Genomic DNA, 71,870 nt, shown 5'->3' with positions numbered 1-71,870 from the left:
TAGGTTTGTAAGAAAAAGCCCCACCTCTGGACTTCATCGGCTGCTCGCTGACAGACATAATAGATAGACTGATCACAACAGACTGGGACATCTGACCAGTCGGAGCAGAGTATGCTCTCTGAAAGGAGGAGCTTAGAATGAATCCTTTAGAACGGATGATTTAACGAGTCGTTTGTGACACTGGGGGGGGAGAAAAGGTAACGCTGAAGTTTAAATTATGAGCACGTTAAAGTGTTTTTTGATCTCGGATGCACGTAAATCTATTGTATGAGACCTTTAAAACAAAATTCGTACATGTTGCAAAACCATCATAGGTGCGCTTTAAGTTTTCATCCATTTTTAAGACGGTCTGATAACGTTTGTGCTCGACATTTTTCATATTTTCGGCTTTATCCGGGTCGCCTACTGCCTTTAAAACAAGCTCGCTGTGTCTCTTGCTGAGAGGGAGACGAACTTTCAGTGCGCTACGTTAAAATTATCTGATGACTATGAAATCTTTGCGTTTTGCAAATGTTGAATAGTACGGTATTTGACCAGTTGTGCCTGTCATCACTAGTCCCTACTGTACACCCTGCAGAGAAACTCCTCCTACTTTCATGAGTAGCATTACAGTACGTGATGGGGTTAAGTGGGGTGTTTGGGGGGGGGGGGGGGGCATGGCCTGGACCAAGTGTGTGCATAGTTCTCAGAGTTCTAGGTTTAGATTAGTAACTGTACTGTGTCATACTGTCCATCCATAAGTCACTGTTTTCTAGACGCAATAATAATTAACCCACTAGACCGAATGCCTGTCACGTTCAAGTTAAGATTATTTCCATTACATCCGTGAGTTCCATTAGAAGAGACAGATTGGCCACTTGAATCCTGTGAGCTGTATTTTCACTGTAAACTTCCTCCATAATTCCTGAACAAAGCAGTTTGGTTATGTGCTTGTGTGTGTGTGTTTTCTTTTTTTAAATATTAATGTATTAGGTTGCTTTGGTACAGTAAACATTCCACAAGGGACGTGTCAAATGAGCTACCTGTTAGAAATAAAACTTATCCCTAAACACCCCCCCGTAATGATTATGCCTGACCTCGAGTGGGTTCGCCCACCCTGCATACTGCCTTGATATATTAACCAGCCTTTATTTCTCGCCGAACATCCTCGTATAAAAGAGTTCCATCGACAAGGATAATTTACAGCTGAGTGCAAGGGTTCGTTTTCCCGTCGGACAAAATAAATGGTAACGGAAGCGGTGGAATCTCATTGGTTCAAGGGTTCGTTTTCCCGTCGGACAAAATAAATGGTAACGGAAGCGGTGGAATCTCATTGGTTAAGACGTTGGACTAGCGATCGCAATGTCGCGAGTTCAAATCCCAGCACCGCCAAGCTGCCGCTGTCTTTAACCCTCAACTGCTCAGTTGTATAAATGAGATAAACGGAAGTCGCTCTGGATAAAAGGCGTCTGCGAAATGCCGTAAATGTAAAGTTTCTCGTACAGGTCGTTATTATATCACCTCCACAACAGAGTTTTTCCACTGATTTTTATTCTTAGTCCATGACCTAGTGAACCAGTATCAGGATATATTTATTAACAGAGACGTAAAAGCACTTCTGTACATTCGGTCGCTCTGGATAAGAGTGTCTCCCAAATGCCGTAAACGTAAAAATAAATTACAACAGGTTTAATTTATTGTAACAGGACGTTTTACGTTTCACGTATATTCCGTTATTAGCGCAAATAAACTATTTAACCAGACAGGTTTAGACAAAAAAGACAAAATATCCGTTCCTATGCTTGCATTCATCTTTCCGAACGTGACTTAAACGCTCCATTCCGATTGGTCAGATGGTGTCTGTTCATTTTCTGTTGATTTGCAGCTGGCACTACGGTCTGTTAAAGAAACCGCAAGCTTATATTAATGAGCTCGGTCTAATGTGCTATTGTTTCTATAGTAACAACTTACACGGGGATTCAAAACGTGTACGTTTTCTCTGAGGAGACGTTCATTTAGCGATTTTATAAAGAGTCTCTCGTGTCAGTGCTTTGCAACAGAGGTAAAACTTTTTCTTTTTAATGTTATCATCATTACAGGAAAGTCGTTTTTGGTTTCTCTGTAATTTGAAAAGCTGCGGGGGGTGGGTTTTCGTTGTTGTTTTTTTATATTATTAACTTCAAGAGAGTAAAAATGAGAGTCCGGTGAAAGAACGTCTGTTTATGGCGGCTCTAATGTCGAAATTAATGATAGGAACTTAAACGTCACTATGAATGGATCCGTCATTCTTTAATAAAAATTTGTTCTTGTTGGCAAATCGCTGTGGTATAAGAGGTATTTTTGGCAGACGCGCTTATCCAGAGCGACTTACATTTATCTCATTTATACATCTGAGCAGTTGAGGGTTAAGGGCCTCGCTCGAGGGCCCAACAGTGGTAGCTTGGCAGTGCTGGGGCTTGAACTTCTGACCTTCTGATCAGTAACACAGAGCCATTAACCACTGAGCCACCAGTCTAATCAACCGTCATTGATTAATTTCCTATAAATGCACAACAGAGTATTTTATTCCTTACATAACTCCAACCTCTTTCAGATTCTCTGGATCTTCTCTGGAGTAATGTTGTTAAGTCAAGTTACATTTCTTTTTTACATCCCAAACACTACAAACTTCCAGCTGTCTATTTGAAGAGCAGTCAGATGTTCCATAGATCTGCCTCCCAAGTCATCCCAAGGCTTTTGTTTTCTTTTTCCCCCTCACAGGATATTATTGTGATATTAGATATCGCATGGAGATGTTTTTCTGGACTTCGCTCTGTCTGACAGTTCATGAACAAATCTTTCCTTTGTTCGAGCACCACTCTCACTAAGCCTAATTAGAGGTAAGAAGACACTTGCTGGAACGGAACTTTTCCTATGACTGTCCTGATCCAAGCCTTCTTGTTTTGCAGTGATAAATGAGCAGACATCGTGGCACGAGTGTCATTTAGCTGGGTGCACATGATGCGCCTACATGCGAGATGCTCACGCTCAATGCCACCTGAGAAAACGAAAAGCTATTTAACAATGTGTTCATGTTTATGCTGTACATTTATCTGTACTTTCCTACGTTTTCTACGTTCACGTTCATGTGTCAAGCTAGATCTGGATTTATGAACATCAAAACATGTGAGGTACACACTCAGGTTAAAATTTCAACACTTTTTTAACAGTAGATATCACCACAAAACGGCTTTACAGGAAGTGATGTAGATTCCTAATGAACAAGCCGGAGAGGAAAAAACTCCGAGAGGAACCCGTCCACTTCAGGCAGACTCTGGATCATGTGACTATACATCATTACAATATACAGTAATATAGAGACAAAACAAACAGTACACAATGCATTGAAAGGATTCAAAGTGAGCAGATTGTGAATGAAGGCATTTCTACACTTGGCCTACATACTTCGGTCGGACGGATTTAAAGCGAAACCCAGACCAACATTTTAAAGAGGACCGAGAATCTGTCCTCTCGACCTCTCCTGAGATCTTGAAAACAGCTTTCAGACCAAATGTATCGAACTCTTGGGGGGACAAACGGCCCAGGTTCCAGGAAAAATAACCCAGATGAGCGTTAGGACAGGCTTTATGATTACAGTACCAGTTCCTATGAACAAATCTTATCCAAAGCTATGGGAAATAAGTCCCAACTGCAGAAAGCTTCAGACGACCAAGGAGGAGGCCAGTGGTGGCTCAGTGGTTGAAGGCTCTGGGTTACTGATCAGAAAGTCAGTAGTTCAAGCCCTAGCACTGCCAAGTTACCACTGTTGGGCCCTTGAGCAAGGCCCTTAACTCTCAATTGCTCAGTTGTATAAATGAGATGCATGTAAGTCGCTCTGGATAAGGGTGTCTGCCAAATATTACCAAAGTGGTTTAGGCATGACGAGAACAATGTTTGTTCCCACTGGTCTATTTCGTAGCATTCATCTCTGACTGAAGCTCTGCGCTGATTATTATTACACCACGAGGAGTGTGTGGAAGGTGACCTCTTTCGGGAAGGACCCCTCTCACCCATCCTACAACTGCTTTAAGCCCCTTCCATCTGGGAATAGGCTAGGAATTATTCAAGCCAGAAAGTCCAGACTCTGGAACAGTTTCTTCCAGCAAGCAGTCAGAATTCTTAACAGCCATGTCTAACTGTGAACACCCCAATCCATCTTTTATCCATTGCTATGCGATGTGCTAAAAATGACAATAAAGCTGACTTTGATTATTAGCCACCAAGAAGCCAATCAGAGTGCTATACCGCAGGTCTCCTTGGGAATGGACCATAAAGCCAAGCCTACTTATTTACAATGACGGCTGATAGGAGGACAAATGGTGCTAGTGGTCCTGCAGCCATTTTGAGCTTGGCTCACGACACTAAGGACATTCCTGCGAACTCTTCTTCGTGTCAGCTGGCTCATACTTTCAGCAGGTGTGGCCCCAGTTCAACATCTGGGCTGGAGCTTAATCGTATCTCTCACTGCTCTCCAAATATAGCTGTGGCTGGAAGAGGGAGATTAGGCAACAGCGGCAAGAAGAGAGGGATGCAGCGGAAGAGCGAGTCCCACTGCAACCATCGGAATGAGACAAATGTGTTGTTCTGGAAGAGGCCTATCAATCTGTTGGACATGCACTCAATGGCTGAAGTCATAATGGCCTGAGAGACACTTTCGAGTTTATCTAACAGACAGCCTGAAACTAATCGGTACATGAGCTCACCAGACAAAAAAAGATGATGAATCATGGCAATCCATTCAGTAATCTAGAAAGATCGCGATACAAAAATCATACTTGATTATCTTATCTATGAAGAGGCTTCCATAAATGAAAAAAAAACCCAACAAAATATAACTGATCGTTATCTGTTCTCATAATTCGGACTTTTTGGCCAGTCAGAGGAATGTTTGGGTGCACGTAGGGGGGAACTGAGATGCTTCACATGGTTTCACGATGAAGCAAGACAGAGCAGATGTTAATGTGTGAAGCAGTGGAAGATTCTGACTGTTCTCATTCATACAGTACAACAAATTAACACAATGTGCACAGTGTGGCTTATACAAGCGTGACGAATGGTGACTAACACGCAACGCACATTCAGCCCGTGATATTCACGCTCAAAAACTTGCAGATTAATAATGGCATCATATAAATTTGCATAAGAGCTTTTAGTAACGCATTAATAAGGCTGGTATTTGAGTGGCTACATGGCAATTACATAACCCCTGACATAAACCTATTTATAAATACAAGTGGCATTGCTTTTGCCAGTTTTATGTCAAGTTGCAGTGGCATTGTAATTTCTTCCCAAGCCTCTAAAGTGTTTTTACTAATTGTGCAATTTTATGAATATTTATCATTTCTAATGCCATGACTCTATATTGGGTATGTAATATATAAATGTTATGCCCATTTTGTGCCTGCTGCATTAGTGCATCCTTAGAAAAGAGAAAATAGACGTTCAGTTTTATTTGATTTGATTTTTTTTTTTTTTTTTTTTTTTTACAAAAATTCAATGTCACATTTTTACTTTTAATTAAAAGGCCAACATTTATGGCATTTGTCAGATGCTTTTTATCCAGAGTGATTTACATTTATCTCATTTATGCAACTGAGTAGTTAACGGTTAAGGGCCATGATAAAGTGCCAGCTAGGTTGCCCTTCCATTGGAGAATACATGATGCAGTGCCCTATAGGCTGTCTAACATGGCAGTAAACATGATGAAGTGTCTTTTAGAGTGCTGCTATCTGCAAGAAAAAATGATGAAGGGCCTCTAAGGTGCTTTACATGCCAAAAAACATGATGAGCCTTCTAGGGTGTCTTACATGCCAGGAAACATGATGAAGTGCCCTCTAGAATGCTACTATGTGCAAGAAAACATGATGTGGCATCTAAGGTGCATCACATGCCAGAAAACATGATGACGTGCCCTCTAGAGTGCTGCTATGTGCAAGAAAACATGATGAAGTGCCCTCTAGGGTGCCTTACATGCCAGAAAACATGATGTGCTCTCTAGAATGCTACAATGTGTGAGAAACCATAATGAAGTGTTCTCTAAAAAGCCTTACATGTCAAAAAACACAATGAAGTGCCATATAGGGTGCTTTAAATGCTGAAAAAATGGCATGCCCTCTAGGGTGCCTTACATGCCAAAGAACATCATGAAGTGCCCTTTAGAGTACCCTTCCATTGGAGAATAAATGATGCAGTCCTCTAGAGTGCTATAAATGATGCAGTCCTCTAGAGTGCTACTATGTGTGAGACAACATGATGAAGTGCCCTCTAGGGTGCCTTGGGTGGCAAAAAAAATATGATGAAGTATGCTCTAGGGTGCCCTTCCATTGGATAATACATGATGCAGTGCCCTATAGTGTGCTACTATGTGTGAGAAAACGTGATGAAGTGCCCTCTAGGATGCCTTACATGCCAAAAAACATCATGAAGTGCCCTTCCATTGGAGAATAAAGGATGCAGTGCCCTATAGTGTGCCTCACATTCCAGAAAAACATGATGAAGTGCCCTCTAGGGTGCCTTACATGCCGAAAAACATCATGATGTGTCCTCTAAGGTGCCTTTCTATCGGGGAATATGTGATAGAGTGCCCTATAAGGTTCCTCCACGTGTGAGGAAACATGATGAAGTGCCCTAATGGGTGTCCTTTCTATAGAGCCCAAGTGCATGTAAGAGGTGCCCCTTTTATTTATTTCAACCCCTGCCCTTTAGCCTGTGTGCAGTCTGTAAATTATGATGTTTTTAAATTGGCTGTTTTAATGTTTCCTGCTGAGGATAGTAATTATTTTACTATGTCATGTAGTTTTATGAACAAGTTCCCAAGCTTTCGGTTTATGTCCATCTAAACATGTGGATTTATGAACACGAGATCCCAGATCCCTTCCAAGATAAGCATGTAGTGTAACAGAGTCACCCTTATTTCTTTCCAGTGGTTTACTCAAGAACAGAACAATGTTGGTTCTCACTGGTCTGTTTAGTGGCATTCATCTGTGACCAAAACCTTGCGTTATCTGTCAAATATCAGGAGGCCAGTCAGCGCATAATACTGTAAAGTCTCTTTGGAAAGGGATCAGAAAACATTCATCTGCCAAAGATTTATTCCTCAGCAAACACTGAAACAGGAATGTTCCCATTCCGAGAGAATCTCCTGGACAGGATTCAAGTCAACTTACAGTTTCACAGGTCGCAGGGGGCCACAGATGATATTTTCGCCTACGATTGGGATTCCATGGCTTGGACAATTCAGTCACAGGGATCAGACTTCCCTGGTGCACATGAAATGCCGGAACCGTGGGCGCAGAGACATTTTTCAACCAGTCCACTTCTTTATCGACTGTTCTGTGTTCATTTCTAAACTGGAAGTGAGAAGTTTAGAAAGAGAGCTTTCTAAACTACAGAAATTAATTAACCTTTTTTGAAATAATTTAAAATGAAATAATAATAGTCATGTGAAAAATAAGTGCAGGTTGTTTTATTTATTTATTTATTTATTTATTATTTGTTTGTTTTACATATTTGGACAAGCAAACATTTGATCCTTTTTGGAACAGTGCCTAATAATGAAGTTGATACACTCTATGAAATGACACAATTTTCAAAAGTTAAATGAACCAAAAAAAAAAAAAAAACAGATCAGTCACATTGAAAAAGTAAGTACACCTCTACATTTATCACACCTTCAAAAATTAGAATTGGGTGTTCAAGATGGGGTGCCAGTGATTTAGAACCTGCTTAGGGAGTGCAGGAGGAACCCGTCTTATTTATACCCCTCTCATATCTAGTGTCTGGTCTTCCCTTTGCTATTGAGGTGTGTGGTGTCATCATGCCGAGATCTAAAGAGTTCTATAAGGCCCTCAGAAAACAGGTTGTGGATTCCTATGAGTCTGGCAAGGGATTTAAAAAGATCTCCATATTATCTGAAATACATGATTCGACTGTAAGGAAAATCATCTACAAATGGTGCAGATTTCAAACAGCAGCCAATTTGTCCAGGGTCGGCATTTCCAGCAAATTCAGCCCAAGAGCAGATCATCAGATGCAAAAAGTCTCTAAGAACCCCAAAATTTAATCACAAGATCTGCATGTAGGTCTTGCAACTGTTGGTGTCAAAGTGCGTGCTTCTACAATTAGAAAGAGATTGCACAAATGTGACCTGTATGGGAGGCGTGCCAGGAAAAAGCCTTTGCAAGACTACAGTTAGCCAATGAGCATAGGCAAACACCAGGACGTTTGGAATAATGTGCTCTGGACAGACGAATCAAAGATAGAGTTTTTGGCCACAGTAACAGCAGACCAAAGACAGCTTTTCAGGAGAAGCACCTCATACCAACTGTGAAGCACGGTGGTGGAAATGTTATGGTTTGGGGTTGCTTCGCTGCCTCAGGGACTGGACAGCTTGCATTCATTGATTCAACTATGAATCCTGCATCTTATCACAGAGTGCTTGAAGATAATGTGAGGCCATCTGTCCGAAAGTTCAAGCTGAACCAAAAACACCCCAGCAAGTCCAGCAAGGAACGGCTCAAAAAGAAGAAATGGATGGTTTGGAATGGCCTAAGCAAAGCCTGGATTTGAATCTCATTGAAATGTTTTGGGGGAGGATTTGAAACAGGCAGCACATGCAAGAAAACCCTCAAACATCTTACAACTGGAAGAATATTACATGGAAGAGAGGTCAAAAATTCCAGCAACCCTGGTGGACAATTATGCAAAACTCCTACAAGACGTTATTTCTGCTAAAGCGGACAACACTAGCTTCTGAGGCCAAGGGTGTACTTACTTTTTCCACAGAAGATCATCACATCTAATGATATTTCTGTTGAATAAATGAATGAAAAAGCTTGTTCAAGTATATCAAGTGTATTAACAGGCACTGTTTCAAAGATGATCAAATGTTTGCTTGTCCAAAAAAAAAAAGCCAAGAATTTCCATGGGGTGTACTTATTTTTTCACACGACTGTATATTTTCTTTTATTTATTTTAAGCATTTATTCTTTATGGGCAGGAAGCAGGTAAGAAACAAAGGCGTTTAATAACAGTTTCATCACAGTTCCAGTAATAGAAGTATGTGTATGTTCACAGTTTTTGCGTTGTCTAGTTACCAGGACGCGTCCAGGCATGTTCTCCATGTCATCTTCAGCTTTGCACCTCAAGATGAACTGTGTTTGCTCCGCTGTTGTGTGTTTGTTTAAACAATACCCACAGATTATCATTTCAGTGCAACAATCCTTCTCTGTCCAGGCGGGAAGGAGACGTAGCGGTGCAGCGGTGCTTCATGTGGGTGCCAGGAGCAGAAGTGATGCCATCACATGCGCCTGTTTTGATCCTCTCACATGCCAATCATGTCTCCTCTATGCTGCATGTGTTAACAGATTGCCGTGACATGTGGAGTCGTGTTTCTCATTAGCGGTGAAGTGTTTTTTTTGCCTCGTATTGCGTTTTCAGTTTCGATCTCATTTCTGGAACTGCGGGTTCAGTCTGAGTTCGGACATCGTGATGTAGCGTGACAGATGAACGACGGGAAATATGTCAAAACTGAAAGCTTTTGTCATTCTGAGAAAAAAATGGGTGAAATTGATCTGCAACTTGCCTTTAATGATCAACAAATGCTTGAAGTATGAGGTCCTGTTGGTTTTGTCATCGCTCTGTCTCAGGGCTGTTTGGTATTAGGACAGGTCATTAGTATGATAGGCTGGTATCTCGGCGGACTCATTGATTATCCTGATTCCAAGGTTTTACAAGCAACATTCCAATCATATGTTCAAATGTTCTCTTCTCCAACGTTCTAGAGTCACGTCCCAGTTGCTGCTTTACAGCCTGTAACCACAACAAATCCATGCCAGCAGCCCATATAAATATAGCACCCAAATCCACGGCCAAGCTTAAGGGTGGAGAATGGATTTGGGACCCTGTTCCCTTAACAAGGGTCAGAAGCATGCATGCAGAAAGAGCTGTGGATGATCCAGCAGCTGGACGAGAGCACAGCTGGAACCACCTCAGCACTGGCCAGCTATGAAGCGGGGAGACAGGTTTTATCAGGGGAGACATGCCTTGAATGATCTTGGCATTTGAATCTGATGGCAGTGGTTTTACATTGTTTTACATAATTTTTATCGCTGAGGTAGCAGAAGGAAGGCATCTTAAGAGGACCCAAGCTTCAAAAGAGGAAAATTCATCCTCTTTTGGCTGAACCCAAGGGTGTGTCCCAAAACTCTAATTGATACCTTCTTGATTCCTCGATCCTATGTCCCTCAGCCTGTGTCCTGTAAATCAGTCAAAGTTGGCAATCTTTAAAGATCACACTTAAAATCACAGAACCAGGATATAGGAGATTTCCAGATCAAGCATGTACACCGATTTATCAGCCATAATATTGAAACCACCTTCTAATATTGTGTAGGTCACCATTGTGCGGCCAAAACAGCTCTAACCCATCGAGGCATGGACTCCACAAGACCTCTGAAGGTGTGCTGTGGTACGTTAACAGCAGATCCTTTAAGTCCTGTAAGTTGCGAGGTGGGGCCTCCATGGATCGGACTTTTTTGACCAGGACATCCTGCAGATTCTCGATCGGATTGAGGTGCGGGGAATTTGGAGGCCGAGTCAACACCTTGAACTCTTTATGTTCCTCAAAGCGTTCCTGAACTATTTTTGCAGTGTATTATCCTGCTGAATGAGGCGACCGCCATTAGGGAATACCGTTGCCATGAAGATCTCGAAGATTAGGGATAACAGTTTGGCTGGTTAGCCATCTAGGAGATGAGTGTGATGGTGTTTGACTGTGGTATTAGCATGAAAGGTTAATCTTTGGAAGATAAGTAGACTGCAGAGATGAGAATGTGAGAGAGCTGGACAGACTGAACGACTCAATCGAAAGATATGAAATGTGTAAGATATCCATCCATCCATCTTCTATACCACTTATCCTTCCTCAGGGTCACGGGGAAACCTGGAGCCTATCCCAGGAAGCATCGGGCACAAGGCGGGGTACACCTTGCACAGGGTGCCAATGCATCGCAGGGCACAATCACATACACATTCACACACACTACGGACACTTTGGACAATCAGCCTACCATGCATGTCTTTGGACTGGGGGAGGAAACCCCCGCAGCACGGGGAGAACATGCAAACTCCGCACACACAGGGCCACGGTGGGAATCGAACCCCCGACCCTGGAGGTACGAGGCGAACGTGCTAACCACTGAGCCACCGTGCACCCCCGTGTAAGATATTTAAACTTAAAAAATAGTCCACTCAGTATTTAATCGAATATCATGTTACTTATAAAGGTTAATATGCAAGTCGTTAAGAGTGGATTTTTCCTAAGGATTGCCAGGATATGTGACAAACAAAAAAGCCAGACCTCAAAACCTATAAATCATAGAAGTCTGAGCCCAAAAACCGTAAATCATTTTTAAAGTCCAGACTGTTTTTGCCAAAAGTAATATTTATAAAGTAACATCATGCCTTTATAATGAAGCAGGATGACTATTAAAACGTGCAACTTTCCTTAAATAGTTTTACCTAGATCTTAAAATGGTCTCGTTTATTACGTTGCCTTCATTAAATTATAGCTATGAGAGAGAGAGAGCAAATTCACTGACACATTATATTTTTCATACAAGGATAAAGGCTCGTGTATGAGAGCACGCCTCTCCACATGGCTGCTCGTGCATGCTGGGATGTACTCAGTGTTTTCCTTAGATTGGATATAATGGAGGGTTACTTTCCTAATTCATGTAAATCAGTTTCATTAAAAAAAAAAAAAAAACAGCTCTGGTGAAAGATTCAGTTTAGCCTGACCGGCTACCAGCTGTCAAAACACATGCTGAGCTGGTCAAACTGGTAGACCATCTTTGCCAACTGGTAAGTTATTTTCCAGCTTCATTATTACTTGACTAAATTGATCAAACATTTAAAAAATAATAATAATAATAATAATAATTCATTGCTTTTATGTTAATACTTCCTTTAAAATAATTTGTCTATGATATGTACGTTTGTAGTGGTATTTCAGAAAATGTTTCCTTTCTGCCAGCACTCACCAGCTGGAAAAGATGGTCTACGAGTTTGGCCAGTGTTTGGACAGCCAGTAGCTGGTCGGTTTAAACCAGGGGTGTCTAATCTTCTCCGGAAAGGGCCGGTGTGTGGGTGCAGGTTTTCATTCCAACCAAGCAGGAGGTACACCTGATTCCACCTGTTTAATCAGTTGAATTTGGCTTTCGATAGACTCAGGTATGGCTTCTACTTGGTTGGAATGAAAACCTGCACCCACACCGGCTCTTTACGGATAAGATTGGACACCCCTGGTCTAAACCATAGACTCAGTCGTGTGTTACGAGATGATTTCACATGAACGATTAAGTCTTGTCATTACTTTGATTATATTCATTACTATGGAAATAAGGTGTTGTAATGGCTCTGAGTTCTAACGTATTTCTCAATATGGCGGAACCAACGCGAGTCGAGTTGGTGGTCAGTGCGAAGTGAAATTATAGCGTTAATCGTATGGCTTGTTTGTCCAGCACATTCCACAGAATTTCGATCGGATTGAGATCTGGGGAATTTGGAAGCCAAGTCAACACCTTGAACTCTTTATGTTCCTCAAAGCATTCCTGAACAATTTTTGCAGTGTTGCAGAAAGAGGCCACTGACATTAGGGAATACCGTTGCCATGAAGGTGTGTACTTGGTCTGCAACAGTGTTTAGGTAGGTGGTACGTGTCAAAGTAACATCCACATGAATGCCAGGACCCAAGGTTTCCCAGCAGAACATTACGCAGAGCATCACACTTCCTCCACCAGCTTGCATTCTTCCCATAGTGCATCCTGGTGCCATCTCTTCCCCAGGTAAGCGGCGCACACACGCACCCAGCTGTCCACATGATGTAAAAGAAAACGTGATTCATCAGACCAGCCCACCTTCTTCCACTGCTCCATGGTCCAATTCTGACGCTCACGTGTACGGTGTAGGAGCTTTTGGAGGTGGACAGGCATCAGCATGGTACACTGATCAACAAGCCTTGTTCGTCCATGACCCTGTTGCTGGTTCACAGGTTGTACTTCCTTAAATTGAACTTTTCAAGTAATGAACACTACTACAGTGCACTGTTCAAATGAAATTTTGTAAACACACAACTGCACTTAAACTATGTTGAGGGTATTTTATTTTTTAGAATCATTTTATTGTGAGAACTTCATGAGAAGTGCTGTGAGAGTTCCGGAAATCTGCGACGCAAGCAAAAGAGCAGTACTCAGAAGAACGAGTGAATCGAATCAGACATCATTCTTATGTGTTTGTTTATTATAAGCCCTGAGAGAGGTCACATGACACACACAAGAGAGAACCCTTCATCATGGAGCTTTTATCAGTGTGAGAACATCATTGCAATCATTTGAACAGTGACAGCTTGCAGCATCAAAGAGCCCGATACAGTCCATCTGTATATTATCATCATATATCTTATCATGCACAGTGTCAGAGATGTTTAGAGAACGATCCAGAAAGATCCTGGACGATTTTTTAGTACAAGAGTGACATCTAGTGGACAAAACTGCCCAGTTGCACACGTGAGCTGTTGTTCCTCACAGTAACATGTTACAATGTCTGGATTTTCCATGTGACAATATATTTAAACATCTGTTATTACCTGAATATGGAAAATATTTCGATTATTTAAAAAAAAAAACAATTTAATGTGAGATTTAAAGAAACTGAGATTTAAAAAAAATTATGACACAAACCCACCGTAAGTTTTATTTCTTTGTGTGATTGATATGATTACACTTCAGTTGAAAGCTGTAAGCTCATTATGTTTATACATTCAGAGATAACTGGATTAATCGTTCATTCATTCATCGGATTCAATGGACTATTAGAAATTAAAAAATAACAACTATCCAAGTAATTCATAAAGCAGGATCAAGAAATATATACGTTTGCATCCAAATAGGCAACCATTTTTAACAGATTATAGGGCACTGTCTGGTTTGTTCTTGTTCCCTTGCCAAATCTTCTCTCTCAATTCCAGCTCTTTGTCTGTGAACGCCGCCGGACCCCAGTTGGTCATTTTCTGAGGACTTTTGCTGCCTGAAACATGGGAAATCGGATTACTCTGCGGACGTTCAAATTGTTTAATTTAATCAAAACGTTTGATAAAACCTATTGTAATTGCAAATAGTACTAGTAAGTCGCATAGTACTAACTAGTATAAAGAAATCCGGTTTGGTATCTAACCAGATAGTGGAATAGAAGTAAAGTGCAGAGGAATCTGAATTTTTAGAGTGCTGATTTAGTTTAAGCTCTATAGAGTCTGACGCCAGGTCGCCGACACTCTTACCTGGCTGGATGAGTCGAATTAGCCCTTCATGCTGCGCCACTTTATCCTTCCAGCTCTTCGTCTTGTTGGCCGCCTGCTCCAGTTTCCTTTTCACAGCCTGTGATTATATTTAATCGATCACGTATCATGTTCGCGACACGTTTTACGACGTGTACAGACAGATAACAAATGAAAGGAAAACCCTAAATAAAATGTGTTGGACCAGTGCAAGCCACCCGGCTTCAGTGCCCCTTGGCATCAAGTCTACAAGTCTCTGGAAACTTTTTCCCTTTTAAGGAAAATGGGGGGGCGGGGCTATACAGTTGTTATACAGAACTAACGAGCTGCCTTTCATGGCAATATTGTGAGTCGTAATTAAATCTATCTTTTTATGCTGGGGTATGCGAAGAAAAGAATTTCATTTTACATATGTATATGTGATCAATAAAGACTCATTATCCTTTAAGTTATATGCTTAGTAGAGGTCTAGGGACGCTACTTCAAATGTCAGTTGCAAATGAATAAGCATTTAACCACAAGATGGCGACAGAGAACAAAAAAAAAAACACAGTCCTGTGAGATCGTGAGACTCAACAACTCCATTAAATAGACGATATTAAATAAATATATCGATAAATAGTACAGGATTTCAAAGAGTTTTTTTGTGATTGTTGGAGTGGAGTTTTCGTGTTTTTGTGAAAAACTACTTGAATTGGCGAAATCTCAATGAGACCTTTAAGCTGTGCTCGTGTTCGATGCACGTGAATCGAGAAGAGCTTTAGAAGAATGCGCGTTGTGATGACGTCACATGACGCGGCATCGGCCACGAATCTGCAGTAATTTTGAAAAATCGCAAGCTCCTCCACATGTTGCGGAGTTTGCTTGATTTTGCGTTCGTTCCCGCGAGTACAAAATCGCTAAATCCTGGAGGGACTGACTAAAGGAAGTAAAATAAAACTGTAACTATTGGCAGCAATAATAATAATAATAACAATAATAATTTCTAATGCAGGCACATACTCAGTCTCTACTAGGGGGATTTTGGGAGGAACCCACACGGATAGTCATGGACCTCGTGTGTTGTAATGCATAAGATGTTTAAGATGTCAAACATGTTCTGAAGATGAATACTGAAGTGAATAATGTCTATTTGCATATAATCCTGATACTCAGGACACGTAAAACAACTAGGTGTGAACATAGTGTGTGTGTGTGTGTGTGTGTGTGTGTGTGTGTGAGTTAACTGGCCTCGTATTCCTCTAGCGCCCCCTGTCTCTGCTTTTCCAGACTGTCCAGCTGATGCATTGCCATCTGCAGGGCGCGGTCCTGCTCCAACCTCTGCTGCTCCAGCTGCTCTTTCTCCTGCTGCGTCTGACTGATGGCTCGCTGCTGCTGCAGGTGAATCTGCTCCAGCTCGGTGCGCTTCCTCACCTCTTCATCCAGGAGCCTGACACACACGTACCACACATGCAGTACACAATGTTTACAGACTTAAAGTTGCATCCATATCATATAGATAAAGTGTGTGTTTATGTATAGTACCTGGCCTGCAGTTTGCGCAGATTCTCCTCGTCCTGTCTCGTCTGTCTCTCGTCCTCTAGCGCCTCCTCCAGGCGATGGTACATGTCCTCCAGCTCCCGGACACGCTGCAGGTACAACCTGAGCTCGCCCGACATCTGATCCACCTGCTCCTCCATCTGCTGCCGCACCTAACACACACACACACACACACACACACACACACACACAGCTGAGACTCAGAACTCTCGCAGGTCCAAATGAGATCCAAGATTGTTACATTCTTTCGAACAGATTTAAAGCAGGTGGATGATTGTGTATGCGTGCGAGTATTTAAGTGTTACAGGGGCATGGTTACCATTTTTTCTTTCTCCAGGTCACTTCTGTAGTGGTTCTGTAGCTCTGTTTGAGTTCGAATTCTTCTCTGCTCCTCCATCACAGCCCTCGCCGCCGCCTCGTCCAGATTCTGACGGACAAACGGACACATTCAGTCTTCCGTGTAGAAAAATATCGATTTTTGTTAAGTACATCAGGAAGAAAATGCAAATGCCTCATGGTATAGGAAAATAATCAAACATGGGGTGGGGCGGAGATACAGTTTCAACACCAGTGGCTTTCCTCTAATTGCACAAGTGCTTTATTCCACATTTTATACCACACCAATTTGCCAATGATTAAAAAGTATGACAATTTAAATCTCTTTTTTAATCATTTGTAGTTACTTTCAATGTTTTGGAATGTCAGCAAAACACGTTCATTCCTGTTATTAGTTTATAGCAGCTATAAATAATCCCTAGTTCCCTCACCAGTCTCTCTTTTTTTCTCTCTCTAGAAGTTAATACGACAAAAAAAAAAAAAAAAAAAATTGTCGCGTTAACAAAACAAAACAAAACAAAAACAAAGTAAACTGCTCTGTAATGAAGATGTTATAGCTTTGCCTCTTTATATATGTTATAGCTTTGACTGTTACAAAGCGCTGACACTGGAGACTCCTTACAGAAAACCTCTCCATAATCAACAATCATGTTTTTCTTTATTAACTAATCAACACGTTTTTTTTTTTTTTTTATCCGTTTACGTAGAGCGCCCTGCAAATGAGCTGTTACTATAGAAACCGTAACGTATTAGAACAAGCGCATTAATAATGAATAAACCTGTGATTTGCAGCTGCATAACTGTCAGAGCTGCGGTTGTAGAAAATGAATCAACACCTTCTGACCAACCAGATTCAAGAATTTACCAGTTCAACCACAATTCATCGTGGTAGGTTTCACAGATCACATGACCATCATCACCAGAAACAACAATGCATTTTATAAGTTTCAGTTGAAAGATGTGCATCCTTTTCTTTTACATAATATAAATATTATTTATACAGTGCTGTGAAAAAGTATTTGCCCTTCTTTGATTTCTTCTGTTTTTGTGTACATCTCTTACTTAACTGTTTCAGAAATTAAAACAAAATCGAAGATAAAACAAAGGCAACCTGAGTAAACACAAAATACAGAAGTATTTTTGCATACATTTTTAAATTATGTTATTTACTGAAGCAAAAAAGATATCCGATACCGACTGGACCTTTGTGAAAATGTATTTGCCCCCCCCCGCAGTTACTAATTCCCCAAATCTATGAAACTGCATTCATTATGGGGTTCAGCTGAACTAGACACAACCAGGCCTGATTGCTGCAAACCCTGTTCAATCAAATCAACACTTAAATAGAACTTTTTCCACAGCACTGTATGCATATCCAGCAATTTCCTTTATAACCGACGAAATTTTTTTCATATCCTTTGTACATCTTTTAGATCATATCCGTAATATCTGCCGCCCCTGTAGCCCCCAGTTCCCCCTGTCCTGTTGCTTAATAATGAGAATTATTATTAATGATAATCCGTGTGGTAGTTCAACATGAGAGCTGATCTTCAGAACTATGCAGGATAGCGTTACAAGCTGAAAAGCGTATCTGCCGTCAGCACGCACCAACAGAAAAAAGAGGAACTTGATTTTCGAGCTGTAATGGAGGACAGACAGGTCTGAAAGTGAAGTGACGGGTTTAACAGATGAGGTGACTAAAAACAGGAACTTGAGTGTTTACAGAAACAGCTTCTCTTACGAGTTCGCTGCTCACATCTGTGTCCACACTTTGCATATGTGGCTCGATTTTTTTTATTTTTAAATTTTTTTTTTTTTTATCACCACGTTTATTTTGCTGTAGCCTTCGCCGATTTAAGGTGAAACTGGGTGTTACAGCAGCAGCACGATCTCAGTCACTGAGCGATAACTGAAGCGACACAAAGCAGATTTACACATATAACGCTGGAACTTATGCTAATGAAAGGCTGTTAGAGATTCTGTTAACCGAAGTCAGACTGAGTGAGTCAAATAATCGATAACGTCAGTGTGAAGGACGGATCGACCAAAAACACTAAATAAATATAGATAAAGTAGATAAGGATGGAGAAGTTGGTTGGATGACACAAAAAGCGTGCTCGTTTGTACTGCGACTGAGTCAGACACCAATGGACATGGCAAAGAAAGAGAGGAAGAATTATTTAAAAAAAAACCAGAACAGTTGTTTTGTCTTTTACAATCTTATATGAGAAGTGGAAAAAGCCAAACAGGCCATTTTCCCGTACAACACCATTCGCAGTCGCGTCACAAACCCACAAAGGATAAACTGCAAGCAACGTAAACATCTTGTAGCCTTTCGGTTCACACTAGCAGGCAAGTCGGGACCCATGACGGCTTGCGAGAGTTCATACGGTAAATAGATGTGTTTAAATTCAAAGAATAGGCGTATGCAGTGTCAGTGTTTTGCATTTTGTAGACAACTGTGGTCATAATTTCTGCAAACTATGGTTCTAGAAAAATGTGTTTAAAAGTAAGCACCAACAAAAACGACCAGGACAAGAAAATGATGTTTAGTTAGAATTTGTTTTCCGATACGTTACTGTCGATGTTTAGGAGTGATTTGGGCCGCCGTGTGCTTATATTTTAGAATATATACGTTAAGGGAAAGTGATATTTTTAGAGGGTTGTAGGGAGATGGATTGTGATTGATGTTATGAATGGACTGCAGTACCCTTCTCATGGCTTCCAGCTCTCTCTGTTTCTTCTCGTTGGCCAGCTGCAGCTCCTTCATCTGTTCCTCCATCAGCGCTTGTTCTGCCTGCAGGCGGCTGCGCAGTTCCCGTCGCCGCTGTCGAGCCTCACGGTGGGGTGCAGACAGACCCTGCCTCAGCCGGTTAATGCAGTCCTGGATGGCTGGCGCACACACACACACACTTGTCAAAACGTGTCTGAGATCAGGAGCGAGGAAAAACAAAATCAAGAAAAATCATACTTAAATGAAAGTCTGAGGTATTAAGCAGAAGTAGAGCGTGAAGTCCAAGCTTAACTGTACTCAAGTATTTAAAAGTTAGGATGTTTTCTTTTTCGACATGTACGCACACATAAATCCTCAACAATTCTTACAATAGAATTTCTATATAAATTTACTAAGTTTAGGTTAAAGTTTGGCTAGGGTTAGGGTCAGGGGTGCGGTTAGGGCTGGTGTTAGGCTCAGGGGTTGGGTTAGGGTTGGTGTTAGGGTCAGGGGTGGGGTTAGCATTCAAACCATTCCTTACAAGGAATTCGCAATTCATGGTCAGCCTGCACCTACTTAACATGCTGTAATGCCATCAGATGTACTGTATGTGCATACACTATATGACCAAAAGTTTGTGTACCCCTGACTATCACACCCATATGTGCTTTTTGAACGTCCCATTCCAGATTTATTCCCTCTTTGCTGTTATAATGTGCTCCACTCTTCTGGGAAGACTTTCCACTAGATTTTGGAGCGTGGCTGTGTGGATTTGTGTTCGTTCAGCCACAAGAGCGTTAGTGAGCTTGAGGCCAGGCGTTGATGTTGGGTGAGGAGGCTGCAGTTCCAGTTCATTTCAAAGGTGTTCAGTGGGGTTGAGGTCCGGGTTCAGTGCAGGACACTCCAGTTCTTCCAGTCCAACCTTAACACACCATGTCCTCATGGAGCTCGCTTTGGCACAGGGGTGTCGACATGCTGGAAAAGGTTTCAGCCTCTTAGTTCCAGTGAAGGGAACTTGTAACGCTACAGCATATAAAAGACATTCTATACAATTGTGTGCTGCCAACTTTGTGGTAACAGTTAGGGGAAGAACCACATGTAGGAGTGATGGTCAGGTGTCCACATACTTTTGGCCATATAGTGTAGCTGTGGAGAAAGCTAGCAAAATGGAAAAATTCAATTGGTAGCTGGACAAAAGAAAGAAAATATCCTGTTCATTATCTTTTGCGATTTGTGGAATATGATGTAAGAAGCAGAAAGTTTATTCATGGAATTAAAAATGTGACAAAGTATGAAGTACTGAAGTACTTTCCCATGGAACACTATAAAGCTGCCATACCCAGGATCCACTCTTGCCGTTTCTTTTTGTCCGAGGCGCTGATCTCCAGGCTTTTGTCTTGACATTTGATGATGAAGAGGTTTCTCTTTCCTTCTTTGTCTTGTAAAGACTGAAAAAAGAGGAAACGCTTAAGTGTCACTTGGTCAGCATCGTATTTTAAACGCAGGCCTGGTTGAGCTCTCACCTCTACACAGCAGTGACGGTCCAGTGAAATGGAGCCCTTCTTCTCAGTGCAGTCCTCGCTCACGTAGTACAAAATTGAATCGAGACGCAGCTCGAACCAGCGCTCTGTCCAGTTTTTCCTTTTGTGGCCTTTTTTCGTCATGTAGCCCTTTAGGAATGGAGAGACATAATGATATTAGAGATGCACCGATACTAAATTTCTCAGCCGATACAGATAACCAATTATTCAGAATGATATCGGCCGATACCGATACTTCTGCCTTTTATTCTTTCTTTTAAATGAATAATAATAAATTCTACAATTCTGAAAGAAATGCAAATACAAACTTTATTCTCTCCATTTCAACATGTTGTTTGACAGTAACTGTTCTCATCAACAGAACACACATTACTCTAATGAACATGAACACATGAACTCAATTCTGAAGATTAAAGTAAGATTATTAACTTATTGAATGTTATTCATTCGTATTAACATTGACTGAATTGTAAAAACCCTCCTGTTAGTCTCACGTTCACTCTCCACAAACACAAGCATTTCTACTTCATCACTGACATCAAACTGGTGATATATAATATACACTTTTTATATATTAAAATTAACTGGACATGAAATATACTACTCTACAAATATATTTTTCTGTGCAATATATACTTTTTTTGTCAACTCGTCTTCATTTAAATCTTTCAACAGTGTACTGGCGCTTTAATTCAGCGAGCGCATCTCGTGACCACTAGGTGGTGCTGTTCCGAACGCCAAAACTCGCGCTTCACTGCTGCTCACTTCCGGTGTAAAATTTTAGCAGTGCAGACATTACAAACTGCAGCTTTGTTGTCATTCCACACACGAGACATCATCTTTACACACAGCACTAAATCTATGTGTTTTCCCGCCCTCTTTTGATTGACAGGATATAATCGGCCCTGATCATCAGGCGTTTTTAAACTATCGGCACACATCTAGATATTATATAATCTCTCTCTCTCACACACACACACACGCACAGACGTTCCAATGACAGGCAAGATTTGTAATTCCGATTATGACAGTAACGGTAAACAAGAAGCTAAATTTCGTCCAGGTCACATGACCTCAATCTCATAGGAGGAGGAGTATCCTTGAGCTTTTCGAAATGTTTTAGCGGTTCTATTTATATTGCTGAACCCAAAGGCCGGGCATGCTATTATATCAAAATAATGAACTACAGGGTGGTGTGATGAAGCAGAGTTACTGTTCCCACCCTGGAGCTGATTATTTAACTATAGCAGCACGTCCTAAAGTGTTTCATTCACCTTATTCGTTCCACAGCAATGTTGTAGAACGTCCACAAGGCATGTTCATGTTCTCACTTATCTCACAGCTATAAATTTACAGATGATAAATTGAACGATAAAAACAATTCTACATTTTCCTCGACATGTTTTTGTTAAATAACAGCACATTTTTAGTCCGTTTATTATTACGTTTAGATTATATGGCGCATCCTCCGCACATGTCCCTGTGCATCAGCTGTTACTACAGAAACGATCGATTATTAGAACGAGGGATTTAACATTAAGATAAACCTGTTTTCCCGAAAATGAACACCTTTTGAACAGTCCGAATGAATAATTCAACAGCACCATGGTATAAGAGTATATATGGATGGTTATGGTGTATATGGTGCATAGGCTAACCATAGACAAGACGTTTCACACACACACACCATTTCTCACCTGTTTGAGAATATCCAGAATGAGCTCCTGGTAGACCTCGGTGATGCCCAGGCTCGTGGTCTGGCGGTCCATGCCCTTGGTGAAGTAGCCCATACCCACCAGCTCAATCAGCTCCCACACATTCAGACAATTCTGCTTCAAACTCAGCTGGGCCTTATAGTCCACAAACCTGCCCTCATTCCAGTTCCCGCTCACGGCATCCAACAGCTTCCTCAGGAAATACTCGATCTTGGGTGATGCGAAAACAACGGTTTAATAGGACTCTCAAGAGTCCGATCAAACGAATGCGTGGATATCGTAAAAGATTCGATGTTGCCGTTCGCTCACCTCTTCCATTACGATCACAAGCGGATATCGGTCTTCAGACAGGAAGTTGAAAATACACCAGACTTTGAAAGCATCTTCGTCGGAGATGAGCATGCGGTTGTTGCTGATGTTCTTACGGACGCACAGCGTCCAGCACATTTTATTCAGCTCCTGGAAATCAAACTTGCCCTGGATCTGGGATTACAAAACAGTCGGGGGATGAACTCCTTCAACTCTTCGATCAGCGAGTTCAGATTTATATTCCTCGAACTTTATACACCTTTACGATTATTTCATTCCTTGTTATTACTGAATCATACGCTTCAGGATGAATCATTGTATAAAGATCTGGGTTTAGGAACATGATCTGAATTGATTCGACTTTCTTTTTCATAATGATAATCGTCGTTTAGAGTCATTTAAAGTCGTTGTTTAATCACGTATACATTACAGCACAGTGAAATTCTTTTCTTCGTACAACCCAGCATGTCAGGAAGTTGGGGTCAGAGCCCAGGGTCAGCCATGATACAGCGCCCCCTGGAGCAGAGAGGGTTAAGGGCCTTGCTCAAGGGCCCAACAGTGGCAGCTTGGAAGCGCTGGGACTTGAACCCCCGACCTTCTGATCAGTCACCCAAAGCTTTAACTGCAAAGCCACCACTGAAAAATATAATTTGGATGACGTACAGCAGATGTGAAAATGATTGAAAACTCCATGTTATAACGATTGTATCATAAGATATGTACGACAGAGTAACTTTAACATAACCTATTAAAAATACACAAAGTAGTGGGTGATTATATATGGAGTAAAACACTCGAAGACATGTTAGGTTAGGCTTAGGTTAAGGCTCTGGGTTACTGATTGGAAGGTCAGGGGTTCAAGCCCCAGCACTGCCAAGCTGCCACTGTTGGGCTCTTGAGCAAGGCCCTTAACCCTCTCTGCTCCAGGGGGCGCCGTATCATGGCTGACCCTGCGCTCTGACCCTAACTCCCTGACATGCTGGGGTATGCGAAGAAAAGAATTTCATTGTTCTCTACTGTATATGTGACCAATAAATCATCATTATCATTATCCCTGAGGTTGTGTCGTTATTTCCCTGTAACAGAACGTCCTGAAGTGATTTATTGCTCTTGCATCACAGCAATTTGCCAATGATTAAAACTGTTTACTTATTAAACAACACGTCATGCTTGTTCTCTATTTATAATCACATCTAACGTCGGCCAACGTAAATCAATTGCGCCCATGTGATCATTGCTTGTACTTTAAAGAACGGAGTTTAAAACACATCCGGAGCTAAATCCGAACTCAAACATGTTCAATCCTGTCAAGGAAGTAAACAAAAATGTTAAAAATACCATTACGGGAGACAAATGTGTCATATCACATGAGTAAGCCGAGGAGATGAAGAAAAAGAAGAAAAAGAAGAAGAAAAAAGTCACAACCATGAGAAGGTTCCTCCTAACTGGTGATTAGTCAGCGGCGTGTTCGACCGCACATTTCTGCATGTGTGTATTCTCTGAATAACATGTTAAAGCGCTAAAATGCTAAAATAAAGACAATGGCGCAACTGTTTAAAAATAACCTGTTAGCTACTGAGTACTGAACACTTAGAAAGGAAAGTTTACATTTAAATATGACACTTTGGGAATACCCAGAAGATTTCACATGTAAAGTTTACATTTAAACGTGACCCTTTCAGCTGGCTTCAGGATTCTACTAAAGGCTATGTTATAAAAAGTTGGTTCTGGATCTTAACGAATTCTGAGTGAACTCATCCGTGTCATTTCTCATGACTGCGTTATAACTCATGGTATCATACAGTCCAGTTGCCCAGTTTAATTATTGTCACGATATTGATTTACTGCCTATTAGAAATATTGCGATATGAACATAAACGGGACGTTATTCATTAGAAAACGTTCGCCAGAGCCGTTTATGGGGAGTGAAATAATGTAAGAAATCGAATACGATTCATACATTAATGACGTGACGAGCATGCTCGTTTTATTCTTGACAATGGGAATGATTTTTAATCGTACTTTATTCGGGAACTCCAATGAAAATTTATTACTGAATTGATATTTCCAATATATACACATATTGGATCTGGAGCATGAATGCTGAGAGTGAGACAGGACGACAGACCATCATAGGGTACAAACACACACACACACATACACTCTCTCATTCACACCTAAGGGGGAATTTAGCGTAAACTATCCACCTACTAGCATGTTTTTGTGAGAAAAACATTATCGCAATAACATTGCTTAGCGCTGATTAATTTCTTCAGAAATGAATGCATCTACTCCGTCACTAACGCATTCACGCGCTTGTCTTGTGCTTTGCGGATAGTAAAAGCCACATTATATTACCATAAGACTTATATTTTGTCTCAGAAATGTCGTCTCACTCTCAACTACTACAACCCCATGGAACTGGTGATGACATCAACTAATGTAAATTCTTTTCTTTTCGTTTTGTTTTTTTTTTTTTTAAATGCATAATTTTTCTAACTCGGTAGTTATTTATATGTTTTTTTAAATGTGCCATGCTTTCTAGTACTAACTTTACTTTAACTATATATTTTTGGGCAAATTATTTAAGTTTAAGAGGTACCTTTTTTTTTTTTCAAGGAGTGGAAAGAGGAAGAGAAACAGAAGGCCGAGGAGAAATAAAAGGAGGAAGAGGAAGGGAAGGAGGATGAGGAGGCGAATGAGAAGACAAAGGAAGGCGAGGATAAAGCGCAGGAGGTGCAAGATGAAGAGGATGACGGTGATGATGACGGTAAGATGAAGGTAAGAGCAAAAAGTAGGACGTGAAAGAAGACGGAGGAAGAAAATAAACCTCAGAAAGACGACGAGGAGAAAAGAAACAATCGGGTTAAAGGTTCGTTTTCCTTTTCATGTTCGCGGAAAGGTTCCTGGAGGCACTTTATTTATTTATTTTTTAAAGATACCTCTGTCAAAAATAATCCAAAGAACCCCTTAAAAGACTCAGCAGAAACCTTTTATTATTTCTAAAGTGCAGGAGGAGCACCATGAGCATGATAAGAGCAAGATGATAAGAGGAAGAGGAGGAGGTGGACTCTACAGTAGCTACCCTGTCTAGGATGAAGGTGTTCAGATAGGGCATGTAGCCTTGCGTGGACACGGGACCTTCATCGTCGTCCTTGAAATGTTCCTCCAGCTCACAGTTCTGATGTGGAATCTGCAGCACCGTGTACAGGTTGTGCGACAGAACCTTCACAAGGCAGAGCAGACATAAAACAGTGCTTTTAGCACACACAACAGACATGGTCAAACAGATGCTGTACAGAAACCCAGCTCCGTAATGAGCAAACCAGAGGCGACGGTTCGAGATGAAAAACTCTCATGAGGAGCAAACCTTGTGAGGAACCGGACTCGGAATGAAACCAGTCCTCTTCTGAGCGACGCCGGTGACGGGACGTTATGATATGACAGTATACGGGTGTAGAAGAGGTGATGTAGATTGCAAATAAGAGTCCTGGGATGAGAACAGGACGGTCTTTATGATTACAGGTCCAAATCTACAGTATCCAGCTGCGAATTGGAGCGCAGAAACCACACGGTGCCACTGCAGCAGAAACTCTTCAGGGTACTATGTAAGGCTAAATTAGAAAACTATTCAAATGTGTAATCCAAAACCACATGGCAGGTGTTCAGGGTTATCTTAAGACAGGATGTGAAATTACTGAGAAGTGAGAATTTTTTTTTTCCCTCACCATATGTATTTCTGTCTGCACAACAGATCATGCACAAATCATATTTCTGTAAATAAGAACATGAAGTGAGCCTTCTGGTTTCATGTGAGCCAATACTTAAGGATTTGAGAAGTGACGTGTGTATGTGTGTGCGTGTGTGTGTGTGTGTGTGTGTGTGTGTGTGTTGAAAAAGTTCAGAAGACTAATTCAATTCAAATACAAATATTAGGGAGTTCATTCAGCTATATTAGGACAGGAGACCTGGAACTGGAACCGCACAGCATTTATTTTCCAGGCTGATGAGCAACTTACTAAAGCTTTAATGTCTTAATTCTTGAGACATCATATAAAAGGGGTGTGGTCAGCTTCAAACAGGAAGTTGCCCCCCAACCAAAAAAAAATCTTTATGAGCAGCTGATAAAATGGTCAAGACTAATATATCACACATATTTATGATGCGTATATGACTTTAGACATACAGTTAGTTCAAATATGAATATGAATTTTCTAATTTCATCATTTTCAAGGTGGTCATTTGGTTCAGCATGATTCAGTTTAAATGGGACAAGAAAGCTTAGACAAGGTGGAAGTTCAACGAGGTCTAATTAACTCGTTATATTAAAGGAAATGTCTGTCAGGGACACAAACAGTGCTTGTTTTAAGGGGAAATAAGTTCTTTTAAAAAAGGAGCTGTTATTTCCCCTTATAACAAAGCAGAACAATTCGCACCGACGTCATTAAACGCGCTTTTCCATGTAAATGCGCACAGAATTTGCGCACATTGCGCCAGAACCTTAACAGCGTCACTTAACATTTCCAATCCAGCTTTACTCCAAGACAAGGAAACAATCTATTTAAAAAATAATAATAATAATAATAAAAAAGTTTCTGTACACGTCAATATCTCCTGATTCATTTTGTTTGTTTACTTCCTACCTTCAACTGAGACTTGGACACTTTTCCTTTCCGGTCCACATCCAACGCGCCGAACGCGTGCCAAATCGGTTTTAATATTTCGTCTCTATGGACCATTTTACACTTGTTTACTCCTTCCAATGTACACACAGCAGTCAGAGAAAGTGGCTATGCCGAATATCCGCACAACACATACTGTGTGGTGGAAGTGCGTGAGAGAAGGGCGCCACCTATCCAGTGCGCTTTGAGGCGTGACGTCACGTGACTGAGGGCTGGGGAACTGAGCTGAGATTAGCACTGATACCAGAGGTATCATCATGGGAAATATGTTTTTGAAATGATTCTGAACTGAGAACATTTGAGCAGGACACAAAAAGTTGGGGAAATGTCCATCAAATGTAGATCTTGTTTTTTTTTTGTTTTGTTTTTTTTTAGTAAAAATGGAAAAACGAGTCATTTGTGATCCAGACTGTGAACCAGAAAGATTGGCTCATATTGCAGATCCATCCATCCATCCATCTTCTATACTGCTTATACTTCAGGGTCGAAGGGAACCTGGAGCCTATCCCAGGGAGGATCGGGCACAAGGCGGGGTACACCCTGGACGGGGTGCCAGTCTATCACAGGGCACAATCACATACACATTTACACACCCATTCATACACTACGGATCCTCTGGACATGCCAATCAGCCTACCATGCATGTCTTTGGACCTGGGGAGGAAACCGGAGCACCTGGAGAAAACCTCAGCAGCACAGGGAGAACCTACAAGCTTCGCACCCACAGGACAGCGGCGGGAATCGAACCCCCAACCCAAAGATTAGCTTCACATATCTATTTATGTACAGGGTCAGTAGATTCGGTTTGCATTTTTTCTGTTTATATTTACTCTCATTCTTGTTTCTCACTCACTCACTTTCAGTAAGCACATTATGCATGTTTTGGGGCAGTGGGAGGAAACCAGAGAACCTAGAGGAAACCTTCATGGACATGGGCAAGCTGTCCCTGCTGTGAGCTGTGAGGTGAAAACATAACTTTACGTGACTTATTAATGTTTTATATCTTCTTATTGCACTTCATATTATATCCCTCAAATTTGCTTCAGGTATCTGATTATGTATGCAGATTCTGATTGACATTTTCTCCTTCAAACTCCATTTATAGCATTTTATTTCTGTTTTTATTTAATCTCATTTTTATTTTTAGAAACTCTGCTCTATATGATTTCTCATGTTTATAACGGCTCTTTTTCTTGTTTCTCATGTCATTATTTTTTTTTCTTCATGCTTTTGTGTATTTTTATTATCATATTATCCATACACGATTCTGATCACTTTTATTGTCTATTAAATTTCCTTATGTAATTTCATTCAAATTCTTCCTGAAGTGTTCAAAATGTTACTTGCGTGATTATAATTGTGGAAATGCCCGATCCCAAACTCTGTGTGATTGCGCTTCTATTCCTTCTTGCAAATCTCAGATGAAAGATTTTCCCTTCACACAATATTATTCTTCTATATCTCTTCCTACTTACACTCACCATCCACTTTATTAGGTACACCTAATCACCTATCCATGCAGTTATCTAATCAGCCAATCATGTGGCAGCAGTGCAAATAACAACAACAATAACAACAATAACAACATGCAGATACAGGAGACTGTTGTGTGTGAAATTCTAAGGAGATGTGCAATCACACATGATGTGCAATCAGATGAATCACCCAAACCAGCCCAACTGCCACCAACAACCACACCACGTTTGGCAGGCCAAGTTACAGAGATCACATATTTTCCCTCCTGTATTGATGTTTGATGTGAACATAAACTGTGGCTCTGGGCCTGTATCGGCATGATTTTATGCATTGCACTGCTGCAACATGATTGGCTGATTAAATGTGCAGGTGTCCCTAATAAAGTGGACGGTGAGCATAAATTTCAATTGGTGTTACTTTCTGTTGCACACTTTGTAAAGCAACCTTGGGGGTTCGAAGTTTAACAGGTGCATTGAACAAACAGATAAACAGGTGTGCAAGCTGATCTTTATTGTATGAAATTACAGTACAGTGAAACTACGCTGTAACTGTCAATCAAACTATGCAGCAATTATGCACTTATAAAATTCCTGTCGCACTGTAGGAGTGTCTGTCGACAGGCTGTGCAATTTTAAAAAAGAAATAAATAATTCAGCAGCAGGTTGCGCAACAGTTTCTTCGTTCAAGCGCTTCTTCAACACAATATGACAATCACATCAGTTTAAATCTGTAATACAGGAAACTCATACATTTAAAATCTGTAAGATAATACAGATAACTCGCATATATTTTAACCATATATCTAAGAATATATCATCTGTATGGCCAAAAGTATGTGGACACCCATAACGACACCCCCTGTGCACAAAGTGAGTTCCATGAGGACATGGTGTGTTAAGGTTGGACTGGAAGAACTTGAGTGTCCTGCACAGAGCCCTGACTTCAACCCCACTGAACACCTTTGGGATGAAATCAAACCAAGCCTCCTTGACGTCCCGACATCAGTGCCTGAGCTCACGAACGCTTTTGCAGCTGAATGAATACAAATCCCCACAGCTACGCTCCAAAATCTAGTGGAAATCCTTCCCAGAAGAGTGGAGCTCATTATAACAGCAAACGAGGATTCAATCTGGAATGGGACGTTCAACAAGCTCATACGAGTTTAAAAGTCAGGTGTCCACACACTTTTGGCCATATAGTGTAGCAATACAATTATGAACATATTTCCATAAATTTCATGTATACTGACATATCATTTATTTTTTACAACTTGAAGGGTATGTTTTCTTCCAAAAATAAAACGGTCTGGATCAGAACATGGTTAAACTAACTGAGCGGTTGATCTTTTTCCCGAGCAGTCTGGACGATGTGTCGTACTTGTTTCCACTGGAGCAGGTCACGGTGCTGTAAGTGACGCTCGGTACCGCAGCTGCTGTAGACAACTGGATCTCTTTCAGCTCTCTAGACAAAAAAAAAAAAACACTCGAGCAAAGTGAGTTAAGAAAGCACGTCGAAGCCTGGTTAAGTTTACACCCCTATAAGTGCAGCCCTTACTTCAGTAGCAGTGCGTTTCTGAACTTCTGTGCATGAAGCTGCTCGCGCAGGCTGTCGGCACTCAGTTTGGAGGCAGGCTGGAGGATGGCGTGTTTACTCAGGGCTGAGGACGAAGGTCTGCTCACGGGGTCCGGATGAATCATGAGCTGCGATAAATACGTACAAATATTTTAAAAGAAAATAATCGCCGACGAGGTGGTGTGACGAAGTAGAGTTACTGTTACTAGCCCAAAGTCGATTATTCCTGAAGTGTTTTATTCCTCTAATGCCACAACAATTGCTAACAATTGCATTTTTTTAAAAATCATAAATGAAAGTCGCACTTTTTATCCATTTACAGTTACAATTAATGTCTGCGAAAGTTTTCATTAAAGCAGCTAGAAACAGTTGTCCCCTCACCAGCGTCTCTTTTTCTGTCTTGTGAAGTTAATAAGTCTAAGTGCTGACACTGGAGACTCCTTAACTTATAAATGTTAAATAAACGTCTGTTTACCATTTCTGTGATTTGAAGCTGTTACTATAGAAACGCTAATGTATTTATATAAACCTGCCAGACCTGCTGTTATAGGATACTAATCGACACTTTCTGACCACAGTCTCGTGTTGGATATCTGCTCACAACTGCTCAATGCAAGAAACCTCACAAGTGTCATGCTTATCAGAGACTCATCGAGATGTAACAAACCTTAAGAAGTTGTTGAAATTCTTCCGACAGCACCTGAGCTAAGGTTGGGGATTTCCCTCTGAGTATTGCGTGCCACATTTCCCCATTCCTCAGGAGTGCTTTTGCCCCACAGGCAGTTAGCACTGTGAGCGCCAGTGCGAAAACATCTGCTTTAGGTAGATTCCTGTAGTCCTGAAAGACCGGCATGCTTAGTTCATCGAGTGTATATAGAAAGATCAATTAGCATAGAGGAGTAATGTCTTACCACTTGCAGGATCTCATTGGCTAAAAATCTGCTGGATCTATCTTCCACTCTTGGTCTGTTCACATGAGTCACATGACTAAGATCTCCTAAAGAAGGAAGGAAGTGTTGTTATTATAATCAGAAATTTCTCAAACTGCAGCATGAAGTGCAAACTTTGTCACAAACCTATTTTGTACACAACATCTGCACGTGATCCATGGACATCTGCGTTATGAACAGCCGCTCTCATCGATATAAATATATTACCTGCAAACAGAGAGGACATGATGCTTTAGAATAAACTATCCCGGATAAACCAGGACTACATTCTTAGATCTGTCTGACCTACTTGGTTTGATGTCCATATGAGCGAGAGAAGCAAAGTGGATTTACTTCAAACCCCGGGACACCTGCACCAGCAAATCCTTCAGCTGATCTTCTGACCATGCAGAATAATACCTCACCACATGGGGGTGCTGTCCCAAGACGGCACGGACGTATACCTCACGTAAAGCGTTTTGTCTGTCAGGAGAACTGCGTTTCATTGGTTAATTCATGCGTATTCAGTAAGATGGTTTCAGTAAAAAGTGGAAAAAATATCCTACCAGAATACTACCAGTTAATTAAACACCAATGTCACTAACAGTTCTGCTTATACGTATAGGGCCTTACGTACAAGCAGTTAATAATTATATATGGTTAATAACAATGTCTGACAATTCCACATGCACTTCAGGTTAAAAAATATTCCCTAAAATGTAATCTTACTGTGTGATCTTACAAAGCACTGTGAAAAGGACGGTTCGAGTGGCCAAAAAATCTCCAAGGATCACAGCTGGAGAATTGCAGAAGTTAGTTGTGTCTTGGGGTCAGAAAGTCTCCAAAACTACAATCCGAAGTCACCTACATCACCACAAGTTGTTTGGAAGGGTTTCAAAAAAAAAAAAACCCTCTACTCTCATCCAAAAACAAACTCAAGCATCTTCAGTTCGCCAGACACTACTGGAACTTCAAATGGGATCGGGTTCTATGGTCAGATGAAACCAAAATAGAGCTTTTTGGCAATAAACACCAGAGGTGGTTTTAGCACACAGAGAGGTAGCCATATGGAAAAGTACCTCATGCCCACGTTAGATATGGTGGTGTGTTACGCCACGGCCAGCAGATGGCACTGTGGCGCTGCTTACTAGAGACTGAACTGGGTGAAGTGGACACGTGACGTTTGTTTTGGTTTGTTCGCTTCATGTTTGAGTTGTCGTTAATTTGCCCCAGGTGTCCATGTTTAGTATTAATTATGTTGGGTATTTAAACCCCTCTGGTGGATGCGCACGTCGCGCGATATTATTATTAGTAACGTAGATTCCAGTGTGATAGATATCGGTGTTAACGGTGTAGCATGCTAGCGGTCTCATTTCCATGTCCTGTTTCCTGCCTCGACTTTAGTCTCATGTTTACTCGTATCTAATTCTGTAAAGACCTCGTTACCTGTGTTTGGTTTGTTTGTTTGTTTGTTTGTTTATGAATAAAGACAGTGCTCCTGTGCCTACTTCCTGCCCACTGTCCTGTTTCGTTACAGAATATCGCGCCGAAGCAATGGAAGTAGCAGGAGAACCCCGAGTCAGGAAATTTCTTTATTACTGGAACTTCTTGACACCGGAGGAGTACTACGCCTGGCAGCGCAAGCAGCAGGAGGAGCACCAAGCTGTGGTCAGGAGACAGCAGGTGGAGTATGAAGCTGCGCAATGGAGGCAGCAGATGAAGTGGTTGGAGGAAGAAGTAAATCAGCTGCTCTGTAACTTACCGCTTCAACCCCGTCCTGTGGAGCAGAACAATGCTCCACCTTGCTGCCCTGTGGAAGATCCATTCATGCTGCCCAGTCTGGAACTGAAGGCTAGCCCACAACTTTTTTTGGGGGGGGGCAATGGGGACAGTGGAGCTCCAGCCTGAGGCCTACGGTGAGGTCTCGGCTGTGGAGCTCCCCCCGGAGGTCAACCCGGCGACCTCGGAGCTCCAGCCGGAGGCCTACGGCGAGGTCTCGGCTGTGGAGCTCCCCCCGGAGGTCGACCCGGCGACCTCAGAGCTCCAGCTGGAGGCCTACGGCGAGATCTCAGCTGTGGAGCTCCTGCCCGCCGAAGAAGCCGTCCCGCTGTCTAGCCCGGCCGAGGAGGCCGTCCCGCTGCCCTGCACAGCTGAGGAAGCTGTCCTGCTGTCCAGCTCAGCGGTCGAGGAGGCCGTCCTGCTGCCATGTCCGGCCTAGGAGGCTGTCCTGAGCTCCAGTCCAGTTCCGGTCCTTCCAAGTTCCAGCCCCGCTGGGGACTCCGCCAGCCTTCCAGCCTTACTGAAGACTTCACCCAGCGTTCCAGTGCCGTCGGGGGCGGCGCCCAGCGTTCTCATGCCGCCAGGGGTGGTGCTTCGCCGGTCTGCTGCCCGGCGGAGGCCGCCTCGTTTTCTGTGTCAGCGAGAGATAGCTTTCCCAGGGGTCCAGGACCCCCGTTGGAGGGGGGGGGTTATGTTACGCCACGGCCAGCAGATGGCACTGTGGCGCTGCTTACTAGAGACTGAACTGGGTGAAGTGGACACGTGCCGTTTGTTTTAGTTTGTTCGCTTCATGTTTGAGTTGTCGTTAATTTGCCCCAGGTGTCCATGTTTAGTATTAATTATGTTGGGTATTTAAACCCCTCTGGTGGATGCGCACGTCGTGCGATATTATTATTAGTAACGTAGATGCCAGTGTGATCGATATCGGTGTTAACGGTGTAGCATGTAGGTTTAGCATGCTAGCGGTCTCATTTCCATGTCCTGTTTCCTGCCTCGACTTTAGTCTCATGTTTACTCGTATCTAATTCTGTAAAGACTGCGTTACCTGTGTTTGGTTTTGTTTGTTTATGAATAAAGACAGCGCTCCTGTGCCTACTTCCTGCCCACTGTCCTGTTTCGTTACATGGTGGATCTTTAATGTTTTGGGGCTGTTTTTCTGCCGGAGAACCTGGTCATTGTGTTAGGATACATGGCATCATGGACTCTATCAAATATCAACAGATATTAAATGAAACCCTGACTGCCTCTGCCAGAAAGCTTAAAATGGGTCATGGTTGGATCTTCCAGCAGGACAATGATTCAAAACATACGTCAAAATGTTCTTTTGTTTACGAATAAGTGTAAGTCTCTGTTGACAGCACTTGTAAATACCTAGAGTGTGCTGATTGAAGTTGAATGCTCCACCCTTTCAACCATATCTCTGTTAATGATAAAACTGGAAGGATGGCTCAGTATTCTGGAAGAGCTCAAAACCAGTTCCTTAGTCTTAAGCCTTAGTACTAAGGTGGAAAAAGTTATCATCAAACCATGTACTAAAATGTGCTATGGAGCGTTGATAGCCCAAAAAAGAATCATTGTCCTGATTTAGCAATGCAAGAATGGCAGTGTCATCTGCATATTTAAAGTAATGAGTGGTGGTGACTGGACTCTGACAGTCATTTGTATAGAGAATATAGAGAGGCGGACTAAGTACACACCCCTGAGGGGCGCCAGTGTTGAGAACAATAATGGGTGATAATGCATTGCCCACCTTTACCACTTGTGGTCTTTTAGAAAGGAAATTATAAATCCAGTGTACTAGTGGTGATGGAACTTGCAGACACTGTAGTTTCTTGATTAGCTGATGACGCTGAATTGAGTTAAAGGCGGAGCTAAAGTCAATGAAAAGTGGTCTGGCATAATTTCCAGGAATATCCAGGTGTTGAAGAAGACAGTGCAAAAGACAAGCCACTGCATCCTCTGTACCTCTCTTCCGCTTATATGCAAATTGGAGGCAATCCAAAAAGGGTGAAACATATGAAAGCATAATGTTTTGAACCATTTTCTCAAAGCTTTTCTTTATGATTGAAGTTAATGACACCGGTCTGTAGTGATTTAACTCTGTTGGATGAGGTTTTTTTGGGAACAGGAATAACAACTGATGTTTTGCATGTGACTGGTATTGTTGAAGTACAAAGTGATCGAAGAAAAAGAGAATGAAGAATGGGGGAAGGCTGAAGGCTGGATTGAAGGCTGGCAATGCGTAATCAAGCCAACAGCTGTTGAAGTCACCAAGAAGTAGTATTGGAGCATCCGGGTATTTTCTGAGCATAGTCTGTGTATTACATTGGGCGGCTGTGGCTCAGTTGGTAGAGCGGGCTGTCCACTAATTGTAGGGTTGGCGGTTTGATTCCTGGCCCACATACCGAAGTGTCCTTGGGCAAAACACTGACCCCCAAGTTGCTCCAGATGGCAAGTTAGCACCTTGCATGGCAGCTCTGCTTGTGTGTGAGAGAGAGTGTGAGAGAATGGGACACAGTGTAAAGCGCTATATAAGTGTGCCATTTACCATTTATCTGCTCAGGCGCTACCTTGACATTGGCGCAGCTAAGCACAACAGTCGAGAACTCACTCGGGAGGTAAAAGGCACGGGCGGACAGGGTGAGTGGGTCCGGATTACAAGATTGCCCATGTACTTTGATGTTAGTACACCACCTCGAGTTGATATGCATACACCCTGTTCTTTCCCCCGAATTACTGGTTCTTCCCAAAAGATCTCAAAACCGTCCAGGCTAACCTCGGTATCCGGGACAGACTCATTCAGCCAGGACTCTGTCAAAGTGAGAATGCATGCCTCCCTGAACGATACATCCGTCAGACATTTCACATGCAACAAGTCCATTTTGTTTTTCAATAAACGAACATTTGAAAGGACGGTTGAGGGTAGTGGAGGTTTAAAAGGACGCCTTCTAAGTCTGCAACGAACCTCTTTAAGTCAGATGTTAATGTTATATCCAGCGGAATGGCGATAGATGGGTTCAGTTAGCAGTGGATAGAGTTACGGAGGAGTAGACGTTCATCCCGTGAATAGTCAAGTCCATGCCCCGCTCTGACGTTATTTAATTGAATACTCCAAACAGCGCAGTCACTAAAAATCCATGTAGTTATAAAAATAATCCAAATCCAACTTGTACAATTCATCATGATGTTTCAGCCGTACAAAAACAGACAAACAACAACAAACAAACGAACACACAACGCACTACGCATGTGCCGAGACCCAAAGTCTGTGTAAAATGTTAATCTAGAGGGCAAACATTAGCTACCTACCTAGCTGGACTATTATGTCACATTGCCTAGCTTTGAGAAATCAATATTAAGATATACTTCTTGTAGTGAAAGGCAACATACAAATTAGCACAAAAAAAAAAAAGAATCCGTTAAGCCATTTTCAGTTGGTGCTCTTAACCTGGTCATGGTTACAATGAATCCCACACCTATCCCAATCTCAACAGCAAGTGGCTCCAGTGGCACAATAAGTGTATTCTTATTATATAGTATAGAGGTATTTATATGTTTATATTACATTTACCCATACCACCCCACTCCCAAAACAAACAAACAACAAACAAACAAACAAACCTCCCCAACTAGAGTCCCCCAGTGTATCTTGGCCATTTCCACCACTGACTAGACTAGACTGACTGAAATGTTAAACAATAATAATCTTATGGTCTGAAAATGTCTACAGTTTCCAGTGACTAAAATTTTAACGGTTTTCAGTGACTAAAATTAGACTAAAATACTTCTGGTTTTCTTCGACTAAGATAAGACTAAAATGCCCAAACTTTTAGTCAACTAAAACTTGACTGAAAACAGAATTAGGTTGACTAAATATGATTAAAAAAAGAAAAACTATCAAGGACGTTTTACACAGGACTAAGACTAAAAATGGCTGACAAAGTTAACACTAATTCACACCTACAATCAACATAGAGCCTTTCTTCGGCTGTCTGAAGAAACCAGACAACCTGGATGAAACCCACACAATTCATCAGAATCGCACTCGTTCAGGGCTCCAGTGGCGCAATTGGTCAGCGTGTGGTACTTATACAGCAGTACAGGTGAAGCAATGCTGAGGTTGTGAGTTCAAGCCTCACCTAGAGCATAGATTTTAAACACAGCCTCCAAACTTTCAGTGTGTCCTGATTATACTGCAGTATAAAGAGCACCAACTCTCTTAATGATTATGGATGTATTGTGCTGGAAGAATTATATGTTCATTAACCGCAGTTTCTTCTTACCTGGCAAAAACATGCCAGTAGCTGGATTGGCTAAAATAACTTGGGGTGTGAATGTGTGTGTATTGCTTCCAGGGTGTATCCTTACCTCACACCTAGTGTATCTGGAAAAGGCTCTTGGTCCACCACAAGCTCTCATCAAGATGAATCACTTACTAAAAATGCGTGAAGTGACCGAGTGGGAAGGTTATATGTTCATTCATCTACAATAACCGCTGTATCATGGTCAGGTTTGAGGTGGATCCAGAGTCTATCCCTGGACACAAAAATCATGGTTGGTCAAAGTCCTGACCAATTTCTACAAATGCACCATGGAGCGCATCCTGACTGCATGCATGACTGTCTGGTTTTGAGCTGAACTCATTAATGGCAACAAACTCCCGGCCTTACAGGACATCTTCCACACACAATGTCTGAGGAAGGTTCGCAAAATCATCCAGCACACAGATTACTTAGTGCTCTTAACCTGGTCATGGTTACAGTGAATCCCACACTTATCCCAATCTCAACAGCAAGTTGCTCCAGTGGCGCAATTGGTCAGTGCGTGGTACTTATACAGCAGTACAGGTGAAGCAATGTTGAGGTTGTGAGTTCATAGTCCAAGAGTTTTCTTAAATCTAAAGACAAACTGCCATAACTAGTTCTGAATGGATAGCTACAATATGGCCACAACTCAGACGTTAGTTCCATATCTCTCATTGCCAAGCTAGAACATCTCAGCATTATGCTGAGCCTTATATTTGTAAAATCACTTAGTTGTCCTTAGCCCTAATGTAGTGTAAAGGAACAAAATGCTGTGCAACTTTACTCACTTTCACTCGCATTTATAACAGTCTGTCACAACGTGAGGTTTCACAACGAACTCGGCGGGAGGATATGCAAGTGAATGTAACGTTAACGGTCAAAAACTGGACCCTGACGTTAGCCTAGCCTACTTCGTGGGTGTGCAAATATCAAAAGTTGATTGACGTTCTTAAGAACAAACCAAGCCATGGTATGATGCCTTCTATACTAAGCTAAGGTCACCTGCTATTCAGGGATCTAGTTACTTACTGTCTGAAAAAAAATCTTCTATGTTCTGCTACACTTTTCTACGCTTGGCTGCTGTCTCCATTTCTTACAGACTGAGCTGCTAAAATATATCAACGAACTTGCGTTGAGTATGGGCTCAACAAAGTGTACAATTGGAGGGGGGCAGACACGTATTTTCCTTAACAAACGGAAATATATTAAAAAGGAATAGACATAAATAAATAGAATAGATGAAGAAAAGACAGATCCGTTTGCAGGGTTCATTAAAGGGGGACATATAGAAAATATTTTTTTCTGTATAATAGGGGGGACAGATTGGTATTTCCTCAACATTGGGGGGACACGACCCCCCCAAGAATGTGTGGTTACGCCCATGTTTCATGACATGAAAGACGTGCTCTGTTCAGCTATTGGCCAAATTCCTGCCTCTCAACCATTAGCTTCCTCTCAGTATGAAGGCGGAGCGTTGTTCTGTACAGCGTCAACATGAGTCAAAACAATGCCCATGGCCATATAAGCTATTTTTTAAATTTCATGTTATCACATTGTTTCGTATTACATGGTCATTCAAATGTATGAATGATGGCAGAAGGTACAATCATGGCATCTGATATTTTATTTTATTCCATGGACATTCAAAAGAATGTAGGGAAACATGTAAAACGTGCTCAAAGTGAAAACCAATTTTATTTACATGCATTTATGTGATGTTAATAGTGTGTGTTTTTTTTCAGTGTATTAAAGTCTGCATTCATAGTAACACTGTTTTGAATGCTATTAAGTGTAGGATTTACACTGATATAGTTCTGATCATTTGTTAGAGCCTCACTGACTAATAGCCTCCTTACACAGCCAATGACGTTTGGTGGAAGGCCTACACTGGGTTGTTGTGAAATAGAGAGAGCAAGAAAAGAGAGAGAGAGAGAGAGAGAGAGTATAAAAGGTTAATGTTGGGTAAAGTGATTTGGCCTACTACAAACACTTTTAGGAAAAATACTTGTGGCAAAAGGGGTGTGGTCGAACAGCAGCTGTGGATGAAGAAAGGAGGCAGACACACACACACACACACACACACACACACACACACACACGTGCATATGCACACAGGGTTCTATAGTAGTATTTTACATGAATTTTGCATTACTGAAATCACCGGGAGTGCAAAATTTTACTTGCTTTTGTATATACACTCACCAGCCACTTTAATAAGAACATCTTAGTAATACTGGGTAGGACCACTTTTGCTATGAGAACAGCTTCAGTTCCTCATGATATGGATTTCACATGGTGTTGGAAACATTCCTTCGAGATGCTGGTCCATTTTAACATGATGACATCACATAATTGAAAGAAAACATTCCCCACTCCATTATACCTCCAGCAGCATGCAGCCTGGACTGTTGACACAATTTAGGTTCACACTGCTCATGCCAGTTTCTGAGCCTATCATCTACATGTCACAACAGAAATCAAGATTTATCAGATCAAGCAAAGTTTTTCCAATCTTAACCTGTCCAGTTTCAGTAATTTCCTGTTCTTGGCTGACAGAGAGGAGTGGAACCTAAATTGGTTGTTGCTTGTCCACCTTATTTATCTTAATGATGTTGCAAGATGTCGTTACTGTAGCCATACTGTCCTAACTCAAGACATTGCTGTGTGTGAAGATTAGTTTCTAAAAATTCTCAAACCTGCTTTTCAGGCACCAACAACCATACCACTATCACTGAGATCAATGAGATCATATTTCTTCACCATTGTAATGTTTGATGTGAATACTAACTGAAGCTCTTGCCTGTATCTGCATAATTTTATGATTTGTGCTGCTGGCACATGAATTAGCTTAGTTCTTTTTTCCAATGCATCCTGGAAAAACAAACAAGATGCGACACTACTGAGTAGACCAATGCAAAATTTATTCAAAATACAAATTTTCCTAAAAAAGTCTTGAGGAAGGCCAAAAACCGATGAAATTGGATCCAAGGCATTTTATACAGTGTTACAACACTGAAACAACCATTGACATTAACATTTAATTACATATGCTTCAACAGTTAAAAAATATATTTAAAAAAGTAATAATAATAATAATAATAATAATAATAATAATAATAGTAATAATAATAATAATGATAATAATGATAATAATAATAAATAATGTCTCATTTATATATCACCTAACTGGTTGGTTTACAATTACTATATATAATATATATAATAATATATATACATCCATCCATCCATCCATCTTCAACCGCTTACTCCTTTTCAGGGTCATGGGGAACCTAGAGCCTATCCCAGGGAGCATCGGGCACAAGGCGGGGTACACCCTGGACAGGGTGCCAGTCCATCGCAGGGCATAATAATATATATATATATATATATATATATATATATATATATATATATATATATATATATATATATATATATATATATTACCACAAAATGAGCATGAATGTGAACATGAATGTTGTGTATAATTATTAATGTATATTATGCTGTTGTCTAATCTTATTTTTTGAGAACAGTTTCCTCTTAAAATGTATTTTAACAGTTCAGATGTGTCTCATACAGTAGCTAGAAATGAAAAGCTCAGCTCTGAACGTCAATTAAACAATGTTCATCTTTTGAAGGAGAAACAACGATTAATGTGTCATCAGATGACCACAAGGAATTCTGGTTGATCCATCACATCAGTTTTAGCCTGACATTTTTGCTTTTGCACCACACATTTGTACAACAGACATAAATTGATTTATAAATCAATTATCATGTTGCATAAAAGTTATACCTATATTATGTATTTCTATATGTATAAAACCTAAATGGAAGCTTTTTGCTTCATGTTTTTTAAAAAACTTTGTTATAGATTGTCGTTTGAGGCAAATTTATTTGCATTTGTAAAACACAAAGTGCATTTGCCTTTTAAATAAGCTACATATTCATTTAGTGATACACCAAGTGGACAGATCAGAGATTAAAGGGTCAAAGAGATGACTTTCTGATCTATGTTGAACAAGGTAAGACATCTCTCTAAACAGGGGCTTTGTTTGGCTTAATGCATTATATATTTGCTATATGATGCACTTCATATAAATTGATGTACACAGTAAAATTCTGATTCTTAAGTGGTGAATGCTACATTGCTTTCTCAGTTGGCTACTTTCCTTTGCTTCATTGAGAGCTGTTGTAAATCTAAAGTTGTTATCTTTCTATTTGAACAGAAAATGGAGAATTCACAGAGGCCCATGCTTCTATTTTTAGGTAAACTCTGATTTAAAGTATAAAAGTGATTTCAAGTATAGTTAAATAAAACAAACAAACAAACAAGCAAATAAAAAACAATAACCTAGTGTTAGTTTGTTGTAATGATTTAATATCTCTTATTAATTGTCACAACAAGTTCAACTGAAAATACCTTTTGTAGATTTTTGTAAAAATAAATACAAACGATTAAAAAAGTTATTCCTATTACGTCTCTCCTTAAGCAGACACATAATCAAATGTATAATTTTAGATTGCATGTTTTTGCACAGGGATATGTATGTTCTCATTGCAGTGGATGCCGACCCATCTGGAAGGTAAGACTATATTAGAATACAGAAATAAATACATACATATACAGATATGTACACACACACCGTGGGGTTCAAATGTCTGAGACCACATTGAAAATCTGGAAATAAACAGGTTTTAGAATTCTGAAATGTTTAAAACAAAGAAAGTAAATGTTCAAGATTTTGAATATTTAATATTGGCAATTCTGCACTATTTCTAGGTCCTTAATTGTAACATACATTTGTGATATTTACCATGTTATCTGCATTGTACAAATGCCTATTCTCTCCTATTGAAGTATGTGTTCATACGACACTCCTATGGATGTGATCTAAAACGGATTATAAGGTTTTGCACAAACTTGTGGAGTCCATGCCAGCTCCAGTTCACAGTCATTACAGCAAAAAGGGGACATTCTAAATATTAAGAAACTCAGAAATTCATGTAAATATTTCAAAGATTGTACTTTTCACTGAAGTTGTAGTCAATAATGTAATTTCTAATGAAAATTGCTGGATTAAATAATAATAATAAAAAAAAGCAAAATAGAAGCATTTTCCACTACAGTTGCATATTTCCATTAGTGCTCAGGTATTTGTACTCCACTGTGTGTGTGTGTGTGTGTCGATGGCACTGTTTATATATATATATATATATATATATATATATATATATATATATATATATATATATATATATATATATATGTATGTATACACACACACACACATTTCTTTTTTTCCTCCAGTCAATGTGGCCTTAGGAGGAATAGCAATACAATCTTCTCCTTCCATTTACCCTGCTTACCTTGCTATTGATGGCAGCAGAGCATCTAACATGATGTCCTTCTCATGTACACACACAAATAATGAGTATAACCCATGGTGGAGGCTGGATTTGTTGGCGGTGTATGACATTAGCAAGGTAGTCATCACTAACAGAGGCGACTGCTGTTCACAACGGATAAATGGTGCTGAGATTCACATTGGCAACTCCTTGATCAACAACGGCAACAACAACCCCAGGTGAAATATAAAAAAATATACAAATAGCATAAAAGAGTAAGAGTTTGTTTATAGAGTTTTATTAACATTTAAAAAAGCTTCCTGCGGATAAGGCTTTGCAATTTGGTAACAAATATTTGAAAGTATTTGCAACTTTAATAAGGCATTACAACATTCCAGTACAATTGTTCATAATGTAATGTACATAATTATAAAGCACTTGAAGTCTTTTAAAAAAAAAATGTTTAAGAAATATATTGTGAAATATTTTTAATGACATCAATTAGTCTTTTAAATAGTCACTCATAAGATTAGTATTGCTGATTTTAAAGTACTGTACACTTTATTTTATTGTATAAGTATAACTCAAACATTTAAATTGAAACTTATTACAGAAAATGTACATAAAATATATTACTGCAGTTCTTTATCTGATTGGCAAGGACATTTTAAAGTGTACAAATTATGTCATTCTGACATGTAAATTGACAAGGAGTGAATTGTATTACTTTATACCACAGTGCTGTTGAATTCTGAAATCTGAATGGTCAGAAGGTGTAGATTAATTTTCTGTAACAGCAGTACTGACAGTAGTTCTGGCTACGTGCCAAATCATAGGTTTATATGAACGCACACATTATAACACATTAGTCCTATTATTAAAACCTATACAAGAACGTGGATGATACCCATAGACAGATTATTTCTGTAATAGATGGGAATGTAGTAGAAAACTGCAATATTTCTCTCTCTCTCTCTCTCTCTCTCTCCCTCTGCAGATGTGTCATCATCTCTAGCATCCCTGCTGGTGCCTCTGCAAATTACGCCTGCAAGATGAGGGGTCGTTATGTGAACATCATCATTCCCAATATTATCCAGGTTCTCACACTCTGTGAAGTGGAAGTCTATGGGGCTCCAGGTTACAATTTTATATCCAGTTCACAATTTTCTATACATTTAAAGTCAAATGAAGTTTTACAACAGCTGCTAAATATCAACACTGCTAATGTTTTTTAGTGCATAGTAAGAGGGCATTTGTGAGACTGAAGTTTAACAGCAGTGAGGATCTCATGAACCCTACCGTGAGGGACAAAGTTCTTCAAAAGGTTTGTGTTTATGACATGTATGGTAGATACATGGTAGAATACTTATGTACATGTGCTTTTTGTTTGTTTTTTATTTTTAATAAATTTGCAAAGACTTCAAACAAACTTCTTTCACATTGTCATTATGGGGTATTGTTTGTAGAATTTTGAGGAAAATAATGAATTTAATCCATTTTGGAATAAGGCTGTAACATAACAAAATGTGGAAAAAGTGAAGCGCTGTGAATACTTTCCGGATGCACTGTATATATATATATATATATATATATATATATATATATATATATAGTAATTTTTCATCATAGATGATATCTGCGAATGTCCAGCCTTCAGTGCTTCAGATCCGTTGGACAAAGGAACCAGAGGTGGAAACTGAAACTTAAAAAATGGTAGGAAATATCACTACTACTACTGCAACAACAACAACAACAATAATAGTAATAATAATAATAATAATAATAATAATAACAACAACAACAACAACAATAATACAACTACTTCTATTGCTAATAATCATAGTAATATAGCCATAAGCAGCAATCTGCGGGGTCCAAACACTCCTTGCATATAGCACCCCCACTGGCCAGTTCTTGTCAAGATTCATAGAACAATAAAGAGACCATACGTGAACATACTTACACATATCACATTTTGTGAAGATAGATCAATGCTAGTTGTGTAACCTACCTGCTGAAAGCCGACTGGCAGAAAGCAGACTTTTTTTTAGCAGAACGCGCACACCAAATTCAGCTCAATTGGAATTTTGGTTTCTGAGAAACAGCTATTTGAACTTAACGCTGACCCCTATGACCATGAGCAGCACCCCCCTTCTAGCCAATTTGATTGAGATTGCATCAGATACTAGGAGGTCCTTCCCTGAACTTTCTATTCAAGTTTTGTCGCAATAGCTTAATGGGAAACTTTTCAATTATCTGCTGATATCTGATTGGCCAATGACAGGCATGTTTTTTTCAGTAATTAAGTCATCATGAGAATCCATTACAGATTAGCACATACATGTCCCATACCAAATTTCAGCTTGATCAGATTTACAGTTCCTCATAAACATCTATCTGATCTTAGCTCTTCTCCCTTTGTATGACCAAACTTGACACATAGCAAAAAATGCTAAACTAACTTTTGCCAACTAGTCCTAGAATGTTTGGCCTAACTTCAGAAATTTGGTGACAATCCTCAATAATTAATATTTGGTGTGATACTCAATCACACCGTTTGTGCTTGGACCTCTAAATATTAATATTCTCCATGCCATAGAATTGCTTGGCACTGAGCACATACCCAGCTAACCATAATCAGTAAATAAGTAAGTAAATACTAGAAAGTTAACCAAGAATAAGCCAAAATAATGTTTGTGCAATGTTCATCTGCTGCAGTACTAACATGCTTCACCATATAAATACCATGAAGCAGTTACTCACATATTTCCAGTTAGGCAAAAAACATTAGTGTTAGTGTTTTTGCAAATAAAAAGTGTTGCAGGAATACAGTATGAACTAATGTGATATAAAAACATTCTCTGAACATGCAGATTAAACTTTTGTGAAACCAAATGTTGCTAAAAAAAAGTTCAGAAAATGTTCTGCTAGCCTAATATCGTCAACTGGGTATGTCTCAAAAGAAGGTCTTACCATCAGCTAGAATTGATTTAAAATGTTTCCAGGTCGTATATAGGGAAAAAAGTAAGGGAAAAAATGGGGGCATGCTGTAATAGGAAAATAATCAATGATGGACTTATATGCAGGGGGCAGGCATGAAGCAGAGTTACTATTACCACCCGAAGTTAAATATTTTCCAATTATAGCATGTCCTGAATAGATTTCTTCTTATACCACAACAATTTGGGAACAATTACATTCAATGCTGTAGAACAGTGGTTCTCAACCAGGGAGACATGACCCAAGGGGGAGAGATCGGAAGTGAGGCGCAAATTGTTTTCAAGAAAAAAACACAAGTCAGGGCATCATTTGGTTACTCTGTGTATTTTATTGCTTTTCAAATAGAATGTGCATCAATGAAAAACCCCACGTTCCCTCTCCATTTTCTTTCTCTGATGAGAGGCGGAGCTTAGCTTGCCTTTTATCTAGCTGTCAGTGCAGACCAGTGTTCCCAACTTAGCAACTTTTCAGACCCCTTTAGTAACTTTTTTTTTTGGAAAAAGAAACCTTAGCAACTTTCCAAATGTCACCAGTATTGTCCTGCAAGCACAAGGTCTTGCTTGCCCACTGCACTCACACCTCTCTCTGAGTCTGCTCGGTTCAGTGAGTGGCTGAGAGCCGGAGCAGCACATCCAGGTGACCGCACAGCAATTGACAAAGTCGTGAATGTAAAAAGAAGCAAGCACAGGTGTCTCTCTGAATGATTTAACAATGCCATGGATAACGAGACGCGCCCTTCATCCCAATTTACATAATTCATATGTGATTATTTTTAGAATGCAAGATGAATATAATGCAACTTGTTTTACATGTAAAATAACATGTCCACGTTATTACAGCCTAGTTCTCTTGTTCAAAGTAGTTATAGTGTTCAGAAACATTTTTGATCATTCATGTTCCACACCTGTCCATTTTATAAAATTCATAAAAGTTATTTAAAAAATCATAAAGGTTATGAAAAGTAATTTTAAAAAAGTACAAAAACACAAAATCAAAAAAAAAATCTATCTATATCTATCTGTCAAAAACAGATTATAGGTATATATATATATATATATATATATATATATATATATATATATATATATATATATATATATATATATATATATATGTAACCTCTGCTGTAGAAGATCCCAAAGACAAGGCATTACCTATTATCACTTATGTTATAAAGACTTGTTTCATCACTTTCTCTTGAAGTTAATGAAAAAAAAACCTTTTGCTGAAGACTCTCCCATAGCGGAAATCTTACAGAGTGCTGAAACCCGAGTCTCATAAGGAGTCATAAACACCTCCTTATATATAGCTTCACCATATCAACGACTAAGTTTTTATTTTAAAAAATACAACACAAATCTGTTTGCTATTAGACTTTGATTATGTGGAGCGTTTGCTATAGAAGTCTCTGTGAATGATTTGCTATTATAGAAAGGATAACTTATTACAATGAGTACATTAATGTAAACCTGAGATATGAATTGTAGCCTTCACACCTTCTGATCAGATTCCAAAGTGCAACAGCAGTGTGACAAAATTTGTATTAAATACACTAAAATCTCTCTTGATAGTTTCATGAAATTTGCAGAAAATAAGTTGACTGTTACTTATTTATTAATTCATTGATTTATTTATTTTACCTGAGTGATATTACAGTCAAGACTTTTGTCTTTCTTACTTACAGGTGGCAGAAATATATCTTAAACAAGAAGAAGAAGAAGAAGAAGAAGAAAAAAAAACAGAAAAAGACCATCACATGTGTGGGTTTGGGTATAGCACTTAGAAATACTAGCTAGCTGATGTTATATATTTATTACTTAGAAGTACTAGAAGCTTTTTTGTTTTGGAAATGTATCTATGAAAAATTATTGTTATTATAACAGGGTTCATACAAGGTGCTTGAAGTGCTTGATTTTGGCTTTTGGAAATTTAAGTACTGGAAAACGTTGAAAATGTTCTATGGAAACGTCTAAATATGATAAAAACTATCAAGGACATTTGACACAGGACTAAGACTAAGAATTGCTGACAAAATTAACACTAATTCACTCCTACAATCAATATAGTGCCTGTTTCTGGTACGTCTGTGGAAACCAGACAACCTGGATGAAACCCACACAATTCATCAGAATCACAATCAGTCAGGGCTCCAGTGGCGCAATCGGTCAGCGCGCGGTACTTATACAGCAGTACAGGTGAAGCAATGCCGAGGTTGTGAGTTCGAGCCTCACCTGGAGCATGGATTTTAAACACAGCCTCCAAACTTTCGTTTTGGCCAGATTACACTGCAATATAAAGAGCACAAATTCTCTTAATGATTATGGATATATTGTGTTGTGTTGCGAGTTTGAAATATTATATTTTCATAAACCACTTTACCCTGGTTCTGGTTGTGGTGGAGCTCGGGAACTCTAGGCATGAGGCAGGGACACACAATAAAACACAATCTTTCACACCTCATACCTAGTGTTTCTGGCAAAGGCTTTTGGTCCACCACAAGCCCCGATCAAGATAAATCACTTACTAAAAGTGCGTGAAGTGACCGAGTGGGAAGGTTATATGTTCATTCATCTATGATAACCGTTGTATCGTGGTCAGGTTTGAGGTGGATCCAGAGTCTATCCCTGGACACAAAAATCATGGTTGGTGAAAATCCTGACCAATTTCTACAAATGCACCATGGAGCGCATCCTGACTGCATGCAGGACTGTCTGGTTTTGAGTTGAACTCATTAATGGCAACAAACTCCTGGCCTTAGAGGACATCTTCCACACACAATGTCTGAGGAAGGCTCGCAAAATCATCCAGCACACAGATTACTTAGCAGACTGCCAAGAAACTGTCAAATGAGCCAGTAGAATATAAGTAACAGAATCAAGGGGACAGTCCTGAATAATGCAGAAATGGGTTATCTGTGTAAAATATTAACCTAGAAGGCAAACATTAGCTACCTACCTAGCTGGACTATTATGTCACATTGCCTAGCTTTGAAAAATCAATATTAAGATATACTTCTTGTAGTGAAAGGCAACATACAAATTAGCACAGAAAAAAAAAGAATCCGTTCAGCCATTTTCAGTTGGTGCGCTTAACCTGGTCATGGTTACAGTGAATCCCACACCTATCCCAATCTCAACAGCAAGTGGCTCCAGTGGTGCAATCACTCAGCGTGCAGTACAGGTGAAGCAATGCTGGGGTTGTGAGTTCGAGCCTCACCTGGAGCACAGACTTTAAGAACAGCCTACAAGCATACTCTTACTTTCAGTATAGCCAGAATCATACTTCAATATGAATATAAAGAGCACAACCAGCTCCAGGGTCCCAGGCTCTAACTATACAATTCTGGTTTCCTCCCACCTGCCAAAAACATGCCAGTAGCATGGTTGGTTAAAATAACTTAGGCATGCACGTGTAACTAATGTGTACCATACATAGAGATATGTAATGTTTGTAAAGGGTTTCAGCTGTCATTTATGTGGATTCTCAAGTCACTATGGGCTTTTACTGTACCACTTTCATTTTTTTATTGCACTGACACCGGCTGTCACTCGTATTTTTGTTCATAGTCCAAAAAAAGTAAGAATGAGAGAGAAGAGTTTGAAGGGGAGAGAGACAGTCAGTTGGGCAGGATGAAAAAAACTATATTAAAATAACTTTGGACCACCTGGTAAAAAAGCGAGGAATGAGAGGGCAGAGGTTTGTGATATGGAAGATAAGGATGAAAGAACAGTTTGTTTTGTGTCACATATAATTCATGAATGTTCCTGACTTGATATTCAATAAAACATATTATTTGGAAGAGACAAGAATTGAGTGTAATGTTAATATATAGTATAGAGGTATTTATATGTTTATATTACATTTAACCCCTACCACCCCACTCCCAAAATAAACAAACAACAAACAAACAAACAAACCTCCCCAACTACAGTCCCCCAGTGTATCTGGGCCACTTCCACCACTGACTAGACTAAATTGACCGAAATGTTAAACAATAATAATCTTATGGTCTAAAAATGTCTAAAGTTTCCAGTGACTAAAATTAGACTAAAATACTTCTGGTTTTCTTCGACTAAGATAAGACTAAAATGCCCAGACTTTTAGTCAACTAAAACTTGACTAAAAACAGAATAAAATTGATTAAACATGCTAAAAACTATCAAGGATATTTGACACTAAAAATGGCTGACAGAGTTAACACATTCACAATATATTGCCTGTTTTTGGGGTCTGAGGAAATCAGACACCCTGGATGAAACCCACACAATTCATCAAATACATCATCATTCAGAGCTCCAGTGGCACAATCAGTCAGCGAGTGGTACTTATACAGCAGTACAGGTGAAGCAATGCTGAGGTTGTGAGTTCAAGCCTCACCTGGAGCATAGATTTTAAACACAGCCTCCAAACTTTCAGTGTGTCCTGATTATACTGCAGTATAAAGAGCACCAACTCTCTTAATGATTATGGATGTATTGTGCTGGAAGAATTATATGTTAATTAACCACAGTTTCTTCTTACCTCCCAAAAACATGCCAGTAGTTGGATTGGCTAAAATAGCTTGGGGTGTGAATGTGTGTGTATTGCTTCCAGGGTGTATCCTTACCTCACACCTAGTGTATCTGGAAAAGGCTCTTGGTCCACCACAAGCTCTCATCAAGATGAATCACTTACTAAAAGTGCGTGAAGTGACCGAGTGGGAAGGTTATATGTTCATTCATCTACAATAACCGCTGTATCGTGGTCAGGTTTGAGGTGGATCCAGAGTCTATCCCTGGACACAAAAATCATGGTTGGTGAAAATCCTGACCAATTTCTACAAATGCACCATAGAGAGCATCCTGACTGCATGCATGACTGTCTGGTTTTGAGCTGAACTCATTAATGGCAACAAACTCCTGGCCTTACAGGACATCTTCTTCACACAATGTCTGAGGAAGGCTCGCAAAATCATCCAGCACACAGATTATTTAGCAGACTGCCAAGAAACTGTCAAATGAGCCAGTAGAATATAAGTAACAGAATCAATGGGACAGTACTGAATAATGCAGAAATGGGTTATCTGTGTAAAATATCAAGCTAGAAGGCAAACATTAGCTACCTACCTAGCTGGACTATTATGTCACATTGCCTAGCTTTGAGAAATCAATATTAAGATATACTGCTTGTAGTGAAAGGCAACTTACAAATTAGCACAGAAAAAAAAGAATCCGTTCAGCCATTTTCAGTTGGTGCGCTTAACCTGGTCATGGTTACAGTGAATCCCACACCTATCCCAATCAGCACAACAAGTTGCTCCAGTGGCGCAATCGGTCAGCGTGCAGTACTTATACAGCAGTACAGGTGAAGCAATGCTGAGGTTGTGAGTTCAAGCCTCACCTGGAGCATGGATTTTAAACACTGCCTCCAAACTTTCAGTGTGTCCTGATTATACCACAGTATAAAGAGCGCAAACTCACTTAATGATTATGGATGTATTGTGCTGGATTCCGAGTTTGAAGAATTATATGTTCATTAATCACTTTATCCTGGTTCTCTTTGTGGTGGATCCAGGGAACTCTAGGCGTGAGGCAGGGACACACAATCTTTCACATCTGTGGGGCAATTTTAGCACTCTCAATCTACCTACCTGCATGTTTTTGGCAGGAGAGAGGAAAGCAGTGAACCTAGAGGAAACACATGAAACACAACAATGTCTTTTCTGATCCTTACGGCATAATTGACCAATTAAGTTCTTAATTAGGTGTGAACAAATGTGCGAATGACATTAGCCCATTAGTAGCTGGTAAAAAAGTGCAGGGAAATGAGATGCAGTTGATCTGAAGACATGTGGTTCAATAAAGAGAACAATAAATACGCCATACAGACAGTATAACAAAATGCCCAGACTTTTAGTCTTGGCTCAAACTTGACTAAAAAACAGAATTACAATGACTAAATATGATAACAACTATCAACGATATTTGACACAGGACTAAGACTAAGAATTGCTGACAAAGTTAACACTAATTCACTCCAACAATCAATATAGCGCCTGTTTCTGGGAAGGCTGAGGAAGCCAGACGACCTGGAGAAGTCAATGTAGCAGCTGCACAGATATCCACCATAGAAACTTCTCTAAAAGCAGCCAAAGACGTAGACACAACCCTAGTGGAATGACAAGAGAGTACCACCTGGCAGAGGCTTTTGGGCTTTCTTATATGCCATAGTGATCACTTCCATAATCCATTTTGGGATTAGCCATCTTTAGCCATCTCGCACCCTTCAAAAATCTACAAACAAGAGCATGGGAACCAAGAGAAGAACCATTAATTGGCACATAATATGGGGAAATGGCTGTGACATACACCTTTAATGTGAGTGAAGGCTGCCTTTCCTGAATCCAAAAGATGTTGCAAAAAACTCGAAGAAAACTCTTGGAACTTTACAATGTGTAGGATCCAATCCACAATCCCTGCACTATGAAGAGAAAAACTTCCAATGTGCTGCATAGAGCTGACGTGTGGATGTAGCCCTAGCATTTACATTTATGGCATTTGGCAGACGCCCTTATCCAGAGCGACTTACGTTTATCTCATTTATACAACTGAGAAACTGTGGGTTAAGGGCCTTGCTCAAGGGTCCAACAGTGGTAGCTTGGCAGTGCTGGGGCTTGAACTCTTGACCTTCTGATCAGTAACCCAAAGCCACCACTGCACTAGTTATGGTATGAACAATGGCAGGTTCACACTGAATTAAAAGAGAGCTGGCCCCAAAGGCCAAGCCCAAAGCTGCAGACAAGCTGTGTCCGAGTGCCACACAGCTCCATCCATCTGTGATAACAGATTCTTCAAGAGCAGAAGCTGCCATGGCCTGCCCACCAATAGTCTCAGAAGCATGGGAAACCAAGGCCTGGCAGGCCATCAGGATGCAATCAGGTGCACTCTGTGGTTGCACAGAGATATTCTGTGTAATGTATCCCATAACATAGGAAAGGGAGGGAACTCATAAAGCAGTTCGGCCACTCGTGAGACAGATCATCCTTTTCGAATGGGCTGGATGCCTCTGTTCTCGCAAACCACAAGCGACAGTGACTGGTCATCTCTATTGCCAATAGATCCACTTCTGCTTGGCCAAACTGCTGCCATATCTTCTGCACAGCATCCAGGTGAAGCCTCCATTCTCCCAGGTGCAGAAGATCCCTTGACAGAGCATCTGCTACCTGATTGTTTAATTCCGGAAGGTGAACTGCTCTCAGCAATGTTAGTCAAGGAAAAGACCAAGTAAGATGTGAGTGAGATGCAGGGACTTCAGCGACTCTGTGCGACCTTGATGGTTCAGGTGAAACACTGTTGAGATGTTGTCGGACCGAATGAGCACATGACGGCCCGTCAGAGCCGGTAAGAAATACTGCAGGGCAAGGAAAACTGCACACAGCTCCAGGAGATTGATGTGATGGCCATGAACACCCCCGTGATTCCACATTGCACCCCACCCAAGGAAGGAAGCATCAGTCGTGACCACCCCTTGATGAGAGGGAATGACCCCTAGGGGTACAACTATCATTAGGAATTCTCAGTGAGTCCATTGTGTGAATGTCTGAATTCAACAGTGTGAGACAACAATCAACTGATGGTCAGTTGAGCTGATGTTCAACCACACACTGTTATTCCACGGCTGGAGGGGCCTAAGGTGGAGCAAACCCAGTGGAATCACAGACGTGGTGGCAGCCAACATCCCCAGGAGTTGTAACCACACACCGTATGGTAAGCTCTTTCCCAGACAGAAACGAGCAAGGAGCTGTAGAATATTCTCTACATGAGCATGTGATCGGGTGGCAGACATCACACGGGAGTCCAGTGTCATTCCGATGTAAGTAATACACTGTGCCAGAATCAAGCAAGTCTTTGCTTCATCCACTTCAAGATCCAGCTCGTGGACATTCTTCAAAAACAGCCTGGTGTCGTGGACAGCTAGCCGTCTTGGCACACTGCAGCCATTCATCCAAATAAGGCAGGATTCGCATCCACCTGGACCATAGCAGGTACAGAGCCACAGTCATGCACCTTGTGAAGACACGAGGTCCCAGAGACAGACCGAATGGCAGGACCTTAATTTGGTATGCCTGGTTCTTGAAACTGAATCAAAGAAATTTCCTGTGGTGAGCAACAATCAGAACATGAAAATAAGCATCTTTCAAATCGATGCTTGTAAACCAGTCTTCCTTCATGACAGACCGAAGAACGTCAGCTGCATGTAACATTCTGAAGGGCAGCTTTTTCAGGAACATGTTTAGATGCCTTGAATCAAGAATTAAATCCATGACACATGTCTCGGGTGTGAATGGGGAGCAGGTGTGTTAAATTTGGTGTCATCGCTCTCACACTCCATCATACTGGTCACTGGAAGTTCAACATGGCACCTCATGGCAAAGAATTCCCTGAGGATCTGAAAAAAAGAATTGTTGCTCTACATAAAGATGGCCTAGGCTATAAGAAGATTGCCAAGACCCTGACACTGAGCTGCAGCACAGTGGCCAAGACCATACAGCAGTTTAACAGGATAGGTTCCACTCAGAACAGGCCTCGCCATGGTCGTCCAAAGAAGTTGAGTGCACGTGCTCAGCGTCATATATAGAGGTTGTCTTTTGGAAATAGACGTATGAGTGCTGCCAGCATTGCTGCAGAGGTTGAAGGGATGGGGGGTCAGCCTGTCAGTGCTCAGACCATATGCTGCACACTACATCAAATTGTTCTGCATGGCTGTCGTCCCAGAAGGAAGCCTCTTCTAAAGATGATGCACAAGAAAGCCCGCAAACAGTTTGCTGAAGACAAGCAGACTAAGGACATGGATTTCTGGAACCATGTACTGTGGTCTGATGAGACCAAGATAAACTTATTTGGTTCAGATGGTGTCAAGCGTGTGGCGGCAACCAGGTGAGGAGTACAAAGACAAGTGTGTCTTGCCTACAGTCAAGCTTGGTGGTGGGAGTGTCATGGTCTGGGGCTGCATGAGTGCTGCCGGCACTGGGGAGCTACAGTTCAATGAGCGAACCATAAATGCCAACATGCACTGTGACATACTGAAGCAGAGCATGATCCCCTCCCTTCGGAGACTGGGCCGCAGGGCAGTATTCCAGCATGATAACGACCCCAAACACACCTCCAAGACGACCACTGCCTTGCTAAAGAAGCTGAGGGTGAAGGTGATGGACTGGCCAAGCATGTCTCCAGACCTAAACCCTATTGAGCATCAGTGGGGCATCCTCAAACGGAAGGTGGAGGAGCACAAGGTCTCTAACATCCACCAGCTCCGTGATGTCGTCATGGAGGAGTGGAAGAGGACTCCAGTGGCAACCTGTGAAACTCTGGTGAACTCCATGCCCAAGAGGGTTAAGGCAGGGCTGGAAAATAATGGTGGCCACACAAAATACTGACACTTTGGGCCCAATTTGGACATTTTCACTTAGGGGTGTACTCACTTTTGTTGCCAACGGTTTAGACATTAATGGCTGTGTGTTGAGTTATTTTGAGGGGACAGCAAATTTACACTGTTATACAAGCTGTACACTCACTACTTTACATTGTAGCAAAGTGTCATTTCTTCAGTGTTGTCACATGAAAAGATATAATCAAATATTTACAAAAATGTGAGGGGTGTACTCACTTTTGTGTGATACTGTATATATATATATATATATATATATATATATATATATATATATATATATATATATATATATATATATATATAGCTATGTTATACTAAGTCAGTGCAAATTAAACTGTTAGAAATTAGTTTGCCTTAAAACTTCTGTTTTCACCTGTGCAGTGCCACAATGTTACATTGCTGTCAAATTAACTACAGAATAATTAACCTCATTATGGTTATGATCACTTGAATGAAGAGAAGGAAAGATGAACCGGGGAATTGAGCTGTTGTTAAATATGGTTTATGCAATAGTGCCACCCAGTGTTCAAATCACGAACTTTAAAAACAAAAAAAGTACTCACCACTGAAAATTCAGACAATTTAATTCATTCAAATTCGTTAAACTGGGAATGCAACCTGGATGGGATGCCAGTAGTACATATATACCATACACACACATTCACACACTCATTTATACCTAATCATTATCATAGCCAATCCACATACTGACATGTTTTTGTTAGATAGGAAGAAACCTGAGAACCCAGAGGAAATCTACACAGCGCAGTAACAATCTCAATCCAAAAACTAATCTATATAAGAAGAATCAGCTGTTCAAGAAGAGTTAATCATTTGAAATTGACACTTTTTAGCTTATAGGTACTTAAACATTCCAGGCTATCTTTAAATGTCAGGACTATCTCGAATTTAGCGCTGGATCGTAGTTTCGACACTCATGGCAAATTTCTAGCAACATATTTCTGCTATTGGACATGCTGGGTGTTCAGGGACAAACTAATTCTTAAATATCATGAATTTTGACAACAGTTAATAGTCAAGAGAGAACACATTCACTTGCTTTATTCTTCATTTTTGCACATCCACGATAACAGTTTCACATTTATATAAAATATTCTTAGGGTCTTTATCTGTATTTGTGTATACAAAATGTTATTCACAGCAATGAAAAATTATACTTGACAGAAAAAATATAAACACAACCATTAATTTATTCTCTAGTGCATAATTAGTGTTTAGTGCAAATTTTATATTTAGTGCAGTAATAACATGCTCCAAAATAGAAATGTTGATTTTTGTTATAGCTGCAAAACTCTCTCTCTCTCTCTCTCTCTCTCTCTCTCTCTCTCTCTCTCTCTCTCTCTCTCTCTATATATATATATATATATATATATATATATATATTTATATATACATATACATATTTACTTATTAGTCACTCATGTTTCTAGATGACATTAGGATGTGAATTATGGCCGTTTTTTCAGCATTTTTATCACAGATAGAAGAATCTCAGTACCCTGCCATATGAGGACACCAGTGAATTGGGTTTGTAAGGCATTGCACCTCATCATAACTAAGAAAAGCTTGAATATGTTTGGGTGATTCCGTATAGCCCTTAATTAAAAAAATAAATAATAATTTTTCAACATTGAATCTAAGAAAACATTTAAAAATGTGTTAGCCCATCTCAGGCAACAATGTGATTTTTATAAGGTTTATAAAGCTGTCAGTGGCTCATTTTGTGCTTAAATAATTAACAGGGTTGAGTTTTTAAGCACAGGATTAGCAAATACACAAAATATGGTTAGCATAACATATCAGTGATTTCTAATCCATCCATCCATCCATTTCCACGCCATTTATCGTACATAGGTTCACAGGGAGCCTGAAGCCTAGCCCGGGGAACTTGGGGCACAAGGCGGGGGCACAATCGCACACACATTCACACAATACAGACAATTTGGAAATCAATCAGCCTACAACGCATGCCTTTAGAATGGGCGAGGAAACCAGAGTACCCGGAGGAAACCCTTAAAGCACAGGGTGAACATGCAAACTCTACACATACAGGGCGGAGGCAGGATTTGAACCCTCAGCCCCGGAGGTCGTAACCACTAAGCCTCCCATGAGTTCTAATGATTATATAATAATTTACTTTCAGTCTGTAATTTGGGTAAGCGAGTTTTACTTTTAAGTAACTCTGTCAGTCAGTGTCAAATTATAGTTGAAAATACAGGAAAGAGAATGAGAGAATGAACTTTTCTTCTTTCTATGATCCGCAGGAAATTTGTATTATGCAACCTGAACATGTGACTTATGGAATATTCCAAATATTTTGAAAGGGGTGAATGTGTTCAGGTAACAGAGTTGAGTGAATTAACTAAAATGTGCACCCTATAATGGACGGCTCGTGGAAAAGGCATGAGATATTGAATGGATTCACACATTAATGGAAAATAATAATGTTTGCTGAAGTATTGTGATATATTTCAAGATAAAAGTGTACCTATATTGGGCTAGGATAGGTAAGAATCATTTTTTAAAATAGGTTTTATAAATGTCCTTTCACCTTTGCATACATAATTGTAAATGTAACATCAGTGGGAAATGACTGGCACCCAAATCATGGAATCACCTTGTTATCAGCTTAGGAAAGACTGATTTAAGTCTTATTGGGATGTACTTCACTGAGCCCTCTTGGCACTCACTGGCCTGTTTTATCTGGGTCTGGTAGCTCTCGGTGGTCAGAAACGTTTTCCTTCTGCTTGTCAAAGTCCTGGATGTTCATCATAGTCAGCTCACTCAGTTCCATATCACTGGTTTTAAGTGCCAGAGAAGACAATTCTTCATTCACTTCTTCGTGTTTAAGTCCTATGTCGTCAGGAATGATCTCCACTTCGATGTCTGAGGAATCCTCGCTCTCCTTAAACCACACCATCTTCTGCCCGTCCTTCCTTCTCTCTTTAGTTAGGATGGATCTGACTTGGTCTTTAGCGCCTTGGGCTTTGGGGTGGAGAGCTGGACTGCTGCGGTGCACATGGTTCGAGTGGACTCGCATACCACAGGAATTGCAGTATTTTTGCCTCTCACGTGGTGTCACTCTCATTCTCCATTTCGGAGCCGCGTCCTGATCCTTGCCTCTCTTATCTGCTCTCCTCATCGCCAACCTGCTCATGCCTGCTTCGTTCAGGAAACCGTCATTGGTGAACTGCATGCTGTCTCTTGGCCGTAACCCGTCAGTGGACTGAGTATGCTGCAAGCATGGACCTAAACACTGAATGGGGTGTCAGATCAATGCTACTTTTTTTTTCCATTACACCTAAATCTAAACATACAATTAAGAGCATCATTTATTTATTTTAGAACTCATGGTGATGCCATTGTCTCTATAATATAAGCATTCAGAGCTGGACTCACACAGCGATGATGAGAAGATGCTGACCTCTGATAACTTGAGCGTGTCTGGATTCCTTTTCTTCAGACGGGAGATGAGATAGCCAATCACGATGAGGCAGAGAACCAACAAGGCGGCCATTACGAAGCCCAGCAAGGCCATATCTCCAGCACGGTATCCCTCTGAGGGCGACTGGACTCCCACGGCTGTAATGGAGAACGGAGGAGCATTGAAATGCATGGAATAGCAACGAGACCTCCGAATGACTATTGCCAAAATAATAACAGCCACAGAGGAAAGCACTCACGTGGTAGGACAACCACGGACAGAGCCGCCGTCCCCGACTCACCAGTTGATACATCGACAGCTCGAACCTGCAAGCAACAAAATTCTTATTATTTATATGCTCGCATAACAACTATATGAGGACGTAGAAGTTTGCAGAAGATTGTATACATACCTGTAAAGCAAAAGAGTCGGTCCGAACAGGTTTTTTCAGAAGCACAAATCCGTCTGTGGTTATGTTGACATAACTGCTGTACTGTACTTCATATCGTACATCAGGATTTATTCCCTGTCCATGCAAGCACATTCAGAGATCAAGTCGCATAATATACTGTAAGTCAAGAGATGCAATTTATATTGCTGTGCATTTACATGAATATTACACTATAACCTACACTTGCAAAGTCATCATCCCTGGCTCTGACTCTGAAAGGTCTATTTGAAGTCCTGTCCCTGAGCACCATGTTCTCAGGGCCTGAGTTGCTGTAAACATACGCCTCGTAGCGCTCCCTCTCGAATTTTGGTGGGTTCCTGCTCTTTTTCATTACCTCAATGTTGACTGAAGTGGAAGCGAACTGGTCACGGTTTGACACCTGGGAAGCCTGGACGAAACACCACAGGTATTACACTGAAGTACAATATATTTTACTCAAACTGCCCCTTGATGTGTATTCCCTCCTTGCTTTCAGTGTTCCAGGATAGGCTTTGGATCCACAGCAACCCTGACCATAAATATAAAAGCTAATAAAGCTGTTACTGAAGATGAATAAATATACAGCTTTCAAAATTCCCAATTTCACTTTCTGCCTTTTCACACTTTTACACTGTAAAAGACTAAACCACTTCATGCTCAATAAAAAAAATTGTCAGCATTAATCATCACCATCTAGCTTATGTATGGTTAGGCGAGCAATGGTGTTCTCACAAATTGAATGCGGACCGTACGGATTGTGTTCACCTGCCGTGTCAGAACTTCTATACCATATAACAAACATGTTATACATGTTAAACATACCATATAACAAGAGCACAATTGGGAACATTTGGGAAATGACGCATGTCTCTGAAGGTGAAGCTCAGAATAATTCAGAGGAGACACTTGTCTACTAATTTCAGTAATTGTTGATGTATCAGAAAAGTAAGTTAAAGTTATGCATACTTATATTGATCGCTTCTTCTTTATAGCAGTGCTATAATGTACTGTAGGTACCAACAGCTGGCTAGTTAACTGATAACAAACTAGCTTTCATTTGAAACCGGTAGAAACAAATGGGATTTTAATTTGTAAGCTTTATTTTATAGCCGCAAAACAATCAAAACTACTTTATTAATCATTAAATTAGCTAATTTAGATCGATAGCTAGATAGCTACAGAACTAGATTAGCACACAGGATATCTGTTTTAATTCTGTTTCCATGTACCACATTATCTTTTAATCATTTGCATATGGTACCATATTAGGTTGAACCTGTGGAATTTGAGACATCAGAAACTGAACAAATTTTTAACGCTCTCCAAATCAAGAGTTTTACATGGAAAAATGCTAATGTAATAATGACAAATTTGCCCATTTCTATTAGACAATGCAAATTGTATTATTTTGTATATAATAATAATAATAATAATAAAATAATAATAATAATAATAGAATGTTATTATATCATATCATGCAAAATCAGTAGACTGAAACATGGCCACTTACCAAAACTGTGAGAGATATTGGGCCTGCGATATCCGCTGGTTTTAGCATGGTTATGTTTCCAGTGTTTTCATCTATTTGAAATATGTTGTCTTCATTTCCTAAAAAATGCGACAGTACAAAACAATTACTGTGTACACTGCCAACCAAGAAAGTTCAACTGGATTAAGATACATATATGTGTAAAAAGAATTATCCTATATATTTTTTTTACCTCTAACAATTTTATAGCTAATCTCTTCATTTCTGCTTTTGTCTCCGTCTCTTGCGTAGATCGGACCTGGATTCAACTGTAGTGGTCCCTCCTAAAAGCGATTATTAGATTAGATTATTTTAGATGTTTTTGGAAAATACAAAATGCTACAAAACTAATTTATATATATATATATATATATATATATATATATATATATATATATATATATATATATATATATATAATTTTTCATATATGAGTTGTTATTATAGAAATGACAAAATATTAGAACCGTGTACATTAATATAAACTATGTGATTTGAATTACAACTCGTACTGCTCTTATAGGAAATTAATCTACGCTTTCTGACCAATCAGAATCGATTGCAGTGGTATAAAAACTTTTACAATTTATCTTAAGAGACACAACATACTGTAAACATTTTTATTAGGTCATTATGTATAATGTATACCATAACATGCCTAAAGTTATGTCAGGCTTTAATCTTAGAGTTGGGGGTAAAAGTTTGTACACCCTTAGGATAAAAGAAGATAAAGAAATTAAATTTATAGCAACAAGTCCTTTAATGGTTATATAGTGTATGTTAAGATGTCCTATGTTTTTCATATCCTCTGAACAGCTTTTGGATCCTTACAGTAATATTCACCCCATGCTCTGTTTCTTTGTATTATTTTTCTTTTGGTTGCTATAACTGTGCCTGATGTAATTTATTAAATCAGATCTGGAGACTGAGAGGGTTACAGCAAAACGTTTAGTTCAAACTACTTTTCTGTTGCTTTTGTCGTTTTTGTAGATAAATTATAAAATATGTTTACCTGTCTTTCTGTTAAGTTGACTCGGCCCTTATACCCAACACTCAGGCAGATTTTGGCAGAACCAATACTTATTCTCGTGCATGGCTGGAACCAGGGCGGACGGTTGTCAATGTCTTTTATGTTGATTATAATCGTCGTGGTGGCTTTGAAGGAGATTTGGCCTGGTGGTGAAAACGGTGGCGTATCCTGTAAAAATAAATAAATAAATAAATAAATAAATAAATAAGAGCACAGTTTATTAGGTTAGCTAAATGTAAGTGTATGAGGATGTCAGCAATGGAGTATTAGAAAACATGTGCATTCTTCCATTGCTATTAATAATCCATCCTTATTTCGGTCTTCAATCTATTTTGTCCTTGCATACCTGCACATATAAGGTCAATGTCACCTGCTGGATGACGTCAAAATCCAAAGTCTTGTTGACGAGAATATTTGGCTTGTACATGTTCTCCAGTCGGAAATATGGGTTCTGCAAAAACAGGCAGGTTCCATAAATCATTCCTGCATTAAGATCAGAGAAAGACAATAATACAACATAACCTAGTTAACCGCCTACCAGAGCAGGTTCCAAGGCGTAATATAAAACGCCTGAATCATCATCTTTCGCTTCAATCTGGGCCACGCTGGCGTTAACAGGTGTGAGCTGTGAACGAAGATGAAAAATTCTCCTCACTGACCTCATGCATAGACATTTTGTAGGGCAGTGAACATTAATGTGTAATGTACGTCCCTATAAGTAATGATGTCTCACTTGTCTTGTTATAAATGGAAAATCTGGAAAAGTGAATAATTATAGTCCTCGGTTGGCTTTATCGAGAGACGAAAAGTTCTCACCTCATTAACATCTAGAATGTATTTATTCTGGGCAAATGAAGGAGGGTTGTCGTTGATGTTTTCGACTTGAACAAGCACGGACAAAGTAATCTGTGGATTTAAGCAAATAAATGGGATTGGCTATACTTGAAAACAGATGTTGGGGGGAGAAAAGTGCTGCAAATAGAACAAGTCCTGAAATAGTGATTCAAGCTGTCCCTTTTGCTAAATTCATTAGCACAGAATTAATAGTGTTGAGACACTTACACTTTTGGATCCTGTTTTATTGCAGCGGATTTGAACTGTGAGCGCCTCAGGATTTAACAGAGTCTGAAAAAGGAAATTAACACGTCAACGTTAACGTCATCAGCAGTCGCACAACTGCTTCAGGTTTGCTGTTAATTTATTCAGAGTAGCTCAAGATTTATTTTTTTTTTCCTGTAGCCTGAAGCGCTGTTATCAGACCAAGAGGTCGTGCTTGGAAGGGTGGAACGATTTCAAGAAATGTCCTGGGAACTGTGACCTTATCGCAAAAGTGGGTGTAATATCAGATGTGCAGAATTCTCAAAGTCAACACGTTTCTCGTTGCTACTGTTTAAAAAGAGGAGAGGGCGGTTACAACAATTTGGCAAAGACATATTAAAGGAACCGTACTTCAAAGTCCAGGCGTTTCTTCACAATCAGATCCAATCCCCTCAGGTCAAAAGCATTGTCTGGGTTCTCGGTGAGAGTCAGTGTGACGTTCTTTGTTGTTGTGTTAATATGGACAACAACGGCATCGATTGTGTTGTTCTCTTTAATAGTCACAGGGTCTGAGGGAACTGAACAAACTGAAGAGAGAAGGCAAATATCATCATGCTTAATGAACCACGACCCGGCCTACGAATAAACAACGAAAATAAACCGCACAACTTTTTTTTTTTTTTTTTTAATTTTTAACAGAATTGATTCGGGATTTGAATATTATTGAGTGTAAATACACAATGTTGTGATGTTGTGTATTTCTGAATTATTGAACAGGCAGTTTAGCACATTTCTCTTCTAAGGGGAGAAAAATTAGCTGACCGTTTTTATTCATTTATTTATTTATTTATTTTTTACATCCAGTTTAACAAGACATCCAGAAATCAGAAAGCAGATACAGCCATGTATTATTTGTTAAAATACACCACACTAATATGATCCTAGCCATCACAAACAAGCATTGTACGGGCTACGCCAACACGTCAAGTGGTTCGAAATCTAAAACAAGCCGTACTTACTTTTTTCAGCAAGGCAGGATTTGTGAAGGAGGAACACTATCATGCAACTGAAGGCGGTGTTTAGGGATTTTAGCTTATATTTCCTTTCCATGTCCCAATATGTGATGAACACAAATAAGTATGGAGGACTAGAGGGGACCGTGGCACCAGCTGGTACTTCTTCAAATAAAGCACTGACTGTGTTAGAGGATGAGTGGGAGTCAACTCCCGTCGCAATGTTTGTGACTTCATCTTACGGTCATATATTGCCTAAAGAGCTTGCCAACAGTCGGACTGCTCCCTCCTACAAAAAATACTTGCATCTGCTTTTGAGGGGAGTATTTTGTTGTATTAGTGCTCAGCATAGCAAGAGCGCAAGAATGTGCCTGCAGAAAAGAAGGATTTGGACCATGTTGTTTTTGTGAGAAACACACGAGATTTGTCCCACTTTGCAGATAATAAAGATTCAGGCTGCTCTAGAAAACGCAGTAGACTGCTTTTCAGAATGTAGAAATGTAGGCCTAGTCATAGACCTGAAAAGAAATCTAATTCAAATATTTCAAAGATATTAAGCCACAGCGCTGCTGAATTCTCAAATCTGATTGGTGTTGATTCATTTTCCTTAACAGCAGTGCTGACTGTAGTGTAGCCACAAATCACAGGTTTTTAATGAATGCACTTGTTTTAATACAATAGTGTTTCCAATATGTCAGAAACTAGTAGTCGACTATCTACTACAAATCATTTATTGGGTAAAATACAAACAAAACAAATCAAACTGTGAAAACAAGAGCCGTGAAGATGAACTACGGGTACGAGGCAAGAAACAGCGTGAGAGTGGTGAGACACAGAAAAACGAGAAATTAAATAGTGGTGCTAACGTGGCATAATGAGACACAGGTGAGGGAGTGCAGGGGCTGATGGGTATTGTAGTTCTGCGCCATTAGGCGCTACCGTGACACTACAGTAACTACTAATTCAAAGGGACCTACAGTATATGGTGCATGATCTACTACATAATCTAAGGAGGCATTTATTTATTTAACCATTTCTGCCACTGTCATGTATTGGAATTCACACCTTTAAAAGTTAAAATAGTGATATCACATAGGCGGGATGCATGATGGGAGACAGCTATTGTTGAGGAGAAGTATAAAAGGGTGGAGTTGTTTGTGGAGTGATTACTCATTTGCTTGACTGAACTGATTCAGGCTGGCGAGCTTAATTAGGAAATTAGGGCTATACAGTGAGCACAGGCTACAACTGCCACGTTTATTATTAAGAGTATAGGCCATATAGTGGTGAATGGAATCTACATCTTTCTTCATGTGTGAACAAGAATAAAAAAAAAACAAAAAAAAAAACATTGCCCTCTGGGTAGCCTTGTCATGTTATCAAGTTCTCCTTCTGTACCCATCAGAGCTCATCAGGAGATCCAATCATGACACTCTCTGGTGTTATACTGTACATGCTTGGAGACAAGCAGAGTCTCATGAAGTGGCACTGCCTCACTCGGCCCCTCTCCACCCCTCACCCTGCTGCTGTGTGTGGGAACAACGGATACACACATACACATGAAACACACACATTGTGCACCCATGTAGATGCCTGCTAATGTCATGTGATCGAAAGCGCTCGGCACAGCTGGTCTGCATGCTGCATTGTTTCGTAAGATTGAAACACTGTTAACGCTTTGCCGAGGAATAATCCCTCGCGAATCCGATCGGTCCATAGGTGTCGATTATTTTTCTATAACAGCAACTCAGACAGTAGTGCTATCTGCAAGGGAAATTGTAAGTTCATATTAATGCCCTCTTTCTAATATGGTGTCATTCCTCGAGTAAAAACTTAAACAGAGACTTGCTCCATGTCATTGAATCTAATAATAAACAGATTAAAAATGTCTCGTTCTTTAACATCTATTTGTTGATACGGTGTGGCTTTCTAAAAGGAGATGTTTGTTTTAAATGTATGGAAGAAGTCTCCAATGTCAGCACTTTGTAACCACCAGAGGTAAAGCTGTAACTTTAGGTTTTGCGCTACAGGAAAGTCTCAGGACAGAGTATGTTGTGTGTTGTTTTGTGGTTTCTGTGCACATCCAGGGTTGGAGGTTTGAATTCCACCTCCGCCCTGTGTACACCATGTTCTCCCCGTGCTTCGGGGGTATCCTCCAGGTAGTCCGGTTTCCTCCCTCAGTGCAGAGACCTGCGTGGTAGGCTGATCGGCATTTCCAAATTGTCCGTAGTGTCTGAATGGATGTGTGATTGTGCCCTGTGATGTGCTGGCCCCAATGTCCTGGGCATCCCCTGCCTCGTGCGCTGAACTCCCTGGGATAGGCGTCAGGCTCCCCCATGACCCTGTGTAGGATAAGCGGTATAGGAAATGGATGGATAGAAGATGTAGGCCTACTTTGTCTTTCAAGAGAGAGAACAAAAAGCGAGTCTGGTGAGGGTACGACCGTCTATAGCTGTATGAAAAAATGAACTATCTTGTCTTGGTGACATTCCACAGTATTAAATATAACCATTAACAGATAAAAAAAAGTACAATGTGTCATTGTTTATTAAACAAAAATGGTTATCATTGGTCGTCATGTTGTGCTTTATTCCTTGCTCAGCCCAGTTCCAGGTAATACAGAATGTATCAGTACATGTTCAACAGGTTTGAAAAAGGTTAGATATGTATGTGATATTACGCATAAATAACATTGCACTATTCTAAAAACAACACCTTAATAATATGTATATAATACGTATTAGTGTACAAGTAAAAATGTTGCATCGGCATTGTAGGAACCTTTTATAAATGTTATGTAAACATATTCTCACATCTCACATACCTGACAGAATGAAATATGAACATAATATGAATCAGAATAAAGAGGAGTCATTGTCAGAGAAAAACTGTTCAGGGATTCATTAAGGCATATGGGAGTCGGGCCTGAATGAGTCAGGAAGCGCTGAGTTACTGTAGATAGGAGCTTTGGAACATGTGCTTTAATTCAGAGACTATAGGGTTATCTAAGAAGGTCAGGAGTTCTAGTATCGTCTTTGCATTAAAGACCTTTGTGCTGAGACGAAACTGCAGTTTTTATTTACAACAAGAGATGGCAGTATTGTGCAGGTGAAGAAGAGACACGTTGCACTCTCCTGATTTATTCATATTATCATATAGGGTGAAATACACTCACCATCCACTTAATTAGGAACACCTGTAACACAACGCTTATTCGTGTAATAATCCAATCAGCCAATCATGTGGCAGCAGCGCAACGCATGCAATCATTCAGATACAGGTCAAGAGCTTCAGTTAATGTTTACATCATACAGTATATGGTCCTTTTCTGTTCTCCCTCTACATTCGATCTCTTGGTGAGGTCATATCCTCACAAGGGTTTTCATACCACTGCCATGCAGATGACCCTCCGTCAAACACTCAGATCTCAGCACGTCTGGCAGACATCTCATCATGGATGAGCTCATGAGTTGAAACTTAATCCCAGCAAAACTGAACTGCTGCTCATCTGAGGTGATTCATCTCTATGTCAGGATCTTGTGATCTCCCAGGGCAACTTGCAGATCTCACCTTGGGCGGCTGTGGTTCAGGTGGTAGAGCGGGTTGCCCACTAATCATAGGGTTGGCGGTTTAATTCCCGGCCCACATGACTCCACATGCCGAAGTGTCCTTGGGCAAGACACTGAACCCCAATTTGCCATAACGCCATCTAACAGTGGTGTGTGTGTGTGTGAATGGGTGAATGAGAACCGGTGTAAAGTGCTTTGTAGAACTTCTAAGGTTAAAAAAGCGCTATATAAGTGTGCAGACCATTTTCCATTTACCTTCAGTCACTGCACACAACCTTGGGGTAACCATGGACAATCAACTGTCCTTTCCTCTCGCATTGCTAATTCAGATTTCTCCTTTAGAACATCAGAAGGATTCGTCCATTCATTTCTATCCACACAGGACATTCAGGTGCTTGTTCAGTCCCTCGTCATTTCAAGACTGGACTACCGCAACTCACCCCTGGCAGGTCTGTCTCTGAGCTCCATTCAACCTTTGTAACTGATCCAGCTACAAGACTTGTTTTTAACCGTCCTAAGTTCCCCTACAGCACCCCATTGATACGCTTAATCTACTTGCTTCCTGTAGCTGTCTGCATCAGATGTAAAACACTGATGCTTGCGTACAAAGCCAAAAATGGACCAGCACCCACCTTCCTGATAGCTCTTATCATACTCCGCACCGCACCACGCTCCCTTCAGTCCTCTAGCACTGCTCGATGGATCCCACCATCTATCTTCTTCTCTGTTCTGGCACCTAGGTGGTGAAATGATCTTCCCTTAGATGTTCGAACAGCAGAGTAAAAAATAAACAAAGTCCTACCACTTACAGAAGAATTATAATTAGAACTTTATTTGTAAAAAATCGTGTTGTCTGTGTGCTTTTCTTACTAAGCTACCTCCGTAACAGAGTTTTTTAGACTATGACCTAGAGAACCAGTATCAGGATGTATTTACTGATAGAGACTTCAAAGCACTTCTTTAAGTCACTTGGATAAGGGATTCTGCCAAATACCATCACTGTAAATGTAAATGTAAATTAACATCAGGCATCAATCAGACATCATTTAAGGTTCAATGTGTTGTGCATTCTGAGATGCTTTTCTGCTCACTACAGCCATAATGACTGCTTATTTGAGTTACTGTAGCCAGTCTGGCCATTCTCCTCGGACCTCTCTCATCAACAAGGCGTTTCTGCCCACAGAACCGCCACTCACTGGGTCTTTTTTTTAATTTTTCGCAGCATTCTGTGTAAACTCCATAGACTGTTGTCCATGCAAATTCCAGGAGATCAGCAGTTTCTAAAATACTCAAACTAGCCTGTCTGACACCAACAACCATGTCAAGGCCAAAGTCAGTGAGATTATATTTTACCCCTGCTCTGATGTTTGATGAAAACATTAACTGAAGTGCTTGACCTGTATTTGCATGATTTTTGCATTGTGCTTGATTGGATAATTGCAAGAATGAGCTAATAAAGTGGACAGTGAGTGTATATACAGTATATACAGTAAGTAGACTGACACTGCAAAGTCTCTGTTATGTCCTTGAGCAAAATCCTTAATGTTTAGTAATGTTTAATGACATACTATTTTTAAATACTTGCCACTTTTTATATTTGCATGAAGCATACTGAATAATAGACAAAATTAAAAATGGCTAAGTAAAGATTATTAAACAGCCCCCTTAGTGCCCCCAGGGTATGAACCGCTGGATTAGATGGTTGGATGGAGTCAAGCAAGGCCAACGACTGAAGATAAAAAAAAAAATGCTTTATTTATCCTTTAAATAGTAAACACAAAAATGAGTGCTTTTCCAATGCAGCTGGATTTGTTTCTTTTCTTTCCAACAACTGCAACACAACACAATCCAAACTAACTAAGTCCTCTCCTCTGTTGTAGTGGGGCGGCTGTTGCTCAGGTGGTAAAGCGGGTTGTCTGGTAGGGTTGGCGGTTCGATTCCCGGCCCACGTGACTCCACATGCTTTGGGCAAGACACTGAACCCCAAGTTGCTCCTGATGGCAAGTTAGCACTTTGCATGGCAAAATGTGTGACTGTGTTTTCAGTGTGTGTGTGTGTGTGTGTGTGTGTGTATGTGAGTGTGTGTGTGTGAATGGGTGAATGAGACACAGTGTAAAGCACGTTGGAACCACTAAGGTTAAAAAAGCGCTATATAAGTGCAGACCATTTTCCATTTGCTGTACTTACAGTATATAGTGTTCTGGCTCCGCCCATAGTCACTCCCACTCTCACAGGTACTAGAACTACGATGGGGCATGCAGTTATAGGAAAATAGTCAACGACTGGGTGGTGTGATGTGGTGTGATGCAAAACAAGGTCACTGTTTTATTCTTCTTATAATGCACAAATTGGCAAATCTAAAAAAAATAAATATTATTTAATAAAGAATTACACATACTTTTAGACAAAAAAAAAATGCATCAAGTCTGAATATCTGTTTTGAGCACTTTCCTCGTGCCAGAAAACCTAAAGGAACAGCTTTACTTCAGTGACAGTGACTACAGTCTTACTTTATAAATGTTTGTAAAGGTTTATTAACTGCTCAGTATATGATTACACGGTGGCTTAGTGGTTAGCATGTTTGCCTCACACCTCCAAGGTTGGGGGTTCGATTCCCACTGTAGCCCTGTGTGTGTGTGTGTGCGGAGTTTGCATGTGCTCCCTGTGTTTCCTCCGGGTACTCTGGTTTCCTCCCCCAGTCCAAAGACATGCATGGTAGGCTGATCGGCATGTCCAAAGTGTCCGTAGTGAGTGTGTATGTGATTGTACCCTGCGATGGATTGGCACCCTGTCCAGGGTGTACCCCGCCTTGTGCCCCATGCTTCCTGGGATAGGCTCCAGGTTTCCCCATGACCCTGAAGGAAGGATAAGCGGTGTAGAAGATGGGTGGATGGACATAAAATGAAAGATGACTCCATTTTGAGGTTCTTTCAGGATCTCACAAGCCTGGGAAGAAAATAATCAACTTGCAATTCAAAGCTTCTAAGAAAAATTGGTGTAGCACTCAGAAATCTTGATCCTCTCGCTGCTTTGTAGGAGCCATTTGTATTGTTGCCAGTCTATGTAGCTCTACGAGCTCAACATTAATCTGGTGGTGGAATTAGTCTGGAAGTGAGGTTTGCTACCATATTTGGGTGTGCAGCCAATATCTGAACAAACCCAGTGTAAGAGAGGAACAGCCACGTATATTTGTTCCTCCTATTCACCTCAAACACAAGGTGAAATGAAGCCCCGTGTGTTTCAGGTCAGTCACTATTTTTAGATTGCAGTTTTACCCTTCAGTTTACGTTAAGGAACGATTTGCCCGTTCTGCTGTCTTGACACACTTTTTTCCACTTTCAAGTTAAGAGAAAGGCTAAAAACCTGGCCCAGTTTCAGATATTAAGGTGACTTTGACATTGCTGGTGAATTGTTTGTGATTTTTTTCTGAAGGATTAAAATTAATAGGAAGGTCTTGGTCTAAGCAGACTTTACATACGCAGCAAAATCCCCAGTGTTGATTTAACACCCAGAGTGTTGAATTTACACCCTCCAGTGTTTATATAGTCCAATTGGACACAAATGAACACTCTGGGTGTTAATTCAACACTGGGGATTTTACTGTGTACAGATGGATTTAGATGAGATTTTTTTTGGATAACATAGTTGTGTTGTGTGTGTGTGTGTGTGTGTGTGTGTGTGTGTGTGTGTGTGTGTGTGCACATTACTTGGCCATCTCTTTGATGAAACCATCATTTAAAAATCATTTAAATGGGCTAAAAATGAAGCTACATATAAAGGCTTAAACCTGTATTTGAGAAATTGCCTTTGTTGGAATGCAAATTTCAGTAACATTTGCGGTGCTCTGATTATCATTATTATTACACCACTGATTGTTTTGGATTTGAAGAAGCAAAGGTGACTAAGGATTTCAGTTGCAGGGTCTTTATGTCATGGCGACATCATTTATACAGTAAATTAGATCCTATGATTGGCTTGATTGCAAATATACACTCATATTTATTGTGCTATAATGAACAATGACTCCTCTGATTTCTATGATATTAAAGCAAACGTACATTCCCAGTTTCGGCATTCAAAGTTTTAAGGTTCCAGTGAAACACTGAGATAGCCTCATTTGCTTGTTACTTTAATCTGTTCTAACTATCAAGACTAATAATTAAAGTAGTACAAGTTACCTGATCTATGACTGACCATAGATCAACATTGGTGTAAATAAAGCTCAAAGATGCCATTAAATGTGTGTGTGTGTGTGTGTGTGTGTGTGTGTAATAGTTTGCTCCACATCATTCTTATGAAGCCATCAGTGAGACATCCTGATAGTTTCATTGTCGCGCTATAGATACTTGTTCGATTTTAGCCCTCCATCTAATATTTTAAAGCTCCATCACTGCTCAAAGCTATAGAGTATTCGCCACAGACAAATACATTAAAATCCCTCACTGATTCCTTAGATCCTAAATACTTTTTCCTCATTTTCCATTCTGAGGTCACTGGACTAAATAAAACAGGAACGTCAAAACATAAAGCTCCTTCCCGAAACCTCAAACCGTTCTCAGCAACAGGACGTACACCTCCATTTATAACTATTATTAAACTATTACTCCTTGACTACATCACTACTCATGTTTCACACATATTATTCACACTCAAGTCTTATTACGGTTAGATTTTCAATCTGCTAAGGTTTGTGTTCACTATACAGTCTGGGAAAGATGCCGATGTAATTACAGCTCTTATTGCAATCTGTACATGTCCATACTGCATGTGCTGTTTTGTACATCCTGCAAC

The 71,870-nt window shown here is 40.2% G+C and overlaps 5 protein-coding genes, 3 non-coding genes and 1 pseudogene across 12 annotated transcripts in view; 6 read left to right on the top strand and 3 right to left on the bottom strand.

Moving 5' to 3' along the window:
• The window catches only part of sbf2 (SET binding factor 2), a 120,540-nt gene extending 119,900 nt beyond the window's left edge, over positions 1–640 (top strand). For all 4 annotated transcript variants that reach the window (XM_053635194.1, XM_053635193.1, XM_053635192.1 and 1 more), the window contains one exon: positions 1–640. This exon is cut by the window's left edge and continues 1,736 nt beyond it. The gene's annotated coding sequence lies outside the window, so the exon portion shown is untranslated.
• Positions 641–13,296: 12,656 nt separating this feature from the next.
• Positions 13,297–27,333, bottom strand: swap70a (switching B cell complex subunit SWAP70a). Its single transcript, XM_053634752.1, has 12 exons — positions 27,147–27,333; positions 25,589–25,729; positions 22,504–22,677; positions 22,177–22,404; positions 20,462–20,608; positions 20,278–20,386; positions 18,936–19,117; positions 16,209–16,316; positions 15,875–16,041; positions 15,581–15,779; positions 14,354–14,450; positions 13,297–14,103 (listed from the first exon to the last, which is right to left on the bottom strand). Exons 1-12 carry the CDS (start codon positions 27,240–27,242, stop codon positions 13,985–13,987), a joined length of 1,767 nt encoding a protein of 588 aa, XP_053490727.1. The 5' UTR covers positions 27,243–27,333; the 3' UTR covers positions 13,297–13,984.
• On the top strand, positions 27,263–34,262 carry LOC128613710 (fibrous sheath CABYR-binding protein-like). 2 transcript variants are annotated; one of them, XM_053634754.1, is made up of 2 exons: positions 27,263–28,143; positions 32,700–34,262. In XM_053634754.1, the coding sequence occupies exon 2, from the start codon at positions 33,045–33,047 to the stop codon at positions 33,378–33,380; it is 336 nt and encodes a 111-aa protein (XP_053490729.1). In that variant the 5' UTR covers positions 27,263–28,143; positions 32,700–33,044; the 3' UTR covers positions 33,381–34,262. The 2 variants fall into 2 exon arrangements, 1 of the variants encoding a protein (XP_053490729.1); XR_008386927.1 differs by lacking the exon at positions 27,263–28,143 and adding an exon at positions 32,328–32,353.
• On the bottom strand, positions 29,159–32,374 carry LOC128613709 (wee1-like protein kinase; annotated as a pseudogene).
• Positions 34,263–36,995: 2,733 nt separating the features above from the next.
• On the top strand, positions 36,996–37,088 carry trnai-uau (transfer RNA isoleucine (anticodon UAU)). Its single transcript is given in 2 exon segments — positions 36,996–37,033; positions 37,053–37,088. It is a non-coding gene; the product is annotated as a tRNA-Ile (tRNA).
• Positions 37,089–41,237: 4,149 nt separating this feature from the next.
• Positions 41,238–47,799, top strand: LOC128613756 (fucolectin-like). The gene is made up of 8 exons (XM_053634826.1): positions 41,238–41,273; positions 41,478–41,517; positions 41,790–41,834; positions 42,560–42,836; positions 43,595–43,734; positions 43,833–43,921; positions 44,227–44,310; positions 47,282–47,799. Exons 1-7 carry the CDS (start codon positions 41,262–41,264, stop codon positions 44,302–44,304), a joined length of 681 nt encoding a protein of 226 aa, XP_053490801.1. The 5' UTR covers positions 41,238–41,261; the 3' UTR covers positions 44,305–44,310; positions 47,282–47,799.
• Positions 47,744–47,836, top strand: trnai-uau (transfer RNA isoleucine (anticodon UAU)). Its single transcript is given in 2 exon segments — positions 47,744–47,781; positions 47,801–47,836. It is a non-coding gene; the product is annotated as a tRNA-Ile (tRNA).
• Positions 47,837–50,891: 3,055 nt separating this feature from the next.
• On the top strand, positions 50,892–50,984 carry trnai-uau (transfer RNA isoleucine (anticodon UAU)). Its single transcript is given in 2 exon segments — positions 50,892–50,929; positions 50,949–50,984. It is a non-coding gene; the product is annotated as a tRNA-Ile (tRNA).
• Positions 50,985–57,733: 6,749 nt separating this feature from the next.
• On the bottom strand, positions 57,734–63,661 carry cdhr5a (cadherin-related family member 5a). The gene is made up of 14 exons (XM_053633991.1): positions 63,517–63,661; positions 62,909–63,084; positions 62,522–62,584; positions 62,276–62,365; positions 61,998–62,084; positions 61,806–61,910; positions 61,442–61,627; positions 60,623–60,713; positions 60,412–60,509; positions 59,104–59,310; positions 58,884–58,997; positions 58,731–58,797; positions 58,472–58,629; positions 57,734–58,282 (listed from the first exon to the last, which is right to left on the bottom strand). The coding sequence occupies exons 1-14, from the start codon at positions 63,605–63,607 to the stop codon at positions 57,734–57,736; spliced, it is 2,082 nt and encodes a 693-aa protein (XP_053489966.1). The 5' UTR covers positions 63,608–63,661.
• Between the last annotated feature and the right edge of the window lie 8,209 nt (positions 63,662–71,870).

The sequence above is a fragment of the Ictalurus furcatus genome, chromosome 10, assembly GCF_023375685.1.
Source record: "Ictalurus furcatus strain D&B chromosome 10, Billie_1.0, whole genome shotgun sequence".
NCBI classification, from domain to species: domain Eukaryota; kingdom Metazoa; phylum Chordata; class Actinopteri; order Siluriformes; family Ictaluridae; genus Ictalurus; species Ictalurus furcatus.
This window is presented reverse-complemented; position numbering and strand designations above follow the sequence as displayed.

Coding starts and splice junctions, on each gene's coding strand:
- LOC128613756 (XM_053634826.1), top strand. Junction 42,837..43,594: donor AACGGCAACAACAACCCCAG/GTGAAATATAAA, acceptor CTCCCTCTGCAG/ATGTGTCATCATCTCTAGCA. Junction 43,735..43,832: donor GGAAGTCTATGGGGCTCCAG/GTTACAATTTTA, acceptor AATGTTTTTTAG/TGCATAGTAAGAGGGCATTT.
- LOC128613710 (XM_053634754.1), top strand. CDS start 33,045: ATGGGGACAGTGGAGCTCCAGCCTGAGGCCTACGGTGAGGTCTCGGCT.
- swap70a (XM_053634752.1), bottom strand. CDS start 27,242: ATGGTCCATAGAGACGAAATATTAAAACCGATTTGGCACGCGTTCGGC. Junction 25,730..27,146: donor TGTCCAAGTCTCAGTTGAAG/GTAGGAAGTAAA, acceptor TGCCTTGTGAAG/GTTCTGTCGCACAACCTGTA. Junction 20,609..22,176: donor TTCTGGATATTCTCAAACAG/GTGAGAAATGGT, acceptor CCATTCCTAAAG/GGCTACATGACGAAAAAAGG.
- cdhr5a (XM_053633991.1), bottom strand. CDS start 63,607: ATGGAAAGGAAATATAAGCTAAAATCCCTAAACACCGCCTTCAGTTGC. Junction 58,998..59,103: donor GGGATGATGACTTTGCAAGT/GTAGGTTATAGT, acceptor TTGCATGGACAG/GGAATAAATCCTGATGTACG. Junction 58,798..58,883: donor CCGACTCTTTTGCTTTACAG/GTATGTATACAA, acceptor TGTTGCTTGCAG/GTTCGAGCTGTCGATGTATC.